The sequence below is a fragment of the Phyllobates terribilis genome, unplaced genomic scaffold (genome assembly GCF_046119375.1).
Source record: "Phyllobates terribilis strain yellow unplaced genomic scaffold, ASM4611937v1 Scaffold_2853__1_contigs__length_102383, whole genome shotgun sequence".
Classification (NCBI taxonomy): Eukaryota; Metazoa; Chordata; class Amphibia; order Anura; family Dendrobatidae; genus Phyllobates; species Phyllobates terribilis.
The window spans coordinates 1-72,089 of NW_027365607.1; the positions used below are offsets into that span (position 1 = coordinate 1).

General features: G+C 42.1%; 1 protein-coding gene across 1 annotated transcript; it reads left to right on the top strand.

Moving 5' to 3' along the window:
* Positions 1-4,219: 4,219 nt before the first annotated feature.
* LOC141247275 (myosin-3-like) lies at positions 4,220-48,489 on the top strand (the record flags this gene model as incomplete). Its single annotated transcript, XM_073669198.1, has 33 exons — positions 4,220-4,421; positions 4,618-4,645; positions 4,810-4,921; positions 6,042-6,134; positions 6,222-6,285; positions 8,431-8,529; positions 8,840-8,943; positions 9,029-9,167; positions 13,628-13,746; positions 13,831-13,980; positions 14,053-14,223; positions 17,392-17,701; positions 17,843-17,916; positions 18,378-18,465; positions 19,625-19,742; positions 19,842-19,965; positions 20,091-20,227; positions 32,814-33,069; positions 33,166-33,408; positions 33,488-33,664; positions 33,792-33,937; positions 34,065-34,155; positions 34,372-34,761; positions 35,114-35,240; positions 39,634-39,752; positions 39,846-40,042; positions 40,336-40,519; positions 45,882-46,047; positions 46,123-46,247; positions 46,610-46,918; positions 47,706-47,909; positions 48,083-48,208; positions 48,292-48,489. Coding segments are annotated over exons 1-33 (5,190 nt in total), but the record flags the coding sequence as incomplete, so codon positions are not given.
* Positions 48,490-72,089: the final 23,600 nt, after the last annotated feature.

Consider the following 72,089-nt stretch of genomic DNA (forward strand, 5'->3'; position numbering starts at 1 on the left):
GAGCGGTGATATCACTGTATATACATCACTGGGGAGAGGTCAGTATAGTGATCAGTACTACACCCAGATCACCAGGATATAGAGCGGTGATATCACTGTATATACATCACTGGTGAGAGGTCAGTATAGAGATCAGTACTACACCAGATCACCAGGATATAGAGCGGTGATATCACTGTATATACATCACTGGTGAGAGGTCAGTATAGAGATCAGTACTACACCCAGATCACCAGGATATAGAGCGGTGATATCACTGTATATACATCACTGGTGAGAGGTCAGTAGAGTGATCAGTACTACACCCAGATCACCAGGATATAGAGCGGTGATATCACTGTATATACATCACTGTGGAGAGGTCAGTATAGTGATCAGTACTACACCCAGATCACCAGGATATAGAGCGGTGATATCACTGTATATACATCACTGGGAGAGGTCAGTATAGTGATCAGTACTACACCCAGATCACCAGGATATAGAGCGGTGATATCACTGTATATACATCACTTTGTAGAGGTCAGTATAGTGATCAGTACTACACCCAGATCACCAGGATATAGAGCGGTGATATCACTGTATATACATCACTGGGGAGAGGTCAGTATAGTGATCAGTACTACACCCAGATCACCAGGACATAGAGCGGAGATATCACTGTATATACATCACTGGTGAGAGGTCAGTATAGAGATCAGTACTACACCCAGATCACCAGGATATAGAGCGGTGATATCACTGTATATACATCACTGGTGAGAGGTCAGTATAGAGATCAGTACTACACCCAGATCACCAGGATATAGAGCGGTGATATCACTGTATATACATCACTGGTGAGAGGTCAGTATAGTGATCAGTACTACACCCAGATCACCAGGATATAGAGCGGTGATATCACTGTATATACAGCACTGGTGAGAGGTCAGTATAGAGATCAGTACTACACCCAGATCACCAGGATATAGAGCGGTGATATCACTGTATATACATCACTGGTGAGAGGTCAGTATAGAGATCAGTACTACACCCAGATCACCAGGACATAGAGCGGTGATATTACTGTATATACATCACTGGTGAGAGGTCAGTATAGTGATCAGTACTACACCCAGATCACCAGGATATAGAGCGGTGATATCACTGTATATACATCACTGGGGAGAGGTCAGTATAGTGATCAGTACTACACCCAGATCACCAGGACATAGAGCGGTGATATCACTGTATATACATCACTGGAAAGAGGTCAGTATAGAGATCAGTACTACACCCAGATCACCAGGATATAGAGCGGTGATATCACTGTATATACATCACTGGTGAGAGGTCAGTATAGAGATCAGTACTACACCCAGATCACCAGGATATAGAGCGGTGATATCACTGTATATACATCACTGGGGAGAGGTCAGTATAGTGATCAGTACTACACCCAGATCACCAGGACATAGAGCGGTGATATCACTGTATATACATCACTGGAAAGAGGTCAGTATAGAGATCAGTACTACACCCAGATCACCAGGATATAGAGCGGTGATATCACTGTATATACATCACTGGGGAGAGGTCAGTATAGAGATCAGTACTACACCCAGATCACCAGGATATAGAGCGGTGATATCACTGTATATACATCACTGGAAAGAGGTCAGTATAGAGATCAGTACTACACCCAGATCACCAGGATATAGAGCGGTGATATCACTGTATATACATCACTGGAGAGAGGTCAGTATAGTGATCAGTACTACACCCAGATCACCAGGATATAGAGCGGTGATATCACTGTATATACATCACTGGTGAGAGGTCAGTATAGTGATCAGTACTACACCCAGATCACCAGGATATAGAGCGGTGATATCACTGTATATACATCACTGGTGAGAGGTCAGTATAGAGGACAGTACTACACCCAGATCACCAGGATATAGAGCGGTGATATCACTGTATATACATCACTGGTGAGAGGTCAGTATAGTGATCAGTACTACACCCAGATCACCAGGATATAGAGCGGTGATATCACTGTATATACATCACTGGTGAGAGGTCAGTATAGTGATCAGTACTACACCCAGATCACCAGGATATAGAGCGGTGATATCACTGTATATACATCACTGATGAGAGGTCAGTATAGTGATCAGTACTACACCCAGATCACCAGGACATAGAGCGGTGATATTACTGTATATACATCACTGGTGAGAGGTCAGTATAGAGATCAGTACTACACCCAGATCACCAGGATATAGAGCGGTGATATCACTGTATATACATCACTGGTGAGAGGTCAGTATAGTGATCAGTACTACACCCAGATCACCAGGATATAGAGCAGTGATATCACTGTATATACATCACTGGTGAGAGGTCAGTATAGAGATCAGTACTACACCCAGATCACCAGGACATAGAGCGGTGATATCACTGTATATACATCACTGGAGAGAGGTCATTATAGTGATCAGTACTACACCCAGATCACCAGGACATAGAGCGGTGATATCACTGTATATACATCACTGGTGAGAGGTCAGTATAGTGATCAGTACTACACCCAGATCACCAGGATATAGAGCGGTGATATCACTGTATATACATCACTGGGGAGAGGTCAGTATAGAGATCAGTACTACACCCAGATCACCAGGATATAGAGCGGTGATATCACTGTATATACATCACTGGAGAGAGGTCAGTATAGTGATCAGTACTACACCCAGATCACCAGGATATAGAGCGGTGATATCACTGTATATACATCACTGGTGAGATTTCAGTATAGTGATCAGTACTACACCCAGATCACCAGGATATAGAGCGGTGATATCACTGTATATACATCACTGGTGAGAGGTCAGTATATAGATCAGTACTACACCCAGATCACCAGGATATAGAGCGGTGATATCACTGTATATACATCACTGGGGAGAGGTCAGTATAGTGATCAGTACTACACCCAGATCACCAGGATATAGAGCGGTGATATCACTGTATATACATCACTGGTGAGAGGTCAGTATAGTGATCAGTACTACACCCAGATCACCAGGATATAGAGCGGTGATATCACTGTATATACATCACTGGTGAGGGGTCAGTATAGTGATCAGTACTACACCCAGATCACCAGGACATAGAGCGGTGATATCACTTTATATACATCACTGGTGAGATTTCAGTATAGTGATCAGTACTACACCCAGATCACCAGGATATAGAGCGGTGATATCACTGTATATACATCACTGGAGAGAGGTCAGTATAGTGATCAGTACTACACCCAGATCACCAGGATATAGAGCAGTGATATCACTGTATATACATCACTGGTGAGAGGTCAGTATAGTGATCAGTACTACACCCAGATCACCAGGATATAGAGCGGTGATATCACTGTATATACATCACTGGTGAGATTTCAGTATAGTGATCAGTACTACACCCAGATCACCAGGATATAGAGCGGTGATATCACTGTATATACATCACTGGTGAGAGGTCAGTATAGAGATCAGTACTACACCCAGATCACCAGGATATAGAGCGGTGATATCACTGTATATACATCACTGGGGAGAGGTCAGTATAGTGATCAGTACTACACCCAGATCACCAGGACATAGAGCGGTGATATCACTTTATATACATCACTGGTGAGAGGTCAGTATAGTGACCAGTACTACACCCAGATCACCAGGACATAGAGCGGTGATATCACTGTATATACATCACTGGGGAGAGGTCAGTATAGTGATCAGTACTACACCCAGATCACCAGGACATAGAGCGGTGATATCACTTTATATACATCACTGGTGAGAGGTCAGTATAGTGATCAGTACTACACCCAGATCACCAGGATATAGAGCGGTGATATCACTGTATATACATCACTGGTGAGAGGTCAGTATAGAGATCAGTACTACACCCAGATCACCAGGATATAGAGCGGTGATATCACTTTATATACATCACTGGTGAGAGGTCAGTATAGTGATCAGTACTACACCCAGATCACCAGGATATAGAGCGGTGATATCACTGTATATACATCACTGGGGAGAGGTCAGTATAGAGATCAGTACTACACCCAGATCACCAGGATATAGAGCGGTGATATCACTGTATATACATCACTGGTGAGAGGTCAGTATAGAGATCAGTACTACACCCAGATCACCAGGACTACAATTTCATCATGATTGCACCTACATCTCCTATAAGCTGCACTTTTGTATTGCAGACGTATTCTGGATTATTCTGTGTCACCGTGAACCCCTACAAGTGGCTTCCGGTGTACAACCCCGAGGTGGTGGCTGCCTACCGAGGCAAGAAGCGTCAGGAGGCCCCACCACACATCTTCTCCATCTCCGATAACGCCTATCAGTTCATGCTGACCGGTGAGTGTCCGTTCTGCATTATGTCTTATTCTTCTGTCGCACCCAGAGCTGCATTCATAATTCTTCTGAATCACAAAAATGCTTTATGTAAGAAGAAGGTGAACCAGTAGAGTTCAGTAGCGCGGATGAATGAGTACAGTAGCCAAAGAACTTATTCCATAACCGCATATGACAATTTTTCATCGTTCACCCACAGATCGTGAAAACCAGTCTATCCTGATCACGTATGTACACACTGATTTTTTTTTTTTCCTTCCCATGATTACTTAAAATATAATTTTTTAAACATTTAATTTATATTATTTAATTATTTTAAAAAAAATAAAAAAAATCAAGCATGGATGAGATTTCTGTATTGTAACTAGAGAATGACTGTGATGTTCTGTAGCGGAGAATCCGGGGCCGGGAAGACTGTGAACACGAAACGCGTCATCCAATACTTCGCAACAATTGCAGCCATCGGTGACACAAAGAAGAAGGAGTCAGGAAGCGGCATGAAGGTACGGCGCCAAATCTTATCGAGGTTGTGCCAAATAAGCCAAAATCTTGAAGAAGAGATCGAAAAATCCATACGGTGGATGCTTTCAAGTGTACAAAAAGTTTGACATCTTAAATATGGAAAGAAATATATTATATCTTTTTTTTAACAATTTCTTGTCACGGGTGTATCAACTCAAGTGTTGACAGACAGTCGTTCTGGATCCGGCTGTAGAAGGTCACTGCGCTTGGCATTGCAGATGCCTTTTTGATCCTCTAATCTCTGTAGTGTAGTGATATCCTTCTTCCTTTAGGACCCAGCAGCGACCTCCACCTTCTGCTGCTAATTGACACATCCTTGCTTGGTAGTTAAAAACTCTGTGTCTTCAGAGAGTCGCCGGCGATAGTTCTATGTTTCTCTGTCCTTGCCTGGAGTACTAGTAGTTGGCTAGTTTCTTCTTGTATTGTTCTATTGTATTGTTTCTTCTTGTATTCTTGTACTGCTAGTATTATCTTTAGCTATGTTACATATGACTGTTGTATATGAACCTGTGAATTGTTAAGTGCTGCGGAATATGTCGGCGCTATATAAATAAAGATTATTATTTATTATTATTCTTGGACTTCCCTTGGAGGACAGTTGGCGTCTTCTCAATCTAAGTATATCCCCTTTGTTTGTTTACCTTGTTGTCTTTAGTTACAGTGGGGCCTGACTAGTGTTCACCCTGTCCCCTCCCTACCTAGGGCCTAGCTCTAGGGACATTCAGGGATTAGGTTTCCTGCTCGGCGATAGGTGCGGAACCTATATAGGGACGATAGCATAGTCAGGGTGATACTAGATCTGCCTTGGGGTCTCCACTCCCCCTTTCCCCCACTTCCTGTCGTTGTACACTTGTTTCTTTCCCCACCTTACGTGACATTTCAGTTTTGTATTTCTATTTTCTGTTTGCTTTTAACCAGACCATTCTAGACATCAGAGAAGCTGAAAATTTTGTCAAAATTTTTCAGCAGAAAAAAGGCTATTTTTTTGGTTATTTTTTTTTCTATATCAGCAGAAACTGGAAATATTCCTTTTTTTACCTTGGGAATTATTCTTCTCTTTTAATTGATTTTAATATATTTTTTTTCTTTTTTTGTGTACAGGGAACCTTGGAAGATCAAATCATCCAGGCCAATCCACTCCTGGAAGCTTTTGGCAACGCCAAGACCGTCAGGAACGACAACTCCTCCCGATTTGTATGGTTTTTTTTTTCCAGTTTTCTTTTACATTTTACATTCTTATGTTATATATGAATTATGGATTTTTTTTTTTCTACCCAACAGGGAAAATTTATTCGGATCCACTTCGGCACCACAGGGAAGCTCGCCTCGGCAGATATCGAAACATGTAATTAATGTTTTTTTATGTTCAAAAATGTATGCAATTTTTTAATTATATTTTTATTTTCCTTTTTGGAATATTTACAGATGTCAAAAATAAATGTTGTATTATATTCTTTAAAAATATATCAAATAAATATATATTAATATGATTATTTATATACATTTTTTAATTTTGTATTATATTCTTTAAAAATGTATCAAATACATATATATTAATATGATTATTTATATACATTTTTTAATTTTGTATTATAATCTTTGAAAATATATCAAATAAATATATATTAATATGATTATTTATATACATTTTTTAATTTTGTATTATATTCTTTAAAAATATATCAAATAAATATATATTAATATGATTATTTATATACATTTTTTAATTTTGTATTATATTCTTTAAAAATGTATCAAATAAATATATATTAATATGATTATTTATATACATTTTTTAATTTTGTATTATATTCTTTAAAAATACATCAAATAAATATATATTAATATGATTATTTATATACATTTTTTAATTTTGTATTATATTCTTTAAAAATATATCAAATAAATATATATTAATATGATTATTTATATACATTTTTTAATTTTGTATTATATTCTTTAAAATATATCAAATAAATATATATTAATATGATTATTTATATACATTTTTTAATTTTGTATTATATTCTTTAAAAATGTATCAAATAAATATATATTAATATGATTATATACATTTTTTAATTTTGTATTATAATCTTTGAAAATATATCAAATAAATATATATTAATATGATTATTTATATACATTTTTTAATTTTGTATTATATTCTTTAAAAATACATCAAATAAATATATATTAATATGATTATATACATTTTTTAATTTTGTATTATATTCTTTAAAAATACATCAAATAAATATATATTAATATGATTATTTATATACATTTTTTAATTTTGTATTATATTCTTTAAAAATACATCAAATAAATATATATTAATATGATTATTTATATACATTTTTTAATTTTGTATTATATTCTTTAAAAATATATCAAATAAATATATATTAATATGATTATTTATATACATTTTTTAATTTTGTATTATATTCTTTAAAAATGTATCAAATAAATATATATTAATATGATTATTTATATACATTTTTTAATTTTGTATTATATTCTTTAAAAATACATCAAATAAATATATATTAATATGATTATTTATATACATTTTTTAATTTTGTATTATATTCTTTAAAAATATATCAAATAAATATATATTAATATGATTATTTATATACATTTTTTAATTTTGTATTATATTCTTTAAAAATGTATTAAATAAATATATATTAATATGATTATTTATATACATTTTTTAATTTTGTATTATATTCTTTAAAAATGTATCAAATAAATATATATTAATATGATTATTTATATACATTTTTTAATTTTGTATTATTTTCTTTAAAAATGTATCAAATAAATATATATTAATATGATTATTTATATACATTTTTTAATTTTGTATTATATTCTTTAAAAATGTATCAAATAAATATATATTAATATGATTATTTATATACATTTTTTAATTTTGTATTATATTCTTTAAAAATACATCAAATAAATATATATTAATATGATTATTTATATACATTTTTAAATTTTGTATTATATTCTTTAAAAATGTATCAAATAAATATATATTAATATGATTATTTATATACATTTTTTAATTTTGTATTATATTCTTTAAAAATGTATCAAATAAATATATATTAATATGATTATTTATATACATTTTTTAATTTTGTATTATATTCTTTAAAAATGTATCAAATAAATATATATTAATATGATTATTTATATACATTTTTTAATTTTGTATTATATTCTTTAAAAATGTATCAAATAAATATATATTAATATGATTATTTATATACATTTTTTAATTTTGTATTACATTCTTTAAAAATATATCAAATAAATTAATATGATTAAAATTTGTAATTTTATTTTTAGAAATTGCTTAATTTATAAAAATATAATTATATATTTTTTTTTTGTAGGAAATTTGATTAATACAATATTAATAAATTGAGTCCTCTGAGATTCCGTTTCTTAAATCATCTCATTTCAGATCTTTTGGAGAAATCGAGAGTAACTTTCCAACTTCTGGCTGAACGAAGTTATCACATTTTCTACCAAATCTTGTCGAACAAGAAGCCTGAATTAATTGGTTGGTTGCGGGATCCACTGGGAGGTGGTCGCTTTCGTCAGACATCTTTTTGCAATAATAAAGTTTTTTTTTTTAAAAAAAAAAAAAAAAAAAAAACCTTGTTTAAAAACAAAAGAAAAAAAAAGATAAAAAAAAATACAACTTTCTTTTATATAAAGTTCATGGCGAAAAATGATACCAGCTCATGAAATACTGAAAGTGCGCTGGTAATGTTCTCCCACAATATCGTAAAAATTTCCTAACTTTTTTATATATAAAAAAAGTTTTTTGCTTTTTTTTTTTAAGAATTATTCCACTTTTTTTTTTTCAGATATGCTGTTGATCACAACAAATCCATACGATTTTCCGTACATCAGCCAAGGGGAGATTAAGGTGGCCAGCATAGATGACTCCGAGGAGCTGATGGCCACCGATGTACGATGCTTTTATTTCTTAGTATATTGAGTTTTACACTGGTTTGGATTTTTTTTTTTACTTGATTTTTGGCTTGTGATTGCAGAATGCCATCGATATTTTGGGCTTTTCTCCTGAGGAAAAAGTGGGAATTTACAAGTTGACGGGCGCAGTCATGCATTATGGAAACATGAAGTTCAAGCAAAAGCCAAGAGAGGAGCAAGCGGAGCCTGACGGGACTGAAGGCGAGTCCTGACCGGGGGTGGTTCACTTTGGTAGCTTTAGGTTCCATGAAAAGGACTAGATTAGGCGAGTGGACCAATGGAGAGGGAGCAAAAAGAAACTCGACTGGAAAGGTTGCCTTGATGGGCCAAGTTTGACTTACTTGCATGGCTGTCTTCTACCGTCCAAGAGTGGGAGGTGTCAAGTGTTTTGGGCAAAAGTCTAATTCCTGAAGACTGTAGTCACACCTTCCAATATACCTCTAACTATACCTTCAAGACAGTAGTAATAGCAGTCATAGGGTTAGGGATAGTGCTAGGGTTAGGTGTAGGGATAGGGTTAGGTGTAGGGATAGGATTGAGTGTTATTTTCTTCCATCTGAGTCTCGGAAATGCCAAGTGTTTTTTTACATATGTCTAAGCCCTGAAGACTGTAGTCACACCTCTCAGAACACCCCTGGTTATACCTTCAAGACAGTAGTCATAGAAGTCCTAAGGTTAGGGATAGTGGTAGGGTTAAGGGATATGGTTAGATTGACGGCTAATTTTCTTCCATCCAAGATTCGGAGGTGCCAAGTGTTTTTTTACATATGTCTAAGCCCTGAAGACTGTAGTCACACCTCTCAGAACACCCCTGGTTATACCTTCAAGACAGTAGTCATAGAAGTCCTAAGGTTAGGGGTAGTGGTAGGGTTAAGGGATATGGTTAGATTGACGGCTATTTTCTTCCATCTGAGTCTCGGAAATGCCAAGTGTTTTTTACATACGTCTATGTCACGGGTGTGTTGCCACGAAGATCGTCACGAGTACACAGCCTGACTTCTCGCAGCTGACTTGTTGGTGCTTTGTGTTTTCTCGGCAGTGAAGGAGTTAATTCTCTCTCTCTCTGGGCTAGCTGAGGTCCAGCCTCGCCCAGCTGCAATCAATGCTTCGTTAGTGAGACTCCTTTATATTCCTGCAGGTCTGTTTGGGAGGTGTCGGTGAAAGCTTTTCATTCAGACTTACAGAGCGGATCGTGGTGTTTGGAGTTGCTGAGATAAGTGTATTTGAAAGTGTTATTTCCCTTTCCTCGCTTTATCATTTATCTCCTTTCCCGTTGGTGTTCCCTCTGTTGTAGTTTTGTTGAAGTTGTATGCAAGGTGGTTTTGGTTTTTCCCTTGTACTGTCTCGTTCGTCTAAATACTGTGTGTGGGCATATTATTGCTGGTTCCCAATTGTTGTGATCGGGGTCCTTCTCAGGACTAGATTACTGTGGTGCAGGGATCCTCAGGAGGTAGGGGTTACGCTGGCGGCCTGGACCTCTGTACCTTTAACAGTACCTCCAGGATGAGGGATTAGTCAGGGCCCCAACGTAGGATTCAGCAGGGAGATCGTCCGGCGGAGGAATTCTGTTCGGAGTTCCGTAGGTGGGCCACGGACACCCAGTGGAATGACCCGGCTCTTAGGAGCCAGTTTTGTCATGGTTTATCCGACAAATTACAGGATGTGTTGGCACAGTATGACTCTCCCGCGTCACTGGAAGCCGCTATGGCCCTTGCTATTCGCGTTGACAGACGGCTTCGGGAGAGGTGCGGGATAACTCTACCCCCTGTAATGTCTCCACCTCTTACAAGGTCCCCTCATATGGTGGTTCCCCTGGTCAGTCCGGAGGAGCCTATGCAATTAGGAGGGACATCATTTCGGGGAAGGGGACCGGTGGTGCGCCATAAGACAGGAAGGTGTTTCCTCTGCGGGAAAAAGGGACATTTTATTGGGGGGTGTCCATCCCGCCCCTTGCTGAGTAAAGAGTCGTCGAAAAAACTGTTGATCCCAGGTTGTGTGGTGGACGGCAATCTGGGAGTAGGTATTTCGTCCCTAGGTTCGTCTCAGTTTCTCGTACCGGCGGAGGTGGTGGTGGGTACGAGAACTGAGAGGATATCTGTTCTTCTGGATAGTGGGGCCGGGGCTAATCTGGTTGATGCTCGGTTTGCCCGGGTTCAAGGTATGCGATTGAGTGAGTTGGCTAAACCCATCCCCATATTCTCGATCGATGCCAGGCCTCTCGGTCAGGGAAGTTTTTTGCAAGCTGTGCATGGCGTAAAACTTCAAGTGGGGGCAATACATAAAGAACTGTTGTCTTGCTACGTGTTGGAGGGTCTTCCCACTCCTATAGTGTTGGGCCTTCCTTGGTTAGCTAAGCATAACCCTGTTATTAATTGGCAAACCAGAGAGATAAGCCAATGGAGTAAATTCTGTAATAAAAACTGCATGAACACGGTCATCGGTGCGGTTACTCCTTGGGTCTTACCTCCATTTCTGGCAGACTTTGAGGATGTATTCTCGGAGAATGGGTGTCAGGAACTACCTCCTCATCGCGAGTATGACTGTTCTGTAAAACTGCTCCCTGAGGCCAAGTTACCTAAAGCTAGGTTGTATAACCTTTCTGGTCCTGAGAGGCAGGCCATGAAGGATTATATTTCTGAAAGTCTGGCTAAGGGGCATATTAGACCTTCATCTTCACCGGTGGCCGCGGGGTTCTTCTTTGTTAAGAAGAAAGATGGAGGCCTACGCCCTTGCCTGGATTTCCGTGAACTTAATCGGATTACGGTCCGAGATCCGTATCCGCTCCCACTTATTCCCGATCTCTTTAATCAGATCGTGGGCGCCAAATGGTTCTCTAAGTTGGATCTCAGGGGGGCGTACAATCTGATTAGGATGAAGGAGGGGGATGAGTGGAAGACGGCTTTTAACACTCCGGAGGGGCATTATGAGAACCTTGTCATGCCATTCGGTCTGACTAATGCCCCGGCGGTGTTTCAACACTTTGTTAATGATATTTTTCGCCACCTGGTGGGACAGTTTGTTGTCATATATCTGAATGAAAAGCTTTCACCGACACCTCACAAACAGACCTGCAGGAATATAAAGGAGTCTCACTAACGAAGCATTGATTGCAGCTGGGCGAGGCTGGACCTCAGCTAGCCCAGAGAGAGAGAGAATTAACTCCTTCACTGCCGAGAAAACACAAAGCACCAACAAGTCAGCTGCGAGAAGTCAGGCTGTGTACTCGTGACGATCTTCGTGGCAACACACCCGTGACAGTCTAAGCCCTAAAGACTGTAGTCACACCTCTCAGAACAACCCTGGTTATACCTTCAAGACAGTAGTCATAGAAGTCCTAAGGTTTGGGATAGTGGTATGGTTAAGGGATATGGTTAGATTGACGGCTATTTTCTTCCATCCAAGATTCGGAGGTGCCAAGTGTTTTTAGTCCCAACCCAATAAACTGTGGTTACACCTTCCAGGTCACCCATGATTATACATTCATGACAGTAGTCATAGAAGTGTTAGGACTAGGGTTAGAGATGGTTCTAAGGTTAGGTTTAGGGATAGGGTTGAGGGCTATTTTCTTCCATCCAAGAGTCGGAGGTACCAAGTGTTTTTCGTCCCGACTCTAAAGACTGTGGTCACACCTTTCATAACTCCCCTGATTATACATTCAAGACAGTATTCATAGCAGTCCTAAGATTAGGGATAGTAGTAGGGTTAAGGGGTAGGGTTAGGTTGAGGGCTATTTTCTTCCATCCAAGAGTCGGAGGTACCAAGTGTCTTTTGCCTAAGTCTCATCCCTGAAGACTGTGGTCATAACTTCCAGGCCACATAAAAATGTACCTTCAAGACAGTAAACATAGCAGTCCAATGGTTAGGGATAGTGATAGGGTTAGGTGTAGAGATAGAGTTAAGGGCTATTTTCTTCCTTCCAAGAGTCAGAGGTGGCAAGTGTGATAGGGTTAGGTGTAGAGATAGGGTTAAGGGCTATTTTCTTCCTTCCAAGAGTCAGAGGTGGCAAGTGTGATAGGGTTAGGTGTAGAGATAGGGTTAAGGGCTATTTTCTTCCTTCCAAGAGTCAGAGGTGGCAAGTGTTTTTAGTCCCAACTTTAGAGACCGTAGTCACATCTTCCAGTCTATCCCAGGTTATGCCTTCAAGACAGTACTCTTAGTCTTAGGACTAGGGTTAGGTGTAGGGATAGAGTTGGGTTGAGGACTATTTTCTTCCATCCAAGTGTTTTAGCACTAACCCTAAAGACAGTGGTCACACCTTTCAGGACATCCCCTATTATAAGTTCACAACAATAGTCATAGTAGTCCTTAATAGTGCCATTGGTGCCAGTCTCATCATAGTTTGAGCTATTAGATGCAGCAGGAACAGTTAGGGACAGGGGTGGGTTGTTTCGTACAGCCATCATAGTGGAGTGACAATGGTTTGTCGTGAGAGACAGAACTCTACTGATGGCTCTTGTGTCTGCCATATTGGTACTCCAATGAAGTCAAGCCTGTGGCCGGTCTTCTCAGGACTGGTAGTTATACAATACACTGCAATACCATAGTATTGCAGTGTATTGTATAGGTGATAAAGCAAACACAGGTTCAAATTCCAGGAAAAGTGAGGATGTGCTCTCTGGTGTCAGCTGGAGGCCTACTGACCGTCAGTGTCTCCACCCCAGTTGCTGATAAAACCGCGTACCTGACGGGCCTGAACTCCGCAGACTTGCTGAAAGCTCTCTGCTATCCCAGGGTCAAAGTGGGCAATGAATACGTGACCAAGGGCCAAACCGTGGAGCAGGTAAGGACTCCCAAGACCCGCAGCTCTCGGTCTCATGGTGAGCTGACCGGCAGCTGACGTCGAACGCATCATTATATTGAACAGGTCCATCACAACGTCAATGCCCTCAGCAAGTCCGTGTACGAGAAGCTCTTCTCGTGGATGGTAACACGTATAAACCAGCAGCTCGATACCAAACTCCCCAGGCAACACTTCATCGGGGTCCTGGATATTGCCGGCTTTGAAATCTTTGAGGTTGGTCTCTGTAGTGTTGGTTGTCCTTGATGAGAAGTCCAGACCCATATAATCAATATATGTCACTTGTAGTTGAACAGTTTGGAACAACTTTGCATCAACTTCACCAACGAGAAGCTGCAGCAGTTCTTCAACCACCACATGTTTGTCCTGGAACAAGAGGAGTACAAGAAGGAAGGGATCGAGTGGGAGTTCATTGACTTCGGCATGGACCTGGCCGCCTGCATTGAGCTCATCGAGAAGGTATTTTTGTCATTTTAGATTCTTATCTTCATTTTATTGTCAAGACAAAGCATTTGTATTATGTCTTGACTGGCGTAGTGTGGACAAGGCAAGTATTTTTCACCCTCTAACACCCATGAACAATTAGCACTCTCTTAGTTCCTTCCACCAATCCAGTATTGAACCCCTTACGTTTTTATGTAACTATTTTATTATCCTAACCCTAGCACTAGCCCTATCCCCAACCCTAGTCCTATCCCCAACCCTAGTCCTATCCCCAACCCTAGTCTTATCCCCAACCCTAGTCTTATCCCCAACCCTAGTCTTATCCCCAACCCTAGTCTTATCCCCAACCCTAGTCCTATCTCCAACCCTAGTCCTATCTCCAACCCTAGTCCTATCTCCAACCCTAGTCCTATCCCCAACCCTAGTCCTATCCCCAACCCTAGTCCTATCCCCAACCCTAGTCCTATTCCTAACCCTAAATCCTATCCCTGACTCTAGTCCTAAACCTAGTTTTATCCTTAACCCTAGTCCATGCCCTAACCATAGTCCTACCCCTTACCCTAGTCCTCTCCCTTACTCTAGTCCTATCTTTAACCCTAGTCCTATCCCTTACTCTAGTCCTATCTTTAACCCTAGTCCTATCCCTAACTATAATCCTATCATTAACCCTGGTTTTATCCTTAATTCTAGTTTTATCTTAAACCCTATTCTCAATCATACTACCAGCCCTAACTAGATTCCTAACCCTAGTCCTAACCCTAACCACAGTCCTGGCCATAACTATAGTCTTAACTCTTACCTTAGTCCTATCCATAACCCTAGTCTTATCCCTAACCCTAGTCCTAACCATAACTATAGTCCTGGCCCTTACCCTAGTCCTATCCATAACCCTAGTCTTATCCCTAACGCCAGTCCTAGCCCTACCCATAACTATAGTCCTGGCCCTTACCCTAGTCCTATCCATAACCCTAGTCTTATCCCTAACCCTAGTCCTAGCCCTAACCATAACTATAGTCCTAGCCCTTACCCTAGTCCTATCCATAACCCTAGTCTTATCCCTAACCCTAGTCCTAGCCCTAACCATATCTATAGTCCTGGCCCTTACCCTAGTCCTATCCATATACCTAGTCTTATCCCTAACCATATTCCTAGCCCTAACCATAACTATAGTCCTGGCCCTTACCCTAGTCCTATCCATAACCCTAGTCTTATCCCTAACCCCAGTCCTAGCCCTACCCATAACTATAGTCCTGGCCCTTACCCTAGTCCTATCCATAACCCTAGTCTTATCCCTAACCCTAGTCCTAGCCCTAACCATAACTATAGTCCTAGCCCTTACCCTAGTCCTATCCATAACCCTAGTCTTATCCCTAACCCTAGTCCTAGCCCTAACCATATCTATAGTCCTGGCCCTTACCCTAGTCCTATCCATATACCTAGTCTTATCCCTAACCATATTCCTAGCCCTAACCATAACTATAGTCCTGGCCCTTACCCTAGTCCTATCCATAACCCTAGTCTTATCCCTAACCCCAGTCCTAGCCCTACCCATAACTATAGTCCTGGCCCTTACCCTAGTCCTATCCATAACCCTAGTCTTATCCCTAACCCTAGTCCTAGCCCTAACCATAACTATAGTCCTGGCCCTTACCCTAGTCCTATCCATAACCCTAGTCTTATCCCTAACCCTAGTCCTAGCCCTAACCATAACTATAGTCCTGGCCCTTACCCTAGTCCTATCCATATACCTAGTCTTATCCCTAACCATATTCCTAGCCCTATCTGTAGCCCTGACCCTGACCCTTGCTACTGTAGTCCTAACCTTAATTAAGGTTAGAAAATATATATATTTTTTTATTTTGCACCCCCTAATCCATAGAACATTAGCTCTCTCATAGTCCCCTCCACCAGTCCAGTATTGAATCCCTTTTCTCCCAAGCATGTATATAATATTTTAAGAAAATATTGATGTACTTATGATTTGCCCTTTGACCCGCGTTTTGCTAAAATACGACATAAACTATTAAAGTTATATATTGTTATATTTTGATTTTACTTTTTATATTTTAATACATTTTTGTGCTTTTTATGTAATTGTTTAAATACCTAGCCCTAAACCTAGCCTTAGTCCTAGCCTTAAACCTATCCCTAACCCTAACCCTAGTCTTTGCCTTAACCCTACTCTTCGCTCTAACCCTAATCCTAGTCCTCAGCCTAACCCTAGACTAAGCCCTAAACCTTGCCTAATTCTAGTACTTGTGGTAACCAAAGTCTTAGTCCTCACCCTAGTCTTAACCGTAGCCCTAACATTAGTGAAGGTTATTTTCACCCCCTAACCTGTGGACTTCTATCCCTCCCAGAGATCTTTCCCACCAGTCAAGTATTGATCCCCTTATCACCCAAGTGCATATATTATATTATAAGAAAATACTGTAGTTAACTAGTTATTTTCTGCTTTTTTTTGCTGAAATCCAACATAAAAAAAAAAGTTCTACGTTGTTTTATTTTTTATTATGTTTTGTTCATTTTCTTAATGGAACAATTGTATTACCGATTCCGTAAACCTAACCCTATTAATAGCCCTAACCCTGTCAGTAGCCCTAACCCTATTAATAGCCCTAACCCTATCAGTAGCCCTAACCCTATCAATAGCCCTAACCCTATCAGTAGCCCTAACCCTATCAGTAGCCCTAACCCTATCAATAGCCCTAACCCTATCAATAGCCCTAACCCTATCAATAGCCCTAACCCTATCAATAGCCCTAACCCTATCAGTAGCCCTAACCCTATCAGTAGCCCTAACCCTATCAGTAGCCCTAACCCTATCAATAGCCCTAACCCTATCTATAGCCCTAACCATATCAGTAGCCCTAACCCTATCAGTAGCCCTAACCCTATCAGTAGCCCTAACCCTATCAGTAGCCCTAACCCTATCAGTAGCCCTAACCCTATCAATAGCCCTAACCCTATCAGTAGCCCTAACCCTATCAATAGCCCTAACCCTATCAGTAGCCCTAACCCTATCAGTAGCCCTAACCCTATCAATTGCCCTAACCCTAACCCTGCGTCGAGATAACAAAAAAGGGGCAGTGGGTCCGGGAGGCAAAATTTTTCACTCCCCATAGAACTTGGCGCCCTCTCATGTCCCCTCCAACTGAAACCCATACCCCATGTGTTCCCCAGCCGATGGGCATCTTCTCCATCCTGGAAGAGGAGTGCATGTTCCCCAAGGCCACCGATACGTCCTTCAAGAACAAGCTCTACGATCAACATCTCGGCAAATCCAACAACTTCCAGAAGCCGAAGCCGGCCAAAGGCAAAGCCGAGGCTCACTTCTCCCTGGTCCATTACGCTGGGACAGTGGACTACAACATCAAGGGTTGGCTGGAGAAGAACAAGGACCCTCTGAACGAGACCGTGGTAGGACTGTACCAGAAGTCATCAATGAAGATCCTGGCCAACCTCTACGCCACATACTCCGGAGCAGAAGCGGGTGAGAACCAGTGGGTCAATAAGGGGTCACACCCTCAGCTCGGCGGTAACGAGACAGGTTGTCCTAAGAGGAGAGCCCATGTAAGAAACTTGAAGGTTTCCATTTTCCCTGAATAATTGTGAAATGCTGCTGTTCTTACAGCTGAAGGGGCGACGGCCAAGAAAGGGGCGAAGAAGAAGGGCTCCTCCTTTCAGACCGTATCCGCCCTATTCCGGGTAAGACATTTGTATTTTACCACTGTGTTTTACATAGGACTGCAGGTGACATCTACTACATTATCTGTACTCAGAGAGTTATCACTGTGTTATCTGTGGTGTTACATAGGACTGCGGGTGACATCTACTACATTATCTGTACTCAGAGAGTTATCACTGTGTTATCTGTGGTGTTACATAGGACTGCAGGTGACATCTACTACATTATCTGTACTCAGAGAGTTATCACTGTGTTATCTGTGGTGTTACATAGGACTGCAGGTGACATCTACTACATTATCTATACTCAGAGAGTTATCACTGTGTTATCTGTGGTGTTACATAGGACTGCAGGTGACATCTACTACATTATCTGTACTCAGAGAGTTATCACTGTGTTATCTGTGGTGTTACATAGGACTGCAGGTGACATCCATGTTGTTACATAGGACTGCAGGTGACCTCTTCATCCTTCTCTGTAGGAGAACCTGAATAAGCTGATGTCTAACCTTCGGACCACTCATCCACATTTTGTGCGTTGCCTTATCCCCAATGAGACGAAGACCCCCGGTATGTGACTTTCCGCCCTGGTGTCGGGCGCTCGCGTCGCCCGCGGATCATGTGACTTTCCGCCCTGGTGTCGGGCGCTCGCGCCGCCCGCGGATCATGTGACTTTCCGCCCTGGTGTCGGGCGCTCGCGTCGCCCGCGGATCATGTGACTTTCCGCCCTGGTGTCGGGTGCTCGCGCCGCCCGCGGATCATGTGACTTTCCGCCCTGGTGTCTGGCGCTCGCGCCGCCCGCGGATCATGTGACTTCCCACCCTGGTGTCGGGCGCTCGCGCCGCCCGCGGATCATGTGACTTTCCGCCCTGGTGTCGGGCGCTCGCGCCGCCCGCGGATCATGTGACTTTCCGCCCTGGTGTCGGGCGCTCGCGCCGCCCGCGGATCATGTGACTTTCCGCCCTGGTGTCGGGCGCTCGCGCCGCCCGCGGATCATGTGACTTTCCGCCCTGGTGTCGGGCGCTCGCGCCGCCCGCGGATCATGTGACTTTCCGCCCTGGTGTCGGGCGCTCGCGTCGCCCGCGGATCATGTGACTTTCCGCCCTGGTGTCGGGCGCTCGCGTCGCCCGCGGATCATGTGACTTTCCGCCCTGGTGTCGGGCGCTCGCGCCGCCCGCGGATCATGTGACTTTCCGCCCTGGTGTCGGGCGCTCGCGTCGCCCGCGGATCATGTGACTTTCCGCCCTGGTGTCGGGCGCTCGCGTCGCCCGCGGATCATGTGACTTTCCGCCCTGGTGTCGGGCGCTCGCGTCGCCCGCGGATCATGTGACTTTCCGCCCTGGTGTCGGGCGCTCGCGTCGCCCGCGGATCATGTGACTTTCCGCCCTGGTGTCGGGCGCTCGCGTCGCCCGCGGATCATGTGCATTTTCGCCCTGGTGTCGGGCGCTCGCGTCGCCCGCGGATCATGTGACTTTCCGCCCTGGTGTCGGGCGCTCGCGTCGCCCGCGGATCATGTGACTTTCCGCCCTGGTGTCGGGCGCTCGCGTCGCCCGCGGATCATGTGACTTTCCGCCCTGGTGTCGGGCGCTCGCGTCGCCCGCGGATCATGTGACTTTCCGCCCTGGTGTCGGGCGCTCGCGTCGCCCGCGGATCATGTGACTTTCCGTCCTGGTGTCGGGCGCTCGCGCCGCCCGCGGATCATGTGACTGACTGCTTCCCTTCCCGCCAGGTGAAATGGATCACCATCTGGTCCTGCACCAGCTGCGGTGTAACGGGGTCCTGGAGGGGATCCGCATCTGCAGGAAAGGGTTTCCTAATAGGATCCTGTACGGAGACTTCAAACAAAGGTGCAATAGGCTTGTGCTCAGCCCTGAGTGGCAGGTTACTGTTCTCTGTTATCATCCATTTTTTTATGGCCGGTCTTTATTATGACTTTTATTGGGCAGATATCGAATCCTGAACGCCAGCGCCATCCCCGAGGGGCAATTCATTGACAGTAAGAAGGCCTGCGAGAAGCTGCTGGGCTCCATCGACATCGATCACAATCAGTATAAATTCGGGCACACCAAGGTAACCCCAAAAATGTCGCCATGATGAGCCGGTGTTCTGCGTCATCCTGACACCTGCTGGTAGGGCTGAGGTATTACACCTAACTGCCACCTGCTCGGGGGTATATGAGCGCTCCTTTCTTGTAGGTGTTTTTTAAGGCCGGTCTCCTGGGGACTCTGGAGGAGATGAGGGACGAGCGCCTGACTCTGCTCATCACCCGCACACAAGCCTTATGCCGGGGCTTCCTGATGAGGCAGGAGTTCCAGAAGATGATGGAGAGGAGGTGAGGAAGGCTTCATCTACGGGGGGGGACACTCAACTTACAGCACTGGAGTGGGGGATCCCGGGCAAAGCATTGTGCGGAGCTCCTTGTACTTTTTATATGCAGTTCCCAAACTATGCCCAGGCGCACAGTGCCATGTATACAGTGTATCATTGTACAATAATACCGCCACACAGTGCAAAGATAACAGCGTCATGTAGAGCTATGTACCATAATACCACCACATAAGATAATACCATTATACAGTGTCAATAAGTCAACACCGCACCGCCCTACATCTCCTCCTCATCTCTGTCCACCACCCTACCCATCCTTTCCACAGTGCTGCACCGCCCCACATCTCCTCCTCATCTCTGTCCACCACACTACCCGTCCTCTCCACAGTGCTGCACCGCCCCACATCTCCTCCTCATCTCTGTCCACCACACTACCTGTCCTCTCCACAGTGCTGCACCACCCCACATCTCCTCCTCATCTCTGTCCACCACCCTACCCATCATCTCCACAGTGCTGCACCGCCCCACATCTCCTCCTCATCTCTGTCCACCACCCTACCCATCATCTCCACAGTGCTGCACCGCCCTACATCTCCTCCTCATCTCTGTCCACCACACTACCTGTCCTCTCCACAGTGCTGCACCGCCCTACATCTCCTCCTCATCTCTGTCCACCACCCTACCCATCCTTTCCACAGTGCTGCACCGCCCCACATCTCCTCCTCATCTCTGTCCACCACCCTACCCATCCTCTCCACAGTGCTGCACCGCCCTACATCTCCTCCTCATCTCTGTCCACCACCCTACCCATCCTTTCCACAGTGCTGCACCGCCCCACATCTCCTCCTCATCTCTGTCCACCACCCTACCCATCCTCTCCACAGTGCTGCACCGCCCTACATCTCCTCCTCATCTCTGTCCACCACCCTACCCATCCTTTTCACAGTGCTGCACCGCCCCACATCTCCTCTTCATCTCTGTCCACCACACTACCCATCATCTCCACAGTGCTGCACCGCCCTACATCTCCTCCTCATCTCTGTCCACCACACTACCCATCATCTCCACAGTGCTGCACCACCCTACATCTCCTCCTCATCTCTGTCCACCACCCTACCCATCATCTCCACAGTGCTGCACCGCCCCACATCTCCTCCTCATCTCTGTCCACCACACTACCCATCATCTCCACAGTGCTGCACCACCCTACATCTCCTCCTCATCTCTGTCCACCACCCTACCCATCATCTCCACAGTGCTGCACCGCCCTACATCTCCTCCTCATCTCTGTCCACCACCCTACCCATCATCTCCACAGTGCTGCACCACCCTACATCTCCTCCTCATCTCTGTCCACCACCCTACCCATCATCTCCACAGTGCTGCACCGCCCTACATCTCCTCCTCATCTCTGTCCACCACCCTACCCATCATCTCCACAGTGCTGCACCACCCTACATCTCCTCCTCATCTCTGTCCACCACCCTACCCATCATCTCCACAGTGCTGCACCGCCCCACATCTCCTTCTCATCTCTGTCCACCACCCTACCCATCCTTTCCACAGTGCTGCACCACCCTACATCTCCTCCTCATCTCTGTCTACCACCCTACCCATCATCTCCACAGTGCTGCACCACCCCACATCTCCTCCTCATCTCTGTCCACCACCCTACCCATCATCTCCACAGTGCTGCACCGCCCCACATCTCCTCCTCATCTCTGTCCACCACCCTACCCATCCTTTCCACAGTGCTGCACCACCCTACATCTCCTCCTCATCTCTGTCTACCACCCTACCCATCCTTTCCACAGTGCTGCACCACCCCACATCTCCTCCTCATCTCTGTCCACCACCCTACCCATCATCTCCACAGTGCTGCACCGCCCCACATCTCCTCCTCATCTCTGTCCACCACACTACCTGTCCTCTCCACAGTGCTGCACCGCCCTACATCTCCTCCTCATCTCTGTCCACCACACTACCTGTCATCTCCACAGTGCTGCACCACCCTACATCTCCTCCTCATCTCTGTCCACCACCCTACCCATCATCTCCACAGTGCTGCACCGCCCTACATCTCCTCCTCATCTCTGTCCACCACCCTACCCATCATCTCCACAGTGCTGCACCGCCCCACATCTCCTCCTCATCTCTGTCCACCACCCTACCCATCATCTCCACAGTGCTGCACCACCCTACAGCTCCTCCTCATCTCTGTCTACCACCCTACCCATCCTTTCCACAGTGCTGCACCGCCCTAGATCTCCTCCTCATCTCTGTCCACCACACTACCTGTCCTCTCCACAGTGCTGCACCGCCCCACATCTCCTCCTCATCTCTGTCCACCACACTACCTGTCCTCTCCACAGTGCTGCACCGCCCTACATTTCCTCCTCATCTCTGTCCACCACCCTACCCATCATCTCCACAGTGCTGTACCACCCTACATCTCCTCCTCATCTCTGTCCACCACACTACCTGTCCTCTCCACAGTGCTGCACCGCCCCACATCTGCTCCTCATCTCTGTCCACCACACTACCTGTCCTCTCCACAGTGCTGCACCGCCCTACATCTCCTCCTCATCTCTGTCCACCACCCTACCCATCCTTTCCACAGTGCTGCACCGCCCTACATCTCCTCCTCATCTCTGTCCACCACACTACCTGTCCTCTCCACAGTGCTGCACCGCCCTACATCTCCTCCTCATCTCTGTCCACCACACTACCCGTCCTCTCCACAGTGCTGCACCGCCCTACATCTCCTCCTCATCTCTGTCCACCACCCTACCCATCCTTTCCACAGTGCTGCACCGCCCCACATCTCCTCCTCATCTCTGTCCACCACACTACCCATCATCTCCACAGTGCTGCACCACCCTACATCTCCTCCTCATCTCTGTCCACCACACTACCTGTCCTCTCCACAGTGCTGCACCGCCCCACATCTCCTCCTCATCTCTGTCCACCACACTACCTGTCCTCTCCACAGTGCTGCACCGCCCTACATCTCCTCCTCATCTCTGTCCACCACCCTACCCATCCTTTCCACAGTGCTGCACCGCCCCACATCTCCTCCTCATCTCTGTCCACCACCCTACCCATCATCTCCACAGTGCTGCACCACCCTACATCTCCTCCTCATCTCTGTCCACCACACTACCTGTCCTCTCCACAGTGCTGCACCGCCCCACATCTCCTCCTCATCTCTGTCCACCACACTACCTGTCCTCTCCACAGTGCTGCACCGCCCCACATCTCCTCCTCATCTCTGTCCACCACACTACCTGTCCTCTCCACAGTGCTGCACCGCCCTACATCTCCTCCTCATCTCTGTCCACCACCCTACCCATCCTTTCCACAGTGCTGCACCGCCCCACATCTCCTCCTCATCTCTGTCCACCACACTACCCATCATCTCCACAGTGCTGCACCACCCTACATCTCCTCCTCATCTCTGTCCACCACACTACCTGTCCTCTCCACAGTGCTGCACTGCTCTATATCTCCTCCTCATCTCTGTCCACCAACCTACCCATCCTTTCCACAGTGCTGCACCACCCTACATCTCCTTCTCATCTCTGTCCACCACCCTACCCATCATCTCCACAGTGCTGCACCACCCTACAGCTCCTCCTCATCTCTGTCTACCACCCTACCCATCCTTTCCACAGTGCTGCACCGCCCTACATCTCCTCCTCATCTCTGTCCACCACACTACCTGTCCTCTCCACAGTGCTGCACCACCCCACATCTCCTCCTCATCTCTGTCCAGCACCCTACCCATCATCTCCACAGTGCTGCACCACCCTACAGCTCCTCCTCATCTCTGTCTACCACCCTACCCATCCTTTCCACAGTGCTGCACCGCCCTACAGCTCCTCCTCATCTCTGTCCACCACACTACCTGTCCTCTCCACAGTGCTGCACCACCCTACATCTCCTCCTCATCTCTGTCCACCACCGTACCCATCATCTCCACAGTGCTGCACCGCCCTACATCTCCTCCTCATCTCTGTCCACCACCCTACCCATCCTTTCCACAGTGCTGCACCGCCCTACATCTCCTCCTCATCTCTGTCCACCACACTACCTGTCCTCTCCACAGTGCTGCACCACCCTACATCTCCTCCTCATCTCTGTCCACCACCCTACCCATCATCTCCACAGTGCTGCACCGCCCTACATCTCCTCCTCATCTCTGTCCACCACCCTACCCATCATCTCCACAGTGCTGCACCGCCCTACATCTCCTCCTCATCTCTGTCCACCACCCTACCCATCATCTCCACAGTGCTGCACCACCCTACAGCTCCTCCTCATCTCTGTCTACCACCCTACCCATCCTTTCCACAGTGCTGCACCACCCTACATCTCCTCCTCCTCTCTGTCCACCACCCTACCCATCATCTCCACAGTGCTGCACCACCCTACAGCTCCTCCTCATCTCTGTCTACCACCCTACCCATCCTTTCCACAGTGCTGCACCGCCCTACATCTCCTCCTCATCTCTGTCCACCACACTACCTGTCCTCTCCACAGTGCTGCACCACCCCACATCTCCTCCTCATCTCTGTCCACCACCCTACCCATCATCTCCACAGTGCTGCACCGCCCTACAGCTCCTCCTCATCTCTGTCTACCACCCTACCCATCCTTTCCACAGTGCTGCACCGCCCTACAGCTCCTCCTCATCTCTGTCCACCACACTACCTGTCCTCTCCACAGTGCTGCACCACCCTACATCTCCTCCTCATCTCTGTCCACCACCCTACCCATCATCTCCACAGTGCTGCACCGCCCTACATCTCCTCCTCATCTCTGTCCACCACCCTACCCATCATCTCCACAGTGCTGCACCGCCCTAAATCTCCTCCTCATCTCTGTCCACCACCCTACCCATCATCTCCACAGTGCTGCACCACCCTACATCTCCTCCTCATCTCTGTCCACCACCCTACCCATCATCTCCACAGTGCTGCACCACCCTACAGCTCCTCCTCATCTCTGTCTACCACCCTACCCATCCTTTCCACAGTGCTGCACCGCCCTACATCTCCTCCTCATCTCTGTCCACCACACTACCTGTCCTCTCCACAGTGCTGCACCACCCCACATCTCCTCCTCATCTCTGTCCACCACCCTACCCATCATCTCCACAGTGCTGCACCGCCCTACAGCTCCTCCTCATCTCTGTCTACCACCCTACCCATCCTTTCCACAGTGCTGCACCGCCCTACAGCTCCTCCTCATCTCTGTCCACCACACTACCTGTCCTCTCCACAGTGCTGCACCACCCTACATCTCCTCCTCATCTCTGTCCACCACCCAGCCATCATCTCCACAGTGCTGCACCGCCCTACATCTCCTCCTCATCTCTGTCCACCACCCTACCCATCATCTCCACAGTGCTGCACCGCCCCACATCTCCTCCTCATCTCTGTCCACCACACTACCCATCATCTCCACAGTGCTGCACCGCCCCACATCTCCTCCTCATCTCTGTCCACCACACTACCTGTCCTCTCCACAGTGCTGCACCACCCCACATCTCCTCCTCATCTCTGTCCACCACCCTACCCATCATCTCCACAGTGCTGCACCGCCCCACATCTCCTCCTCATCTCTGTCCACCACCCTACCCATCATCTCCACAGTGCTGCACCGCCCTACATCTCCTCCTCATCTCTGTCCACCACACTACCTGTCCTCTCCACAGTGCTGCACCGCCCTACATCTCCTCCTCATCTCTGTCCACCACCCTACCCATCCTTTCCACAGTGCTGCACCGCCCCACATCTCCTCCTCATCTCTGTCCACCACCCTACCCATCCTCTCCACAGTGCTGCACCGCCCTACATCTCCTCCTCATCTCTGTCCACCACCCTACCCATCCTTTCCACAGTGCTGCACCGCCCCACATCTCCTCCTCATCTCTGTCCACCACCCTACCCATCCTCTCCACAGTGCTGCACCGCCCTACATCTCCTCCTCATCTCTGTCCACCACCCTACCCATCCTTTTCACAGTGCTGCACCGCCCCACATCTCCTCTTCATCTCTGTCCACCACACTACCCATCATCTCCACAGTGCTGCACCGCCCTACATCTCCTCCTCATCTCTGTCCACCACACTACCCATCATCTCCACAGTGCTGCACCACCCTACATCTCCTCCTCATCTCTGTCCACCACCCTACCCATCATCTCCACAGTGCTGCACCGCCCCACATCTCCTCCTCATCTCTGTCCACCACACTACCCATCATCTCCACAGTGCTGCACCACCCTACATCTCCTCCTCATCTCTGTCCACCACCCTACCCATCATCTCCACAGTGCTGCACCGCCCTACATCTCCTCCTCATCTCTGTCCACCACCCTACCCATCATCTCCACAGTGCTGCACCACCCTACATCTCCTCCTCATCTCTGTCCACCACCCTACCCATCATCTCCACAGTGCTGCACCGCCCTACATCTCCTCCTCATCTCTGTCCACCACCCTACCCATCATCTCCACAGTGCTGCACCACCCTACATCTCCTCCTCATCTCTGTCCACCACCCTACCCATCATCTCCACAGTGCTGCACCGCCCCACATCTCCTTCTCATCTCTGTCCACCACCCTACCCATCCTTTCCACAGTGCTGCACCACCCTACATCTCCTCCTCATCTCTGTCTACCACCCTACCCATCATCTCCACAGTGCTGCACCACCCCACATCTCCTCCTCATCTCTGTCCACCACCCTACCCATCATCTCCACAGTGCTGCACCGCCCCACATCTCCTCCTCATCTCTGTCCACCACCCTACCCATCCTTTCCACAGTGCTGCACCACCCTACATCTCCTCCTCATCTCTGTCTACCACCCTACCCATCCTTTCCACAGTGCTGCACCACCCCACATCTCCTCCTCATCTCTGTCCACCACCCTACCCATCATCTCCACAGTGCTGCACCGCCCCACATCTCCTCCTCATCTCTGTCCACCACACTACCTGTCCTCTCCACAGTGCTGCACCGCCCTACATCTCCTCCTCATCTCTGTCCACCACACTACCTGTCATCTCCACAGTGCTGCACCACCCTACATCTCCTCCTCATCTCTGTCCACCACCCTACCCATCATCTCCACAGTGCTGCACCGCCCTACATCTCCTCCTCATCTCTGTCCACCACCCTACCCATCATCTCCACAGTGCTGCACCGCCCCACATCTCCTCCTCATCTCTGTCCACCACCCTACCCATCATCTCCACAGTGCTGCACCACCCTACAGCTCCTCCTCATCTCTGTCTACCACCCTACCCATCCTTTCCACAGTGCTGCACCGCCCTAGATCTCCTCCTCATCTCTGTCCACCACACTACCTGTCCTCTCCACAGTGCTGCACCGCCCCACATCTCCTCCTCATCTCTGTCCACCACACTACCTGTCCTCTCCACAGTGCTGCACCGCCCTACATTTCCTCCTCATCTCTGTCCACCACCCTACCCATCATCTCCACAGTGCTGTACCACCCTACATCTCCTCCTCATCTCTGTCCACCACACTACCTGTCCTCTCCACAGTGCTGCACCGCCCCACATCTGCTCCTCATCTCTGTCCACCACACTACCTGTCCTCTCCACAGTGCTGCACCGCCCTACATCTCCTCCTCATCTCTGTCCACCACCCTACCCATCCTTTCCACAGTGCTGCACCGCCCTACATCTCCTCCTCATCTCTGTCCACCACACTACCTGTCCTCTCCACAGTGCTGCACCGCCCTACATCTCCTCCTCATCTCTGTCCACCACACTACCCGTCCTCTCCACAGTGCTGCACCGCCCTACATCTCCTCCTCATCTCTGTCCACCACCCTACCCATCCTTTCCACAGTGCTGCACCGCCCCACATCTCCTCCTCATCTCTGTCCACCACACTACCCATCATCTCCACAGTGCTGCACCACCCTACATCTCCTCCTCATCTCTGTCCACCACACTACCTGTCCTCTCCACAGTGCTGCACCGCCCCACATCTCCTCCTCATCTCTGTCCACCACACTACCTGTCCTCTCCACAGTGCTGCACCGCCCTACATCTCCTCCTCATCTCTGTCCACCACCCTACCCATCCTTTCCACAGTGCTGCACCGCCCCACATCTCCTCCTCATCTCTGTCCACCACCCTACCCATCATCTCCACAGTGCTGCACCACCCTACATCTCCTCCTCATCTCTGTCCACCACACTACCTGTCCTCTCCACAGTGCTGCACCGCCCCACATCTCCTCCTCATCTCTGTCCACCACACTACCTGTCCTCTCCACAGTGCTGCACCGCCCCACATCTCCTCCTCATCTCTGTCCACCACACTACCTGTCCTCTCCACAGTGCTGCACCGCCCTACATCTCCTCCTCATCTCTGTCCACCACCCTACCCATCCTTTCCACAGTGCTGCACCGCCCCACATCTCCTCCTCATCTCTGTCCACCACACTACCCATCATCTCCACAGTGCTGCACCACCCTACATCTCCTCCTCATCTCTGTCCACCACACTACCTGTCCTCTCCACAGTGCTGCACTGCTCTATATCTCCTCCTCATCTCTGTCCACCAACCTACCCATCCTTTCCACAGTGCTGCACCACCCTACATCTCCTTCTCATCTCTGTCCACCACCCTACCCATCATCTCCACAGTGCTGCACCACCCTACAGCTCCTCCTCATCTCTGTCTACCACCCTACCCATCCTTTCCACAGTGCTGCACCGCCCTACATCTCCTCCTCATCTCTGTCCACCACACTACCTGTCCTCTCCACAGTGCTGCACCACCCCACATCTCCTCCTCATCTCTGTCCAGCACCCTACCCATCATCTCCACAGTGCTGCACCACCCTACAGCTCCTCCTCATCTCTGTCTACCACCCTACCCATCCTTTCCACAGTGCTGCACCGCCCTACAGCTCCTCCTCATCTCTGTCCACCACACTACCTGTCCTCTCCACAGTGCTGCACCACCCTACATCTCCTCCTCATCTCTGTCCACCACCGTACCCATCATCTCCACAGTGCTGCACCGCCCTACATCTCCTCCTCATCTCTGTCCACCACCCTACCCATCCTTTCCACAGTGCTGCACCGCCCTACATCTCCTCCTCATCTCTGTCCACCACACTACCTGTCCTCTCCACAGTGCTGCACCACCCTACATCTCCTCCTCATCTCTGTCCACCACCCTACCCATCATCTCCACAGTGCTGCACCGCCCTACATCTCCTCCTCATCTCTGTCCACCACCCTACCCATCATCTCCACAGTGCTGCACCGCCCTACATCTCCTCCTCATCTCTGTCCACCACCCTACCCATCATCTCCACAGTGCTGCACCACCCTACAGCTCCTCCTCATCTCTGTCTACCACCCTACCCATCCTTTCCACAGTGCTGCACCACCCTACATCTCCTCCTCCTCTCTGTCCACCACCCTACCCATCATCTCCACAGTGCTGCACCACCCTACAGCTCCTCCTCATCTCTGTCTACCACCCTACCCATCCTTTCCACAGTGCTGCACCGCCCTACATCTCCTCCTCATCTCTGTCCACCACACTACCTGTCCTCTCCACAGTGCTGCACCACCCCACATCTCCTCCTCATCTCTGTCCACCACCCTACCCATCATCTCCACAGTGCTGCACCGCCCTACAGCTCCTCCTCATCTCTGTCTACCACCCTACCCATCCTTTCCACAGTGCTGCACCGCCCTACAGCTCCTCCTCATCTCTGTCCACCACACTACCTGTCCTCTCCACAGTGCTGCACCACCCTACATCTCCTCCTCATCTCTGTCCACCACCCTACCCATCATCTCCACAGTGCTGCACCGCCCTACATCTCCTCCTCATCTCTGTCCACCACCCTACCCATCATCTCCACAGTGCTGCACCGCCCTAAATCTCCTCCTCATCTCTGTCCACCACCCTACCCATCATCTCCACAGTGCTGCACCACCCTACATCTCCTCCTCATCTCTGTCCACCACACTACCTGTCCTCTCCACAGTGCTGCACCGCCCCACATCTCCTCCTCATCTCTGTCCACCACACTACCTGTCCTCTCCACAGTGCTGCACCACCCTACATCTCCTCCTCATCTCTGTCCACCACCCTACCCATCCTTTCCACAGTGCTGCACCGCCCCACATCTCCTCCTCATCTCTGTACACCACCCTACCCATCATCTCCACAGTGCTGCACCACCCTACATCTCCTCCTCATCTCTGTCCACCACACTACCTGTCCTCTCCACAGTGCTGCACCGCCCCACATCTCCTCCTCATCTCTGTCCACCACACTACCTGTCCTCTCCACAGTGCTGCACCGCCCTACATCTCCTCCTCATCTCTGTCCACGACCCTACCCATCATCTCCACAGTGCTGCACCACCCTACATCTCCTCCTCATCTCTGTCCACCACACTACCTGTCCTCTCCACAGTGCTGCACCGCCCCACATCTCCTCCTCATCTCTGTCCACCACACTACCTGTCCTCTCCACAGTGCTGCACCGCCCTACATCTCCTCCTCATCTCTGTCCACCACCCTACCCATCCTTTCCACAGTGCTGCACCACCCCACATCTCCTCCTCATCTCTGTCCACCACACTACCCATCATCTCCACAGTGCTGCACCACCCTACATCTCCTCCTCATCTCTGTCCACCACACTACCTGTCCTCTCCACAGTGCTGCACTGCTCTATATCTCCTCCTCATCTCTGTCCACCAACCTACCCATCCTTTCCACAGTGCTGCACCACCCTACATCTCCTCCTCATCTCTGTCCACCACCCTACCCATCATCTCCACAGTGCTGCACCACCCTACAGCTCCTCCTCATCTCTGTCTACCACCCTACCCATCCTTTCCACAGTGCTGCACCGCCCTACATCTCCTCCTCATCTCTGTCCACCACACTACCTGTCCTCTCCACAGTGCTGCACCACCCCACATCTCCTCCTCATCTCTGTCCACCACCCTACCCATCATCTCCACAGTGCTGCACCGCCCTACAGCTCCTCCTCATCTCTGTCTACCACCCTACCCATCCTTTCCACAGTGCTGCACCGCCCTACAGCTCCCCCTCATCTCTGTCCACCACACTACCTGTCCTCTCCACAGTGCTGCACCACCCTACATCTCCTCCTCATCTCTGTCCACCACCCTACCCATCATATCCACAGTGCTGCACCGCCCTACATCTCCTCCTCATCTCTGTCCACCACCCTACCTATCCTTTCCACAGTGCTGCACCGCCCTACATCTCCTCCTCATCTCTGTCCACCACACTACCTGTCCTCTCCACAGTGCTGCACCACCCTACATCTCCTCCTCATCTCTGTCCACCACCCTACCCATCATCTCCACAGTGCTGCACCGCCCTACATCTCCTCCTCATCTCTGTCCACCACCCTACCCATCATCTCCACAGTGCTGCACCGCCCTACATCTCCTCCTCATCTCTGTCCACCACCTTACCCATCATCTCCACAGTGCTGCACCACCCTACAGCTCCTCCTCATCTCTGTCTACCACCCTACCCATCCTTTCCACAGTGCTGCACCACCCTACATCTCCTCCTCATCTCTGTCCACCACCCTACCCATCATCTCCACAGTGCTGCACCACCCTACAGCTCCTCCTCATCTCTGTCTACCACCCTACGCATCCTTTCCACAGTGCTGCACCACCCTACATCTCCTCCTCATCTCTGTCCACCACACTACCTGTCCTCTCCACAGTGCTGCACCACCCCACATCTCCTCCTCATCTCTGTCCACCACCCTACCCATCATCTCCACAGTGCTGCACCGCCCTACAGCTCCTCCTCATCTCTGTCTACCACCCTACCCATCCTTTCCACAGTGCTGCACCACCCTACATCTCCTCTCCATCTGTCTACCACCCTACCCATCATCTCCACAGTGCTGCACCACCCCACATCTCCTCCTCATCTCTGTCCACCACCCTACCCATCATCTCCACAGTGCTGCACCGCCCCACATCTCCTCCTCATCTCTGTCCACCACACTACCTGTCCTCTCCACAGTGCTGCACCACCCCACATCTCCTCCTCATCTCTGTCCACCACCCTACCCATCATCTCCACAGTGCTGCACCGCCCTACAGCTCCTCCTCATCTGTCTACCACCCTACCCATCCTTTCCACAGTGCTGCACCGCCCTACATCTCCTCCTCATCTCTGTCCACCACACTACCTGTCCTCTCCACAGTGCTGCACCACCCTACATCTCCTCCTCATCTCTGTCCACCACCCTACCCATCATCTCCACAGTTCTGCACCGCCCTACATCTCCTCCTCATCTCTGTCCACCACCCTACCCATCATCTCCACAGTGCTGCACCACCCTACAGCTCCTCCACATCTCTGTCTACCACCCTACTCATCATCTCCACAGTGCTGCACTGCTCTACATCTCCTCCTCATAGATTACCCCCCCTATAATTGAGCCCTGCGGCTTTAGGACAGTGAGGACGTGGACCCAGAAATCACGAGGTAATGTCTCTATCTCCAGGGAGGCCATCTTCTCCATCCAGTACAACATCCGCGCGTTCATGAACGTCAAACACTGGCCATGGATGAAGCTTTACTTCAAGATCAAGCCTCTTCTCAGAAGTGCGGAGACCGAGAAGGAGATGGCGGCCATGAAGGAGGAATTCACCAAAACCAAGGATAATCTGGCAAAGTCGGAGACGAAGAGGAAGGAGTTGGAGGAGAGGATGGTGAAACTTCTCCAGGAGAAGAATGACCTGCATCTGCAAGTTCAGTCTGTAAGTATGGAGACCTGTATGCAGCGTCCCCGATAGGGGTGTCAGTCTGCAGCGCCCCTGGAGGTGGCCATTAATAAGTTTTTCTCTTACCATAAGGAAACAGAGAACCTGACGGATGCGGAGGAGCGATGCGATCAGCTGATCAAGAGTAAAATTCAACTGGAGGCCAAAATCAAGGAACTGACCGAGAGACTGGAGGACGAGGAGGAGTCCAACGCCGAACTCACAGCCAAGAAGAGGAAACTGGAGGACGAGTGCTCCGAGCTGAAGAAGGACATTGATGACCTTGAGTTGACATTGGCCAAGGTTGAAAAGGAAAGACATGCAGTTGAGAACAAGGTAGGCTCCTCCAGAGGAGGTGTGGGGGTGCGGAGACGTGTCCAGACACTCAACGTACATCGGGGCTCTTCTGTAATAGGTTAAAAACCTCACCGAGGAGATGTCCACCCTGGACGAGACCATCGCCAAGCTGACCAAGGAAAAGAAGGCCCTTCAGGAGGCCCACCAGCAGACCCTGGATGACCTGCAGGCTGAAGAAGACAAGGTCAACGCCTTGACCAAGCTGAAAACCAAACTGGAGCAACAGATTGATGATGTGAGGGCAGATGGATCCCGGGGCGTAGCGTTACTATATGAAGACTATACTTGGGTGTTACCCCTTTACATGTGCCAGGAGGAGTTACCCTGGTCTCATTTAATTATTTATTAACCCTTCCCTGTAGCTGCAAGGCTCTCTGGAGCAGGAGAAGAAATCCCGGATGGACAATGAGCGGGCCAAGAGGAAGCTCGAGGGGGACCTGAAACTTGCCCAGGACTCCATCATGGACCTGGAGAACGATAAGCAGCAGCTGGACGAGAAACTGAAAAAGTAGGGAGGAGGCTGGAGGCCTCCATTCCATATAATGCTCTCCTCATCTAAAGCCTCACTTTCTTCTCCCGAAGGGTTTGTTACAATGTATCGGTGTAAGTGTTCCTGTTGTCCCATCTATTCACAGGAAAGATTTTGAGATCAGTCAACTGCTGAGCCGGATCGAAGATGAGCAAGTGCTGGGGAACCAACATCAGAAGAAGATCAAAGAGCTACAGGTGCAACCTGCGTCACCAAATGCGTCACCACACGGGTCACCACACAGGACATCCAGGTCATGGGTCACACAGAGGACACAGACCTGCTTGGGTGTTAGAGGGGTCCGTCCACCCTTCAGGGCTACAGTCAAGGGATAATTTGTACCTTTCAGTCCCGTCCTCCTTGTGTGGCCTTGCTGTGATGTTTCTGACCCTTCCACCCCATTTTACACTTAGTCTCGCGTTGAGGAACTGGAGGAAGAGATGGAAGCTGAGAAGGCGACGCGAGCGAAGGCAGAAAAGCAGCGATCTGAGCTGACCCGGGAGCTGGAGGAGATCAGCGAGCGGCTGGAGGAGGCCGGAGGGGCTACCATGTCCCAGATCGAGGTCAACAAAAAACGGGAGACGGATTTCCAGAAGATGCGCCGAGATCTGGAGGAGATCTCCCTGCAGCACGAGGCCACGGTTGCCGCTCTGCGCAAGAAGCATGCCGACAGCGGAGCGGAGTATGGCGAGCAGATCGATAACCTGCAGCGCGTGAAGCAGAAGCTGGAAAAGGAGAAGAGCGAGATGAGGATGGAGATCGACGACATCAATGGCAACCTGGAGGCCATGACCAAGTCCAAGGTCAGGAGGATGCAGGGCCGGCAATGACCCCCCTGGGGCTGCTAGGAGTATGGGACGGTACACGGATATGACGATCCAGTCTCCTGGAAAGTTCTCCAGATTTCTGACCTACTTCTCAAGAGCTCAAAGAATGAAAACCTTCTCACAGCTGCAATTATTTCCAGTCTACTATGACCAGAACTGGCTGGAGATCCTTGGGATCCTACTGGCTTCACCAGACTAATACATTGTAGCAAACCCTCAGCTGTGCGAATGTTTCCAGAGATCTTGAAAATGGTGAGAAATTGATAGATACAGAGCGTATATATAATAAGAAGGTTAAAGCCAAGTCTTTTCTTACGTGAACGCTCAGGTGAACCTGGAGAAGATCTGCCGCATGCTGGAGGACCACCTGAGCGAGTTCAAGGTCAAGACGGAGGAGAACCAGCGGACGGTGGTGGAGCTCACCGCGCACAAGGCTCGTCTGCAAACTGAGACAGGTGATGAGGACAATGCATGTGCCGTATGTGGAGCTGCAGCCATCGGGGGGCGCACTGCACTCAGACGGTTGGTTCTGGGCTCAGGCTTATGATGCTGGGTTTAGGCTTATAGGGGTGGGCTCAGCCTTCTTGTGCTGGGCTCAGGCTTATCGAGATGGGCTCAGGCTTATTTATGGTGGAGAGCTCAGGCTTATGGAGGCGGATTCTGGATTATGATGGTGGGCTCAGGCTCATGGTTGTAGCTCAGTCCTCCGGTAATGAGTTCAGGATTAAGGTGCTGGGCTCAGGTTTATAGGGATAGGCTCCATCTTATGGAGGTGGGCTCCGGCTTATGGTGGTGGATTAAAGTTTGTGGTTTTGGGTTCAGGTTTATGGAGGTGGGCTAAGGATTATGGTGCTGGGCTTAGGTTTATGGTGGTGGGCTCAGGATTATGGTGATGAGCTCAGGCTTATGGTGTTGGACTCAGGCTTATGGTGCTGGGCACAGATTTGTAGTTGTGAGCTCAGGCTTATGATGGTGGGCACAGGCTTATGGCATTGGGCTCAGGCTCATGAGTATCTTAGGACTTTGGTAGTGAGCTCAGGATTATGGTGCTGGGCTCAGGTTTGTAGTTGTGGGCTGAGGCTTATGATGGTGGGCTCAGGTTTATGGTGGTGAGCTCAGGCTTATGGTGGTGAGCTCAGGATTATAGGGATAGGCTCCATCTTATGGAGGTGGGCTCCGGCTTATGATGGTGGATTAAAGTTTGTGGTTTTGGGCTCAGGATTATGGTGCTGGGCTTAGGTTTATGGTGGTGTGTTCAGGATTATGGTGGTGTTCTCATGTTTTTGGGGGTTGGGTTCAGACTTCTGAAAGTGGAGGCCATGGTGGTGAGCTCAGGCTTATGATGCTAGTGGCAGTGGAGGCTCATGGTGCTGGGCTCAGGCCTACGGTGGTGAGCTCAAGCCTATGGTGGTGGACTCAAACTTTTGGTGGTGGGCTCACATTTATGGCACTGATGGTGGTGGGCTCATGCTTATGGTGGTGAGCTCAGGCTTATGGTGGTGAGCTCAGGCTTATGGTGGTGAACTCAGGCTTATGGTGGTAGGCTCAGGCTTATGGTGCTGAGCTCAGGCTTATAGTGCTGAGCTCAGGCCTATGGTGGTGGACTCAGGCTTTTGGTGGTGGGTTCAGCATAATGATGGTGGGCTCAGGCTTTTGCTGGCATGCTTAGTCTTATGGTTTTTGCTCAGGCTTATGGTGTTGGGCTCAGGCATTGGGCTCACGCCTATGGTGGTGTGGTGGCGGGTCAGGTTTATGGTTGTGGGGTCAGGCGTAAGATGTTGGACTCAGACTTATAGTGCTGGGCTCAGGCTTATGGTGGTAGCTCAGGCCTATGGTAGTGAGCTCAGGATTATGGTATTGAGCTCAGGTTTATGGTGTTGGACTCAGGCTTATGGTGCTGGGCACAGATTTGTAGTTCTGAGCTCAGGCTTATGATGGTGGGCACAGGCTTATGGCATTGGGCTCAGGCTCATGAGTATCTTAGGACTTTGGTAGTGAGCTCAGGATTATGGTGCTGGGCTCAGGTTTGTAGTTGTGGGCTGAGGCTTATGATGGTGGGCTCAGGTTTATGGTGGTGAGCTCAGGCTTATGGTGGTGAGCTCAGGATTATAGGGATAGGCTCCATCTTATGGAGGTGGGCTCCGGCTTATGATGGTGGATTAAAGTTTGTGGTTTTGGGCTCAGGATTATGGTGCTGGGCTTAGGTTTATGGTGGTGTGTTCAGGATTATGGTGGTGTTCTCATGTTTTTGGGGGTTGGGTTCAGACTTCTGAAAGTGGAGGCCATGGTGGTGAGCTCAGGCTTATGATGCTAGTGGCAGTGGAGGCTCATGGTGCTGGGCTCAGGCCTACGGTGGTGAGCTCAAGCCTATGGTGGTGGACTCAAACTTTTGGTGGTGGGCTCACATTTATGGCACTGATGGTGGTGGGCTCATGCTTATGGTGGTGAGCTCAGGCTTATGGTGGTGAGCTCAGGCTTATGGTGGTGAACTCAGGCTTATGGTGGTAGGCTCAGGCTTATGGTGCTGAGCTCAGGCTTATAGTGCTGAGCTCAGGCCTATGGTGGTGGACTCAGGCTTTTGGTGGTGGGTTCAGCATAATGATGGTGGGCTCAGGCTTTTGCTGGCATGCTTAGTCTTATGGTTTTTGCTCAGGCTTATGGTGTTGGGCTCAGGCATTGGGCTCACGCCTATGGTGGTGTGGTGGCGGGTCAGGTTTATGGTTGTGGGGTCAGGCGTAAGATGTTGGACTCAGACTTATAGTGCTGGGCTCAGGCTTATGGTGGTAGCTCAGGCCTATGGTAGTGAGCTCAGGATTATGGTATTGAGCTCAGGTTTATGGTGTTGGACTCAGGCTTATGGTGCTGGGCACAGATTTGTAGTTGTGAGCTCAGGCTTATGATGGTGGGCACAGGCTTATGGCATTGGGCTCAGGCTCATGAGTAGCTTAGGACTTTGGTAGTGAGCTCAGGATTATGGTGCTGGGCTCAGGTTTGTAGTTGTGGGCTGAGGCTTATGATGGTGGGCTCAGGTTTATGGTGGTGAGCTGAGGCTTATGGTGGTGAGCTCAGGATTATAGGGATAGGCTCCATCTTATGGAGGTGGGCTCCGGCTTATGGTGGTGGATTAAAGTTTGTGGTTTTGTGCTCAGGATTATGGTGCTGGGCTTAGGTTTATGGTGGTGTTCTCATGTTTTTGGGGGTTGGGTTCAGACTTCTGAAAGTGGAGGCCATGGTGGTGAGCTCAGGTTTATGATGCTAGTGGCAGTGGAGGCTCATGGTGCTGGGCTCAGGCTCATGGTGCTGGGCTCAGGCCTACGGTGGTGAGCTCAAGCCTTTGGTGGTGGACTCAAACTTTTGGTGGTGGGCTCACATTTATGGCACTGATGGTGGTGGGGTCATGCTTATGGTGGTGAGCTCAGGCTTATGGTGGTGAGCTCAGGCTTATGGTGGTAGGCTCAGGCTTATGTTGCTGAGCTCAGGCTTATGGTGCTGATCTCAGGCCTATGGTGGTGGACTCAGGCTTTTGGTGGTGGGTTCAGCATAATGATGGTGGGCTCAGGCTTTTGCTGGTATGCTTAGTCTTATGGCTTTTGCTCAGGCTTATGGTGTTGGGCTCAGGCATTGGGCTCACGCCTATGGTGGTGTGGTGGCCGGTCAGGTTTATGGTTGTGGGGTCAGGCTTACGATGGTAGGCTCAGACTTATAGTGCTGGGCTCAGGCTTATGATGGTAGCTCAGGCCTATGGTAGTGAGCTCAGGATTATGGTATTGAGCTCAGGCTTATGGTGTTGGACTCAGGCTTATGGTGCTGGACACAGATTTGTAGTTGTGAGCTCTGGCTTTTGATGGTGGTCTCAGGTTTATGGTGCTGCGCTCTGGCCAATGATAGTTAGCTCAGGCTTATGGCGCTGGGCTCAGTTTAGTGGTTGTGGGATCAGGCTTATGGTGATGGGCTCAGGTTTGTAGTTGTGGGCTGAGGCTTATGATGGTGGGCTCAGGTTTATGGTGTTGAGCTCAGGCTTATGGTGATGGGCTCAGGCTTGTGGTGCTGGGCTGAGGTTTGTGGTTATGGGCTCAGGTTTGTGTTTGTGGGCTCAGGCGTATGGTGATGGGCTCAAGCTTATGGTGTTGAGCTCAGGCTTATGGTGTTGAGCTCAGGCTTATGGTGTTGAGCTCAGGCTTGTGGTGCTGGGCTGAGGTTTGTGGTTGTGGGCTCATGCTTATGGTGTTGAGCTCAGGCTTATGGTGCTGGGCTCAGTTTAGTGGTTGTGGGATCAGGCTTATGGTGATGGGCTCAGGTTTGTGTTTGTGGGCTCAGGCGTATGGTGATGGGCTCAAGCTTATGGTGTTGAGCTCAGGCTTGTAGTGCTGGGCTGAGGTTTGTGGTTGTGGGCTCAGGCGTATGGTGATGGGCTCAGGTTTGTGTTTGTGGGCTCAGGCTTATGGTGTTGAGCTCAGGCTTGTGGTGCTGGGCTCAGGTTTGTAGTTGTGGGCTCAGGCTTATGGTGTTGAGCTCAGGCTTATGGTGCTGGGCTCAGTTTAGTGGTTGTGGGATCAGGCTTATGATGATGGGCTCAGGTTTGTGTTTGTGGGCTCAGGCGTATGGTGGTGGGCTCATGCTTATGGTGGTGGGCTCATGCTTATGGTGGTGGGCTCAGGCGTATGGTGTTGAGCTCAGGTTTGTGGTTGTGGGCTCAGGCTTATGGCGGTGGTCCTGAGTTATGGATGTGACCTTGTCATATATATATATAACACATCTAGAAATGACTTTTGGGTCTGGAGAACATCTATGGATGCTTTGGGGGGGATGGTAAACCACTAGTATTTTGCACTCTGCATTTGATTTCAGGTGAGCTGTCTCGACATCTGGAAGAGAAGGAGTCTCTGGTTTCTCAGCTGTCGAGGTCCAAGCAGGCGTTCACCCAGCAGATCGAGGAGCTGAAGAGAAGTCTGGAGGAAGAAGTGAAGGTGAGATGACGGAGACCTGGATCTGCAGGTCTTCTCCAGGCCATGTAACGCATCTGATTACATGACTCCCTCCCAACGTTTCCCCATAACTAGACCAAGAATGCCCTGGCTCATGGCCTGCAGTCGTCTCGTCACGATTGTGACCTCTTGAGGGAACAGTACGAGGAGGAGCAGGAGGCAAAGTCGGAGCTTCAGAGGGTCCTGTCCAAGGCCAACGGTGAAGTGGCGCAATGGAGGACGAAATACGAAACCGATGCCATTCAGCGCACCGAGGAGCTGGAAGACGCCAAGTAAACACATATATATATATATGATCTGGTAAAGTCTAAATTCTGGTGGGAGTCTCTCCAGTTAGAGCGGTATATCCCACAATACAAACTTGGACGAGAGGACATCACTTTCATCTCTAAGCAGAGAGTTGGTGGTATTAAACTAATATTTGTATGTAGCATCCTGATGAAGGGCTGTCGGGAGTTTCAGCGGTTAGAGCAGTATTATCCAGTATGTTAGAGGTAATGTAATGTGACCTACAATATATAGTCAGTACGGACCAGTGTGATCATTACTGCTCTCGGACCTGCAGGAAGAAGTTGGCGCAGCGCCTCCAGGAGGCGCAGGAGCACATCGAGGCTGTAAATTCTAAGTGCGCCTCCCTGGAGAAGACTAAGCAGAGGCTTCAAGCAGAGGTGGAGGACCTAATGATTGATGTGGAGAGGGCGAACTCGCTGGCGGCTGCTCTGGACAAGAAGCAGAAGACCTTTGACAAGGTATTAGGATGTGTAAATGTCCACGCCACATCACACAAGAAGAAAAGCCATCGACAGTATTGGGAGAAATCCACTATTTTACAGATCCTGAGATAATAAGTCAGAGCACTGAGAAAATATCTCCGATGATAGAGCTGTGAGATAATAGATAAAACGTCATGATCATAAGTCAGAGCACTGAGAAAATATCTCACATCATAGAGCTTTGAGATAATAGATAAAACGACATGATCTGAGATAATAAGTCAGAGCACTGAGAAAATATCTCACATCATAGAGCTTTGAGATAATAGATAAAACGTCATGATAATAAGTCAGAGCACCGAGAAAATATCTCACATCATAGAGCTTTGAGATAATAGATAAAACGTCATGATAATAAGTCAGAGCACTGAGAAAATATCTCAGATGATAGAGCTTTGAGGTAATAGATAAAATGTCATGATCTGAGATAATAAGTCAGAGCACCGAGAAAATATCTCACATCATAGAGCTTTGAGATAATAGATAAAACGTCATGATAATAAGTCAGAGCACTGAGAAAATATCTCAGATGATAGAGCTTTGAGGTAATAGATAAAATGTCATGATCTGAGATAATAAGTCAGAGCACTGAGAAAATATCTCACATCATAGAGCTTTGAGATAAGATAAAACGTCATGATAATAAGTCAGAGCACTGAGAAAATATATCAGATGATAGAGCTTTGAGGTAATAGATAAAATGTCATGATCTGAGATAATAAGTCAGAGCACTGAGAAAATATCTCAGATGATAGAGCTTTGAGGTAATAGATAAAATGTCATGATCTGAGATAATAAGTCAGAGCACTGAGAAAATATCTCCGATGATGGGGAGTTGAGATAAAACATCAGTTACATAATAGATCAGGGCTCTGAGATGATCCCTGATATGAGATCAGGATCCTACAAAATAATCTTGGGATTTCCGATAAGTCTGATAAGAAGTCCAGGATCTGAGATAATATAGAATAAGTACGGTAAGTATCTGAGATATTGTCTAATATGTGGTCTGAAACTGAGATAATAAGTCATGATCTGTAATAATAATTCAGGACACTGAGATAATAGGTGTGAGAGTTGGATTTGAGATAATATTAGATATGTGGTCAGGAAATTAGATAATCAGGTGGAGCTCTGAAGTGTTATGAAATATGATATTAGGATCTGAGATAATAAATCAGGGCTCTAATATGCTATCAGATATGAGGTTAGAGCTATGATATGTAAGTTTAGGATTGAGATAATAAGTAAGAGCTCTGAAATAGATACACAGTCAGGATCTGAGATAATAAGTAAGAGCTTTGAGGTAATAGATGAAATGGCAGGATATGAGATAATAAGTAAGAGCTTTTAGGTAATAGATAAAAGGACAGGATCTCAGATAATAAATAAGAGCTTTGAGGTCATAGATAAAAGGTCAGGGTTATGAGATAAAAAGTAAGAGCTTTGAGATAACAGATACAAGGTCAGGATCTGAGATAATTCAGGGCTCTTGGATGATATCACATACAATGTCAGAGCTTTGAGATAATATCACCTAAAAGGTCAGGATCTCAGGTAAGAGATGACTCTGCGCTATTATCTTAGATCTTAACTTTTCATCTGATAGTATCTCAGAGCCCTGATGTATTATGTCAGATCCTGACCTTTTAGCTGATATTAAGTCAGAAATCTTAGATAATATCAGATAAAAGGTCAGGATCTGAGATAATAAGTCAGGGCTCTACTATAATATCAACTGTGGTTAGGATCTGAGATAATATCAGATATGAGGTCAGGATCTGAGATAATAAATTAGGCCTATGAGATAATATCTGATAGAAGGTCAAGATCTGAGATAATAAGTCAGGTCTCTGAGATAATATCAGATATGAGGTCAGGATCTGAGATAATAAATTAGGCCTATGAGATAATATCACATATTAGATCAGGATCTGAGATAATAAGTCAGGGCTCTAATATAATATCATAACTGGTTAGGATCTGAGATAATAAGTCAGGGCTCTGAAATAATATATGATATGAGGTCAGGATCTGAGATAAGTCAGGTCTCCGATAATATCAAATATGAGGTCAGAATCTGGGATAATAAGTCAGGGCTCTGAGATAATATCAGATATGAGGTCAGAATCTGAGATAAGTCAGGTCTCAGATAATATCAAATATGAGGTCAGAATCTGGGATAATAAGTCAGGGCTCTGAGATAATATCAGATATGAGGTCAGAATCTAGGCTAATATGTCAGGGCTCTGAGATAATATCAGATATGAGGTCAGGATCTGGGATAATAAGTCCGGTCTCTGATAATATCAGATATGAGGTCAGGATCTGAGATAATAAGTCAGGGCTCTGAGATAATATCAGATATGAGGTCAGGATCTGAGATAATAAGTCAGGGCTCTGAGATAATATCAGATATGAGGTCAGGATCTGAGATAATAAGTCAGGTCTCTGATAATATCAGATATGAGGTCAGGATCTGGGATAATAAGTCATGGCTCTGAGATAATATCAGATATGAGGTCAGGATCTAGGCTAATATGTCAGGGCTCTGAGATAATATCAGATATGAGGTCAGGATCTGGGATAATAAGTCAGGGCTCTGAGATAATATCTGATATGAAGTCACGGTATTGGGATAATAAGTCAGGGCTCTGAGATAATATCAGATATGAGGTCAGGATGTGGGATAATAAGTCAGGGCTCTGAGATAATATCAGATATGAGGTCAGGATGTGGGATAATAAGTCAGGGCTCTGAGATAATATCTGATATTAGGTCAGGATCTGAGATAATAAGTCAGGTCTCCGACATAATATCTGATATGAGGTCAGGATCTGGGATAATAAGTCAGAGCTCTGAGATAATATCAGATATGAGGTTAGGATCTGAGATAATAAGTCAGGGCTCTGAGATAATATCAGATATGAGGTCAGAATCTAGGCTAATATGTCAGGGCTCTGAGATAATATCAGATATGAGGTCAGAATCTGAGATAATAAGTCAGGTCTCTGAGATAATATCAGATATGAGGTCAGGATCTGGGATAATAAGTCATGGCTCTGAGATAATATCAGATATGAGGTCAGGATCTGGGATAATAAGTCAGGGCTCTGATAATATCAGATATGAGGTCAGGATCTGGGATAATAAGTCATGGCTCTGAGATAATATCAGATATGAGGTCAGGATCTGAGATAATAAGTCAGGTCTCTGATAATATCAGATATGAGGTCAGGATCTGGGATAATAAGTCAGGGCTCTGAGATAATATCAGATATGAGGTCAGGATCTGGGATAATAAGTCAGGGCTCTGATAATATCAGATATGAGGTCAGGATCTGGGATAATAAGTCATGGCTCTGAGATAATATCAGATATGAGGTCAGGATCTGGGATAATAAGTCAGGGCTCTGATAATATCAGATATGAGGTCAGGATCTGGGATAATAAGTCATGGCTCTGAGATAATATCAGATATGAGGTCAGGATCTGAGATAATAAGTCAGGTCTCTGATAATATCAGATATGAGGTCAGGATCTGGGATAATAAGTCAGGGCTCTGAGATAATATCTGATATGAAGTCACGGTATTGGGATAATAAGTCAGGGCTCTGAGATAATATCTGATATGAAGTCACGGTATTGGGATAATAAGTCAGGGCTCTGAGATAATATCAGATATGAGGTCAGGATGTGGGATAATAAGTCAGGGCTCCGACATAATATCTGATATGAGGTCAGGGATCTGGGATAATAAGTTAGAGCTCTGAGATAATATCTGATATGAGGTCAGGGATCTGGGATAATAAGTCAGGGCTCTGAGATAATATCAGATATGAGGTCAGAATCTAGGCTAATATGTCAGGTCTCTGAGATAATATCAGATATGAGGTCAGGTTCTGGGATAATAAGTCAGGGCTCTGAGATAATATCAGATATGAGGTCAGGATCTGAGATAATAAGTCAGGGCTCTGAGATAATATCTGTTATGAGGTCATGATCTGAGATAATAAGTCAGGTCTCTGAGATAATATCTGATATGAGGTCAGGATCTGGGATAATAAGTCAGGGCTCTGAGATAATATCAGATATGAGGTCAGGATCTAGGCTAATATGTCAGGTCTCTGAGATAATATCAGATATGAGGTCAGGATCTAGGCTAATATGTCAGGTCTCTGAGATAATATCAGATATGAGGTCAGGATCTGAGATAATAAGTCAGGGCTCTAATATAATATCAGATCTGTGGTTAGGATATGAGATAATAAGTCAGGTCTCCGACATAATATCAGATATGAGGTCAGGATCTGGGATAATAAGTCAGGGTTCCGACATAATATCTGATATGAGGTCAGGGATCTGGGATAATAAGTCAGGGCTCTGAGATAATATCAGATATGAGGTCAGGATCTGGGATAATAAGTCAGGGCTCTGAGATAATATCAGATATGAGGTCAGGATCTGGGATAATAAGTCAGGGCTCTGAGATAATATCTGATATGAAGTCACGGTATTGGGATAATAAGTCAGGGCTCTGAGATAATATCTGATATGAAGTCACGGTATTGGGATAATAAGTCAGGGCTCTGAGATAATATCAGATATGAGGTCAGGATCTGAGATAATAAGTCAGGGCTCCGACATAATATCTGATATGAGGTCAGGGATCTGGGATAATAAGTTAGAGCTCTGAGATAATATCTGATATGAGGTCAGGGATCTGGGATAATAAGTCAGGGCTCTGAGATAATATCAGATATGAGGTCAGGATCTGGGATAATAAGTCAGGGCTCTGAGATAATATCAGATATGAGATCTGGGATAATAAGTCAGGGCTCTGAGATAATATCAGATATGAGGTCAGGATCTGAGATAATAAGTCAGGTCTCTGAGATAATATCAGATATGAGGTCAGGATCTGAGATAATAAGTCAGGGCTCTAATATAATATCAGATCTGTGGTTAGGATATGAGATAATAAGTCAGGGCTCTGAGATAATATCAGATATGAGGTTAGGATCTTGGATAATAAGTCAGGTCTCCGACATAATATCAGATATGAGGTCAGGATCCGGGATAATAAGTCAGGTCTCCGACATAATATCTGATATGAGGTCAGGGATCTGGGATAATAAGTCAGGGCTCTGAGATAATATCAGATGTGAGGTCAAGATCTGAGATAATAAGTCAGGGCTCTAATATAATATCAGATCTGTGGTTAGGATATGAGATAATAAGTCAGGGCTCTGAGATGATATCAGATATGAGGTCAGGATCTGGGATAATAAGTCAGGGCTTTGATACTTGACTTTTGGTTGTAATTTTCCCACATTAGATCCTTGTAGAATGGCGGCAGAAATTTGAGGAATCTCAGTCTGAACTTGAATCTTCTATGAAAGAATCGAGATCTCTGAGCACGGAGCTCTTCAAAATGAAGAACGCGTATGAGGAGACCCTGGAAAGTCTGGAGACGATGAGGAGGGAGAACAAGAACCTGCAGGGTGAGTGTAGCACCCGCGTATGAGCAGCCTCATGTCCCGGGAATTATGGGAAATAACCTGCCGTGTCTAACACAGAGGAGATCACGGACCTCACGGAACAGGTGGCCATGAGCAGTAAGACCATTCATGAGCTGGAGAAGGCCAAGAAGCAGGTGGAGATAGAGAAGAGCGAAATGCAGACTTCCCTGGAAGAAGCGGAGGTAATCTCCCCGTACATCAGATCACGCTGCAGTGCCCGATCCCCACAGGCAGGGGGCGGTGAAGTTCTCCTGCTTTATCCACACACGTGAACACGGAGAACCATGCCCTCCCAACCTATCCAATAAATTTGGGGTGGAGTAAATTCCATTTTAAGGTGGACAATTCCAGTTAAAGAGGTAATCTAGTCTGCAAGAAAAATTCCACCCTCTAGATCATAACCTGCTCAAGTTTAAACCAATGGGGAGAGCAAATTGTCCAGATGGACCAACTCCAGGACAGAGTTGGGATTTTCGTCACGTATTGTTCTCGTCGTCTCGATTTGGATATTATATTACCCAGACCCTTGTTGTCTACTTTAAAGGCGACTCTGGAGCATGAAGAGGCCAAGATCCTCCGCATCCAGCTGGAACTAACCCAAGTGAGGGCCGACATCGAGCGCAGGGTGGCGGAGAAGGATGAGGAGATTGATCAGATGAAGAGGAACTACCAGAGGACATTCGAGACCATGCAGACCGCCCTGGATTCTGAGATCAGGAGCAGAAACGAGGCGATCAGAATTAAGAAGAAGATGGAAGGCGACCTCAACGAGATGGAGATACAGCTCAGCCATTCACACCGCATTGCGGCGGAAGCTCAGAAATACCTGAGGAACGTTCAAGGGCAACTCAAGGTGAGTCTTGTGGTGGGGTAGAAGATGGCAACCACTTGATCATAGTTGTTGACCTACCATTAACTGCTGCCTTTAGAGTAGTCCCTGAAATAGCCACTATTCTGTATTCCCATCTTCATACGGACGGTGGACCCCTGCTGTTAACTCTAGTTCTTCAAACTTTTGCCGTGAAAACTCAACAGTTGCTCGGAAACTTGTTGGTTTTTCACCCACTTCCATAAAGTCCTCTGTCTGGTGGACATGCTACCTGTTCCCCAGTGACTTTCCGGGTCTAGTTCTTCAAACTTTTGCCGTGAAAACTCAACGGTTGCTCGGAAACTTGTTGGTTTTTCACCCACGGCCATAAAGTCCTCTATCTGGTGGACATGCTACCTGTTCCCCAGTGACTCTCCGGGTCTAGTTCTTCAAACTTTTGCCGTGAAAACTCAACGGTTGCTCGGAAACTTGTTGGTTTTTCACCCACTTCCATAAAGTCCTCTGTCTGGTGGACATGCTACCTGTTCCCCAGTGACTCTCCGGGTCTAGTTCTTCAAACTTTTGCCGAGAAAACTCAACCGTTGCTCGGAAACTTGTTGGTTTTTCACCCACGGCCATAAAGTCCTCTATCTGGTGGACATGCTACCTGTTCCCCAGTGACTCTCCGGGTCTAGTTCTTCAAACTTTTGCCGTGAAAACTCAACGGTTGCTCGGAAACTTGTTGGTTTTTCACCCACGGCCATAAAGTCCTCTATCTGGTGGACATGCTACCTGTTCCCCAGTGACTCTCCAGTTATCTCTCTCCTGCTAGGACGCTCAGATCCACCTTGATGACGCTGTCCGAGGTCAAGAAGAGCTCAAGGAGCAGCTTGCGATTGTTGAACGTAGAAACAACCTCTTGGTGGTGGAGATCGAGGAGCTGAGGACTTCCCTAGAACAGACGGAGAGGTCCAGGAAGGTCGCCGAACAGGAGCTCGTGGACTCCACCGAGCGAGTTCAGCTCCTGCACTCCCAGGTGAGGGAATGACTTCACAATGCCCTAAATACAGGTGAAGAGGTGACCCCACCACTGACTATCTCCAGATCATCCTGCCAGTAAAGGTTTTCCATCAGTCATGAAGACGTCAGTCAGGCAAGTAGTGACTGTGATGGCATTGGGTACTCAGAAGGAACTTTTCTTTTCACCAGAACACGAGTCTCATCAGCATTAAGAAGAAATTGGAGAGCGACGTCTCACAGCTACAAGGAGACATTGAGGATGTGACCAAGGAGGCCATAAATGCAGAGGAGAAAGCAAAGAAAGCCATCACCGACGTAAGACGCGTTTCACCGCAGTGACGCAACCTGTAAATCAGTGGTCACCTCAGAGAAAATTGTTCTTCTTTGAAAAATTTCAGGCAGCCATGATGGCAGAGGAACTAAAAAAGGAGCAAGACACCAGCGCCCACCTCGAGAGGATGAAGAAGAATCTGGATCAGATGGTGAAAGATCTGCAGCTGCGTCTGGAAGAAGCCGAACAGCTGGCACTTAAGGGTGGCAGGAAACAACTTCAGAAGCTGGAGGCTAGAGTAAGAAGCAAGAAAAAACTAATAAATGTGCAACAATGTAGCTTCTACTAGAATACTGCCCCATATGTACAAGAATATAACTACTATAATACTGCCCCTATGTACAAGAATATAACTACTATAATACTGCCCCTATGTACAAGAATATAACTACTATAATACTGCCCCTATGTACAAGAATATAACTACTATAATACTGCCCCCTATGTACAAGAATATAACTACTATAATACTGCCCCCTATGTACAAGAATATTACTATAATACTGCTCCTATGTACATGAATATAACTACTATAATACTGCTCCTATGTACAAGAATATAACTACCATAATACTGCCCCCTATGTACAAGAATATAACTACTATAATACTGCCCCCTATGTACAAGAATATAACTACTATAATACTGCTCCTATGTACAAGAATATAACTACTATAATACTGCCCCCTATGTACAAGAATATAACTACTATAATACTGCCCCTATGTACAAGAATATAACTACTATAATACTGCTCCTATGTACAAGAATATAACTACCATAATACTGCCCCCTATGTACAAGAATATAACTACTATAATACTGCCCCCTATGTACAAGAATATAACTACTATAATACTGCTCCTATGTACAAGAATATAACTACTATAATACTGCCCCCTATGTACAAGAATATTACTATAATACTGCTCCTATGTACATGAATATAACTACTATAATACTGCTCCTATGTACAAGAATATAACTACTATAATACTGCCCCCTATGTACAAGAATATAACTACTATAATACTGCCCCCTATGTACAAGAATATTACTATAATACTGCTCCTATGTACATGAATATAACTACTATAATACTGCTCCTATGTACAAGAATATAACTACCATAATACTGCCCCCTATGTACAAGAATATAACTACTATAATACTGCCCCCTATGTACAAGAATATAACTACTATAATACTGCTCCTATGTACAAGAATATAACTACTATAATACTGCCCCCTATGTACAAGAATATAACTACTATAATACTGCCCCTATGTACATGAATATAACTACTATAATACTGCTCCTATGTACAAGAATATAACTACCATAATACTGCCCCCTATGTACAAGAATATAACTACTATAATACTGCCCCCTATGTACAAGAATATAACTACTATAATACTGCTCCTATGTACAAGAATATAACTACTATAATACTGCCCCCTATGTACAAGAATATAACTACTATAATACTGCCCCTATGTACAAGAATATAACTACTATAATACTGCTCCTATGTACAAGAATATAACTACTATAATACTGCCCCTATGTACAAGAATATAACTACTATAATACTGCCCCCTATGTACAAGAATATAACTACTATAATACTGCCCCCTATGTACAAGAATATAACTACTATAATACTGCTCCTATGTACATGAATATAACTACTATAATACTGCCCCCTATGTACAAGAATATAACTACTATAATACTGCCCCCTATGTACAAGAATATAACTACTATAATACTGCTCCTATGTACAAGAATATAACTACTATAATACTGCCCCTATGTACAAGAATATAACTACTATAATACTGCCCCCTATGTACAAGAATATAACTACTATAATACTGCCCCCTATGTACAAGAATATAACTACTATAATACTGCTCCTATGTACAAGAATATAACTACTATAATACTGCTCCTATGTACAAGAATATAACTACTATAATACTGCTCCTATGTACAAGAATATAACTACTATAATACTGCCCCCTATGTACAAGAATATAACTACTATAATACTGCCCCCTATGTACAAGAATATAACTACTATAATACTGCTCCTATGTACAAGAATATAACTACTATAATACTGCCCCTATGTACAAGAATATAACTACTATAATACTGCCCCCTATGTACAAGAATATAACTACTATAATACTGCCCCCTATGTACAAGAATATAACTACTATAATACTGCTCCTATGTACAAGAATATAACTACTATAATACTGCTCCTATGTACAAGAATATAACTACCATAATACTGCCCCCTATGTACAAGAATATAACTACTATAATACTGCCCCCTATGTACAAGAATATAACTACTATAATACTGCTCCTATGTACAAGAATATAACTACTATAATACTGCCCCCTATGTACAAGAATATAACTACTATAATACTGCCCCTATGTACAAGAATATAACTACTATAATACTGCTCCTATGTACAAGAATATAACTACTATAATACTGCCCCTATGTACAAGAATATAACTACTATAATACTGCCCCCTATGTACAAGAATATAACTACTATAATACTGCCCCCTATGTACAAGAATATAACTACTATAATACTGCTCCTATGTACATGAATATAACTACTATAATACTGCCCCTATGTACAAGAATATAACTACTATAATACTGCCCCCTATGTACAAGAATATAACTACTATAATACTGCCCCCTATGTACAAGAATATAACTACTATAATACTGCTCCTATGTACAAGAATATAACTACTATAATACTGCCCCCTATGTACAAGAATATAACTACTATAATACTGCTCCTATGTACATGAATATAACTACTATAATACTGCCCCCTATGTACAAGAATATAACTACTATAATACTGCCCCCTATGTACAAGAATATAACTACTATAATATTGCCCCTATGTACAAGAATATAACTACTATAATACTGCCCCTATGTACAAGAATATAACTACTATAATACTGCCCCTATGTACAAGAATATAACTACTATAATACTGCCCCCTATGTACAAGAATATAACTACTATAATACTGCCCCCTATGTACAAGAATATAACTACTATAATACTGCTCCTATGTACATGAATATAACTACTCTAATACTGCTCCTATGTACAAGAATATAACTACTATAATACTGCCCCCTATGTACAAGAATATAACTACTATAATACTGCTCCTATATACAAGAATATAACTACTCTAATACTGCTCCTATGTACAAGAATATAACTACTATAATACTGCTCCTATGTACAAGAATATAACTACTATAATACTGCCCCCTATGTACAAGAATACAACTACTATAATACTGCCCCCTATGTACAAGAATATAACTACTATAATACTGCCCCCTATGTACAAGAATACAACTACTATAATACTGCCCCCTATGTACAAGAATATAACTACTATAATACTGCTCCTATGTACAAGAATATAACTACTATAATACTGCCCCCTATGTACAAGAATACAACTACTATAATACTGCCCCCTATGTACAAGAATATAACTACTATAATACTGCTCCTATGTACAAGAATATAACTACTATAATACGGCTCCCTATGTACAAGAATATAACTACTATAATACTGCCCCTATGTACAAGAATATAACTACTATAATACTGCCCCCTATGTACAAGAATATAACTACTATAATACTGCCCCCTATGTACAAGAATTTAACTACTATAATACTGCTCCTATGTACAAGAATATAACTACTATAATACTGCTCCTATGTACAAGAATATAACTACTATAATACTGCCCCTATGTACAAGAATATAACTACTATTATACTGCCCCCTATGTAGAATATAACTACTATAATACTGCGCCTATGTACAAGAATATAACTACTATAATACTACCCCTATGTACAAGAATATAACTACTATAATACTGCCCCCTATGTACAAGAATATAACTACTATAATACTGTCCCCTATGTACAAGAATATAACTACTATAATACTGCCCCTATGTACAAGAATATAACTACTATAATACTGCTCCTATGTACAAGAATATAACTACTATAATACTGCTCCTATGTACAAGAATATAACTACTATAATACTGCTCCTATGTACAAGAATATAACTACTATAATACTGCCCCCTATGTACAAGAATATAACTACTATAATACTGCTCCTATGTACAAGAATATAACTACTATAATACTGCCCCTATGTACAAGAATATAACTACCATAATACTGCCCCTATGTACAAGAATATAGCTACTATAATACTGCCCCTATGTACAAGAATATAACTACTATAATACTGCTCCTATGTACAAGAATATAACTACTATAATACTGCCCCCTATATACAAGAATATAACTACTATAATACTGCTCCCTATGTACAAGAATATAACTACTATAATACTGCTCCTATGTACAAGAATATAACTACTATAATACTGCTCCTATGTACAAGAATATAACTACTATAATACTGCTCCTATGTACAAGAATATAACTACTATAATACTGCCCCCTATATACAAGAATATAACTACTATAATACTGCTCCCTATGTACAAGAATATAACTACTATAATACTGCTCCTATGTACAAGAATATTACTACTATAATACTGCTCCCTATGTACAAGAATATAACTACTATAATACTGACCCCTATGTACAAGAATATAACTACTATAATACTGCCCCTATGTATAAGAATATAGCTACTATAATACTGCCCCTATGTACAAGAATATAACTACTATAATACTGCTCCTATGTACAAGAATATAACTACTATAATACTGCCCCCTATATACAAGAATATAACTACTATAATACTGCTCCCTATGTACAAGAATATAACTACTATAATACTGCTCCTATGTACAAGAATATAACTACTATAATACTGCTCCCTATGTACAAGAATATAACTACTATAATACTGCTCCTATGTACAAGAATATAACTACTATAATACTGCTCCTATGTACAAGAATATAACTACTATAATACTGCCCCCTATATACAAGAATATAACTACTATAATACTGCTCCTATGTACAAGAATATAACTACTATAATACTGCCCCTATGTACAAGAATATAACTACTATAATACTGACCCCTATGTACAAGAATATAACTACTATAATACTGCCCCTATGTATAAGAATATAGCTACTATAATACTGTTCCTATGTACAAGAATATAACTACTATAATACCGCTCCTATGTACAAGAATATAACTACTATAATACTGACCCCTATGTACAAGAATATAACTACTATAATACTGACCCCTATGTACAAGAATATAACTACTATAATACTGCTCCCTATGTACAAGAATATAACTACTATAATACTGCCCCTATGTACAAGAATATAACTACTATAATACTGCTCCTATGTACAAGAATATGACTACTATAATACTGCTCCTATATACAAGAATATAACTACTATAATACTGCCCCTATGTATAAGAATATAGCTACTATAATACTGTTCCTATGTACAAGAATATAACTACTATAATACCGCTCCTATGTACAAGAATATAACTACTATAATACTGACCCCTATGTACAAGAATATAACTACTATAATACTGACCCCTATGTACAAGAATATAACTACTATAATACTGCTCCCTATGTACAAGAATATAACTACTATAATACTGCCCCTATGTACAAGAATATAACTACTATAATACTGCTCCTATGTACAAGAATATGACTACTATAATACTGCTCCTATGTACAAGAATATAACTACTATAATACTGCTCCTATGTACAAGAATATAACTACTATAATACCGTTCCTATGTACAAGAATATAACTACTATAATACCGCTCCTATGTACAAGAATATAACTACTATAATACTGACCCCTATGTACAAGAATATAACTACTATAATACTGACCCCTATGTACAAGAATATAACTACTATAATACTGCTCCCTATGTACAAGAATATAACTACTATAATACTGCCCCTATGTACAAGAATATAACTACTATAATACTGCCCCCTATGTAAAGAATATATCTACTATAATACTGCCCCTATGTACAAGAATATAACTACTATAATACTGCTCCTATGTACAAGAATATAACTACTATAATACTGCTCCTATGTACAAGAATATAACTACTATAATACTGCTCCTATGTACAAGAATATAACTACTATAATACTGCTCCTATGTACAAGAATATAACTACTATAATACTGCCCCTATGTACAAGAATATAACTACTATAATACTGCCCCCTATGTACAGGAATATAACTACTATAATACTGCCCCTATGTACAAAAATATAACTACTATAATACTGCCCCCTATGTAAAGAATATATCTACTATAATACTGCTCCTACGTACAAGAATATAACTACTATAATACTGCCCCCTATGTACAAGAATATAACTACTATAATACTGCCCCTATGTACAAGAATATAACTACTATAATACTGCTCCTATGTACAAGAATATAACTACTATAATACTGCTCCTATGTACAAGAATATAACTACTATAATACTGCTCCAATGTACAACAATATAACTACTATAATACTGCCCCTATGTACAAGAATATAACTACTATAATACTGCCCCCTATGTACAGGAATATAACTACTATAATACTGCCCCCTATGTACAAGAATATAACTACTGTAATACTGCTCCTATGTACAATAATATAACTACTATAATACTGCCCTCTATGTACAAGAATATAACTACTATAATACTGCTCCTATATAAAAGAATATAACTACTATAATACTACCCCTATGTACAAGAATATAACTACTATAATACTGCTCCCTATGTACAAGAATATAACTGCTATAATACTGCTCCCTATGTACAAGAATATAACTACTATAATACTGCGCCCTATGTACAAGAATATAACTACTATAATACTGCCCCCTATGTACAAGTATATAACTACTATAATACTGCCCCTATGTACAAGAATATAACTACTATAATACTGCCCCCTATGTACAAGAATATAACTACTATAATACTGCTCCTATATACAAGAATTTAACTACTATAATACTGCTCCTATGTACAAGAATATAACTACTATAATACTGCTCCTATGTACAAGAATATAACTACTATAATACTGCCCCCTATGTACAAGAATATAACTACTATAATACTGCCCCCTATGTACAAGAATATAACTACTATAATACTGCGCCCTATGTACAAGAATATAACTACTATAATACTGCCCCCTATGTACAAGTATATAACTACTATAATACTGCCCCCTATGTACAAGAATATAACTACTATAATACTGCCCCCTATGTACAAGAATATAAACTATATAACTGCTCCTATGTACAAGAATATAACTACTATAATACTGCTCCTATGTACAAGAATATAACTACTATAATACTGCCCCTATGTACAAGAATATAACTACTATAATACTGCCCCTATGTACAAGAATATAACTACTATAATACTGCCCCTATGTACAACAATATAACTACTATAATACTGCTCCTATGTACAAGAATATAACTACTATAATACTGCCCCTATGTACAACAATATAACTACTATAATACCGCCCCTATGTACAAGAATATAACTACTATAATACCGCCCCTATGTACAAGATATAACTACTATAATACTGCCCCCTATGTACAAGAATATAACTACTATAATACTGCCCCTATGTACAAGAATATAACTACCATAATACTGTCCCCTATGTACAAGAATATAACTACTATAATACTGCCCCTATGTACAAGAATATAACTACTATAATACTGCCCCCTATGTACAGGAATATAACTACTATAATACTGTCCCCTATGTACAAGAATATAACTACTATAATACTGCCCTATGTACAAGAATATAACTACTATAATACTGTTCCTATGTACAAGAATATAACTACTATAATACTGCCCCTATATACAAGAATATAACTACTATAATACTGCTCCTATGTACAAGAATATAACTACTATAATACTGCCCCCTATGTACAAGAATATAAACTACTATAATACTGCCCCTATGTACAAGAATATAACTACTATAATACTGCCCCCTATGTACAAGAATATAACTACTATAATACTGCTCCTATGTACAAGAATATAACTACTATAATACTGCCCCTATGTACAAGAATATAACTACTATAATACTGCCCCCTATGTACAAGAATAGTACTGCTATAATACTGCTCCTATGTACAAGAATATAACTACTATAATACTGCCCCCTATATACAAGAATATAACTACTATAATACTGCTCCTATGTACAAGAATATAACTACTATAATACTGCCCCTATGTACAAGAATATAACTACTATAATACTGCCCCTATGTACAAGAATATAACTACTATAATACTGCCCCCTATGTACAAGAATATAACTACTATAATACTGCCCCTATGTACAAGAATATAACTACTATAATACTGCCCCTATGTACAAGAATATAACTACTATAATACTGCCCCTATGTACAACAATATAACTACTATAATACCGCCCCTATGTACAAGAATATAACTACTATAATACCGCCCCTATGTACAAGAATATAACTACTATAATACTGCCCCTATGTACAAGAATATAACTACTATAATACTGCCCCTATGTAGAATATAACTACTATAATACTGCCCCTATGTACAAGAATATAACTACCATAATACTGTCCCCTATGTACAAGAATATAACTACTATAATACTGCCCCTATGTACAAGAATATAAATACTATAATACTGCCCCCTATGTACAGGAATATAACTACTATAATACTGTCCCCTATGTACAAGAATATAACTACTATAATACTGCTCCTATGTACAAGAATATAACTACTATAATACTGTTCCTATGTACAAGAATATAACTACTATAATACTGCCCCCTATATACAAGAATATAACTACTATAATACTGCTCCTATGTACAAGAATATAACTACTATAATACTGCCCCCTATGTACAAGAATATAACTACTATAATACTGCCCCTATGTACAAGAATATAACTACTATAATACTGTTCCTATGTACAAGAATATACTACTATAATACTGCCCCCTATATACAAGAATATAACTACTATAATACTGCTCCTATGTACAAGAATATAACTACTATAATACTGCCCCCTATGTACAAGAATATAACTACTATAATACTGCCCCCTATGTACAAGAATATAACTACTATAATACTGACCCTATGTACAAGAATATAACTACTATAATACTGCCCCTATGTACAAGAATATAGCTACTATAATACTGCCCCTATGTACAAGAATATAACTACTATAATACTGCTCCTATGTACAAGAATATAACTACTATAATACTGCCCCCTATATACAAGAATATAACTACTATAATACTGCTCCCTATGTACAAGAATATAACTACTATAATACTGCTCCTATGTACAAGAATATAACTACTATAATACTGCTCCTATGTACAAGAATATAACTACTATAATACTGCTCCTATGTACAAGAATATAACTACTATATTACTGCCCCTATATACAAGAATATAACTACTATAATACTGCTCCCTATGTACAAGAATATAACTACTATAATACTGCTCCTATGTACAAGAATATTACTACTATAATACTGACCCCTATGTACAAGAATATAACTACTATAATACTGCTCCCTATGTACAAGAATATAACTACTATAATACTGCTCCTATGTACAAGCATATAACTACTATAATACTGCCCCCTATGTACAAGAATATAACTACTATAATACTGCTCCCTATGTACAAGAATATAACTACTATAATACTGACCCCTATGTACAAGAATATAACTACTATAATACTGCCCTATGTATAAGAATATAGCTACTATATACTGCCCCTATGTACAAGAATATAACTACTATAATACTGCTCCTATGTACAAGAATATAACTAGTATAATACTGCCCCCTATATACAAGAATATAACTACTATAATACTGTTCCCTATGTACAAGAATATAACTACTATAATACTGCTCCTATGTACAAGAATATAACTACTATAATACTGCTCCCTATGTACAAGAATATAACTACTATAATACTGCTCCTATGTACAAGAATATAACTACTATAATACTGCTCCTATGTACAAGAATATAACTACTATAATACTGCCCCCTATATACAAGAATATAACTACTATAATACTGCTCCTATGTACAAGAATATAACTACTATAATACTGCCCCTATGTACAAGAATATAACTACTATAATACTGACCCCTATGTACAAGAATATAACTACTATAATACTGCCCCTATGTATAAGAATATAGCTACTATAATACTGTTCCTATGTACAAGAATATAACTGCTATAATACCGCTCCTATGTACAAGAATATAACTACTATAATACTGACCCCTATGTACAAGAATATAACTACTATAATACTGACCCCTATGTACAAGAATATAACTACTATAATACTGCTCCCTATGTACAAGAATATAACTACTATAATACTGCCCCTATGTGGAAGAATATAACTACTATAATACTGCTCCTATGTACAAGAATATGACTACTATAATACTGCTCCTATATACAAGAATATAACTACTATAATACTGCCCCTATGTATAAGAATATAGCTACTATAATACTGTTCCTATGTACAAGAATATAACTACTATAATACCGCTCCTATGTACAAGAATATAACTACTATAATACTGACCCCTATGTACAAGAATATAACTACTATAATACTGACCCCTATGTACAAGAATATAACTACTATAATACTGCTCCCTATGTACAAGAATATAACTACTATAATACTGCCCCTATGTACAAGAATATAACTACTAAATACTGCTCCTATGTACAAGAATATGACTACTATAATACTGCTCCTATGTACAAAAATAAACTACTATAATACTGCTCCTATGTACAAGAATATAAACTACTATAATACTGTTCCTATGTACAAGAATATAACTACTATAATACCGCTCCTATGTACAAGAATATAACTACTATAATACTGACCCCTATGTACAAGAATATAACTACTATAATACTGACCCCTATGTACAAGAATATAACTACTATAATACTGCTCCCTATGTACAAGAATATAACTACTATAATACTGCCCCTATGTACAAGAATATAACTACTATAATACTGCCCCCTATGTAAAGAATATATCTACTATAATACTGCCCCTATGTACAAGAATATAACTACTATAATACTGCTCCTATGTACAAGAATATAACTACTATAATACTGCTCCTATGTACAAGAATATAACTACTATAATACTGCTCCTATGTACAAGAATATAACTACTATAATACTGCTCCTATGTACAAGAATATAACTACTATAATACTGCCCCTATGTACAAGAATATAACTACTATAATACTGCCCCCTATGTACAGGAATATAACTACTATAATACTGCCCCCTATGTACAAGAATATAACTACTGTAATACTGCTCCTATGTACAATAATATAACTACTATAATACTGCCCTCTATGTACAAGAATATAACTACTATAATACTGCTCCTATGTACAAGAATACAACTACTATAATACTGCCTCCTATATAAAAGAATATAACTACTATAATACTGCTCCCTATGTACAAGAATATAACTACTATAATACTGCTCCCTATGTACAAGTATATAACTACTATAATACTGCGCCCTATGTACAAGAATATAACTACTATAATACTGCCCCCTATGTACAAGAATATAACTACTATAATACTGCCCCCTATGTACAAGAATATAACTACTATAATACTGCTCCTATGTACAAGAATATAACTACTATAATACTGCTCCTATGTACAAGAATATAACTACTATAATACTGCCCCTATGTACAAGAATATAACTACTATTATACTGCCCCCTATGTAGAATATAACTACTATAATACTGCGCCTATGTACAAGAATATAACTACTATAATACTACCCCTATGTACAAGAATATAACTACTATAATACTGTCCCCTATGTACAAGAATATAACTACTATAATACTGTCCCCTATGTACAAGAATATAACTACTATAATACTGCCCCTATGTACAAGATTATAACTGCTATAATACTGCTCCTATGTACAAGAATATAACTACTATAATACTGCTCCTATGTACAAGAATATAACTACTATAATACTGCTCCTATGTACAAGAATATAACTACTATAATACTGCCCCCTATGTACAAGAATATAACTACTATAATACTGCTCCTATGTACAAGAATATAACTACTATAATACTGCCCCTATGTACAAGAATATAACTACTATAATACTGACCCCTATGTACAAGAATATAACTACTATAATACTGCCCCTATGTACAAGAATATAGCTACTATAATACTGCCCCTATGTACAAGAATATAACTACTATAATACTGCTCCTATGTACAAGAATATAACTACTATAATACTGCCCTCTATGTACAAGAATATAACTACTATAATACTGCTCCTATATAAAAGAATATAACTACTATAATACTGCTCCCTATGTACAAGAATATAACTACTATAATACTGCTCCCTATGTACAAGAATATAACTACTATAATACTGCGCCCTATGTACAAGAATATAACTACTATAATACTGCCCCCTATGTACAAGAATATAACTACTATAATACTGCCCCCTATGTACAAGAATATACTACATAATACTGCTCCTATGTACAAGAATATAACTACTATAATACTGCCCCTATGTACAAGAATATAACTACTATTATACTGCCCCCTATGTAGAATATAACTACTATAATACTGCCCCCTATGTACAAGAATATAACTACTATAATACTGCTCCTATGTACAAGAATATAACTACTATAATACTGCCCCTATGTACAAGAATATAACTACTATTATACTGCCCCCTATGTAGAATATAACTACTATAATACTACCCCTATGTACAAGAATATAACTACTATAATACTGTCCCCTATGTACAAGAATATAACTACTATAATACTGTCCCCTATGTACAAGAATATAACTACTATAATACTGCCCCTATGTACAAGAATATAACCTACTATAATACTGCTCCTATGTACAAGAATATAACTACTATAATACTGCCCCCTATGTACAAGAATATAACTACTATAATACTGCTCCTATGTACAAGAATATAACTACTATAATACTGCCCCTATGTACAAGAATATAACTACTATAATACTGACCCCTATGTACAAGAATATAACTACTATAATACTGCCCCTATGTACAAGAATATAGCTACTATAATACTGCCCCTATGTACAAGAATATAACTACTATAATACTGCTCCTATGTACAAGAATATAACTACTATAATACTGCCCCCTATATACAAGAATATAACTACTATAATACTGCTCCCTATGTACAAGAATATAACTACTATAATACTGCTCCTATGTACAAGAATATAACTACTATAATACTGCCCTTATGTACAAGAATATAACTACTATAATACTGCTCCCTATGTACAAGAATATAACTACTATAATACTGCTCCTATGTACAAGAATATAACTACTATAATACTGCTCCTATGTACAAGAATATAACTACTATAATACTGCTCCTATGTACAAGAATATAACTACTATAATACTGCCCTTATGTACAAGAATATAACTACTATAATACTGCTCCCTATGTACAAGAATATAACTACTATAATACTGCTCCTATGTACAAGAATATTACTACTATAATACTGCTCCCTATGTACAAGAATATAACTACTATAATACTGACCCCTACGTACAAGAATATAACTACTATAATACTGCCCCTATGTATAAGATATAGCTACTATAATACTGCCCTATGTACAAGAATATAACTACTATAATACTGCTCCTATGTACAAGAATATAACTACTATAATACTGCCCCCTATATACAAGAATATAACTACTATAATACTGCTCCCTATGTACAAGAATATAACTACTATAATACTGCTCCTATGTACAAGAATATAACTACTATAATACTGCTCCCTATGTACAAGAATATAACTACTATAATACTGCTCCTATGTACAAGAATATAACTACTATAATAATGCTCCTATATACGAGAATATAACTACTATAATACTGCCCCCTATATACAAGAATATAACTACTATAATACTGCTCCTATGTACAAGAATATAACTACTATAATACTGCCCCTATGTACAAGAATATAACTACTATAATACTGACCCCTATGTACAAGAATATAACTACTATAATACTGCCCCTATGTATAAGAATATAGCTACTATAATACTGCTCCTATGTACAAGAATATAACTACTATAATACTGCTCCTATGTACAAGAATATAACTACTATAATACCGCTCCTATGTACAAGAATATAACTACTATAATACTGACCCTATGTACAAGAATATAACTACTATAATACTGACCCCTATGTACAAGAATATAACTACTATAATACTGCTCCCTATGTACAAGAATATAACTACTATAATACTGCCCCTATGTACAAGAATATAACTACTATAATACTGCCCCCTATGTAAAGAATATATCTACTATAATACTGCTCCTATGTACAAGAATATAACTACTATAATACTGCCCCCTATGTACAAGAATATAACTACTATAATACTGCTCCTATGTACAAGAATATAACTACTATAATACTGCTCCTATGTACAAGAATATAACTACTATAATACTGCTCCTATGTACAAGAATATAACTACTATAATACTGCTCCTATGTACAAGAATATAACTACTATAATACTGCCCCTATGTACAAGAATATAACTACTATAATACTGCCCCCTATGTACAGGAATATAACTACTATAATACTGCCCCCTATGTACAAGAATATAACTACTGTAATACTGCTCCTATGTACAATAATATAACTACTATAATACTGCCCTCTATGTACAAGAATATAACTACTATAATACTGCTCCTATGTACAAGAATATAACTACTATAATACTGCCCTTATGTACAAGAATATAACTACTATAATACTGCTCCCTATGTACAAGAATATAACTACTATAATACTGCTCCTATGTACAAGAATATTACTACTATAATACTGCTCCCTATGTACAAGAATATAACTACTATAATACTGACCCCTACGTACAAGAATATAACTACTATAATACTGCCCCTATGTATAAGAATATAGCTACTATAATACTGCCCCTATGTACAAGAATATAACTACTATAATACTGCTCCTATGTACAAGAATATAACTACTATAATACTGCCCCCTATATACAAGAATATAACTACTATAATACTGCTCCCTATGTACAAGAATATAACTACTATAATACTGCTCCTATGTACAAGAATATAACTACTATAATACTGCTCCCTATGTACAAGAATATAACTACTATAATACTGCTCCTATGTACAAGAATATAACTACTATAATACTGCCTCCTATGTACAAGAATATAACTACTATAATACTGCCCCTATGTACAAGAATATAACTACTATAATACTGCTCCTATGTACAAGAATATAACTACTATAATACTGCTCCTATGTACAAGAATATAACTACTATAATACTGCTCCTATGTACAAGAATATAACTACTATAATACTGCTCCTATGTACAAGAATATAACTACTATAATACTGCCCCTATGTACAAGAATATAACTACTATAATACTGCCCCCTATGTACAGGAATATAACTACTATAATACTGCCCCCTATGTACAAGAATATAACTACTGTAATACTGCTCCTATGTACAATAATATAACTACTATAATACTGCCCTCTATGTACAAGAATATAACTACTATAATACTGCTCCTATATAAAAGAATATAACTACTATAATACTGCTCCCTATGTACAAGAATATAACTACTATAATACTGCTCCCTATGTACAAGAATATAACTACTATAATACTGCGCCCTATGTACAAGAATATAACTACTATAATACTGCCCCCTATGTACAAGTCTATAACTACTATAATACTGCCCCTATGTACAAGAATATAACTACTATAATACTGCCCCCTATGTACAAGAATATAACTACTATAATACTGCTCCTATATACAAGAATATAACTACTATAATACTGCTCCTATGTACAAGAATATAACTACTATAATACTGCGCCTATGTACAAGAATATAACTACTATAATACTGCCCACTATGTACAAGAATATAACTACTATAATACTGCCCCCTATGTACAAGAATATAACTACTATAATACTGCTCCTATGTACAAGAATATAACTACTATAATACTGCCCCCTATGTACAAGAATATAACTACTATAATACTGCCCCCTATGTACAAGAATATAACTACTATAATACTGCGCCCTATGTACAAGAATATAACTACTATAATACTGCCCCCTATGTACAAGTATATAACTACTATAATACTGCCCCTATGTACAAGAATATAACTACTATAATACTGCCCCCTATGTACAAGAATATAACTACTATAATACTGCTCCTATGTACAAGAATATAACTACTATAATACTGCCCCCTATATACAAGAATATAACTACTATAATACTGCTCCTATGTACAAGAATATAACTACTATAATACTGCCCCTATGTACAAGAATATAACTACTATAATACTGCCCCCTATGTACCAGAATATAACTACTATAATACTGCCCCTATGTACAACAATATAACTACTATAATACTGCTCCTATGTACAAGAATATAACTACTATAATACTGCCCCTATGTACAACAATATAACTACTATAATACCGCCCCTATGTACAAGAATATAACTACTATAATACCGCCCCTATGTACAAGAATATAACTACTATAATACTGCCCCCTATGTACAAGTATATAACTACTATAATACCGCCCCTATGTACAAGAATATAACTACCATAATACTGTCCCCTATGTACAAGAATATAACTACTATAATACTGCCCCTATGTACAAGAATATAACTACTATAATACTGCCCCCTATGTACAGGAATATAACTACTATAATACTGTCCCCTATGTACAAGAATATAACTACTATAATACTGCCCCTATGTACAAGAATATAACTACTATAATACTGTTCCTATGTACAAGAATATAACTACTATAATACTGCCCCCTATATACAAGAATATAACTACTATAATACTGCTCCTATGTACAAGAATATAACTACTATAATACTGCCCCCTATGTACAAGAATATAACTACTATAATACTGCCACCTATGTACAAGAATATAACTACTATAATACTGCCCCCTATGTACAAGAATATAACTACTATAATACTGCTCCTATGTACAAGAATATAACTACTATAATACTGCCCCTATGTACAAGAATATAACTACTATAATACTGCCCCCTATGTACAAGAATAGTACTGCTATAATACTGTTCCTATGTACAAGAATATAACTACTATAATACTGCCCCCTATATACAAGAATATAACTACTATAATACTGCTCCTATGTACAAGAATATAACTACTATAATACTGCCCCCTATGTACAAGAATATAACTACTATAATACTGCCCCCTATGTACAAGAATATAACTACTATAATACTGCCCCCTATGTACAAGAATATAACTACTATAATACTGCCCCTATGTACAAGAATATAACTACTATAATACTGCCCCTATGTACAAGAATATAACTACTATAATACTGCCCCTATGTACAACAATATAACTACTATAATACTGCTCCTATGTACAAGAATATAACTACTATAATACTGCCCCTATGTACAACAATATAACTACTATAATACCGCCCCTATGTACAAGAATATAACTACTATAATACCGCCCCTATGTACAAGAATATAACTACTATAATACTGCCCCTATGTACAAGAATATAACTACTATAATACTGCCCCCTATGTAGAATATAACTACTATAATACTGCCGCTATGTACAAGAATATAACTACCATAATACTGTCCCCTGTGTACAAGAATATAACTACTATAATACTGCCCCCTATGTACAAGAATATAACTACTATAATACTGCCCCTATGTACAAGAATATAACTACTATAATACTGCCCCCTATGTACAGGAATATAACTACTATAATACTGTCCCCTATGTACAAGAATATAACTACTATAATACTGCTCCTATGTACAAGAATATAACTACTATAATACTGTTCCTATGTACAAGAATATAACTACTATAATACTGCCCCCTATATACAAGAATATAACTACTATAATACTGCTCCTATGTACAAGAATATAACTACTATAATACTGCTCCTATGTACAAGAATATAACTACTATAATACTGCTCCTATGTACAAGAATATAACTACTATAATACTGCCCCTATGTACAAGAATATAACTACTATAATACTGTTCCTATGTACAAGAATATAACTACTATAATACTGCCCCCTATATACAAGAATATAACTACTATAATACTGCTCCTATGTACAAGAATATAACTACTATAATACTGCCCCCTATGTACAAGAATATAACTACTATAATACTGCCCCCTATGTACAAGAATATAACTACTATAATACTGCTCCTATGTACAAGAATATAACTACTATAATACTGCTCCTATGTACAAGAATATAACTACTATAATACTGCCTCCTATGTACAAGAATATAACTACTATAATACTGCCCCCTATGTACAAGAATATAACTACTATAATACTGCCCCTATGTACAACAATATAACTACTATAATATTGCCTCCTATGTACAACAATATAACTACTATAATACTGCCCCCTATGTACAAGAATATAACTACTATAATACTGCCCCTGTGTACAAGAATATAACTACTATAATACTGCCCCCTATGTACAAGAATATAACTACTATAATACTGCCTCCTATGTACAACAATATAACTACTATAATACTGCCCCCTATGTACAAGAATATAAGTACTATAATACTGCTCCTATGTACAAGAATATAACTACTATAATACTGCTCCCTATGTACAAAAATATAGCTACTATAATACTGCCCCCTATGTACAAGAATATAACTACTATAATACTGCTCCCTATGTACAAGAATATAACTACTATAATACTGCCCCTATGTACGAGAATATAACTACTATAATACTGCCCCTATGTACGAGAATATAACTACTATAATACTGCCCCCTATGTACAAGAATATAACTACTATAATACTGCCCCTATGTACAAGAATATAACTACTATAATACTGCCCCCTATGTACAAGAATATAACTACTATAATACTGCCTCCTATGTACAACAATATAACTACTATAATACTGCCCCCTATGTACAAGAATATAAGTACTATAATACTGCTCCTATGTACAAGAATATAACTACTATAATACTGCTCCCTATGTACAAAAATATAGCTACTATAATACTGCCCCCTATGTACAAGAATATAACTACTATAATACTGCTCCCTATGTACAAGAATATAACTACTATAATACTGCCCCTATGTACAAGAATATAACTACTATAATATTGCCTCCTATATACAACAATATAACTACTATAATACTGCCCCTATGTACAAGAATATAACTACTATAATACTGCCCCCTATGTACAAGAATATAACTACTATAATACTGCTCCTATGTACAAGAATATAACTACTATAATACTGCTCCCTATGTACAAGAATATAACTACTATCATACTGCCCCTATGTACAAGAATATAACTACTATAATACTGCCCCTATGTACAAGAATATAACTACTATAATACTGCCCCTATGTACAACAATATAACTACTATAATACCGCCCCTATGTACAAGAATATAACTACTATAATACCGCCCCTATGTACAAGAATATAACTACTATAATACTGCCCCTATGTACAAGAATATAGCTACTATAATACTGCCCCCTATGTAGAATATAACTACTATAATACTGCCCCTATGTACAAGAATATAACTACCATAATACTGTCCCCTATGTACAAGAATATAACTACTATAATACTGTCCCCTATGTACAAGAATATAACTACTATAATACTGCCCCTATGTACAAGAATATAACTACTATAATACTGTTCCTATGTACAAGAATATAACTACTATAATACTGCCCCCTATATACAAGAATATAACTACTATAATACTGCTCCTATGTACAAGAATATAACTACTATAATACTGCCCCCTATGTACAAGAATATAACTACTATAATATTGCCCCCTATGTACAAGAATATAACTACTATAATACTGCTCCTATGTACAAGAATATAACTACTATAATACTGCTCCCTATGTACAAGAATATAACTACTATAATACTGCCTCCTATGTACAAGAATATAACTACTATAATACTGCCCCCTATGTACAAGAATATAACTACTATAATACTGCCCCTATGTACAAGAATATAACTACTATAATACTGCCCCCTATGTACAAGAATATAACTACTATAATACTGCCCCCTATGTACAAGAATATAACTACTATAATACTGCCCCTATGTACAAGAATATAACTACTATAATACTGCCCCCTATGTACAAGAATATAACTACTATAATACTGCCCCCTATGTACAAGAATATAACTACTATAATACTGCTCCTATGTACAAGAATATAACTACTATAATACTGCCCCTATGTACAAGAATATAACTACTATAATACTGCCCCCTATGTACAAGAATATAACTACTATAATACTGTCCCTATGTACAAGAATATAACTACTATAATACTGCCCCTATATACAAGAATATAACTACTATAATACTGCCCCTATGTACAAGAATATAACTACTATAATACTGCCCCTATGTACAAGAATATAACTACTATAATACTGCTCGCTATGTACAAGAATATAACTACTATAATACTGCCCCTATGTACAAGAATATAACTACTATAATACTGCCCCTATGTACAAGAATAAAACTACTATAATACTGCCCCTATGTACAAGTATATAACTACTATAATACTGCTCGCTATGTACAAGAATATAACTACTATAATACTGCCCCCTATGTACAAGAATATAACTACTATAATACTGCTCGCTATGTACAAGAATATGTCTACTATAATACTGCTCCTATGTACAAGAATATAAGTACTATAATACTGCTCGCTATGTACAAGAATATAACTACTATAATACTACCCCTATGTACAAGAATATAACTACTATAATACTGCTCCTATGTACAAGAATATAACTACTATAATACTGCTCCTATGTACAAGAATATAACTACTATAATACTGCCCCTATGTACAAGAATATAACTACTATAATACTGCCCCTATGTACAAGTATATAACTACTATAATACTGCTCCTATGTACAAGAATATAACTACTATAATACTGCCCCTATGTACAAGAATATAACTACTATAATACTGCTCCTATGTACAAGTATATAACTACTATAATACTGCTCCTATGTACAAGAATATAACTACTATAATACTGCCCCTATGTACAAGAATATAACTACTATAATACTGCTCCTATGTACAAGAATGTAACTACTATAATACTGCCCCTATGTACAAGAATATAACTACTATAATACTGCCCCCTATGTACAAGAATATAACTACTATAATACTGCTCCTATGTACAAGAATATAACTACTATAATACTGCTCCTATGTACAAGAATATAACTACTATAATACTGCTCCTATGTACAAGAATATAACCACTATAATACTGCCCCCTATGTACAAGAATATAACTACTATAATACTGCCCCCTTTGTACAAGAATATAACTACTATAATACTGCTCCTATGTACAAGAATATAACTACTATAATACTGCTCCTATGTACAAGAATATAACCACTATAATACTGCCCCCTATGTACAAGAATATAACTACTATAATACTGCCCCTATGTACAAGTATATAACTACTATAATACTGCTCCTATGTACAAGAATATAACTACTATAATACTGCCCCTATGTACAAGAATATAACTACTATAATACTGCTCCTATGTACAAGAATGTAACTACTATAATACTGCCCCTATGTACAAGAATATAACTACTATAATACTGCCCCCTATGTACAAGAATATAACTACTATAATACTGCCCCTATGTACAAGAATATAACTACTATAATACTGCTCCTATGTACAAGAATATAACTACTATAATACTGCCCCTATGTACAAGAATATAACTACTATAATACTGCTCCTATGTACAAGAATATAACTACTATAATACTGCTCCTATGTACAAGAGTATAACTACTATAATACTGCTCCTATGTACAAGAATATAACTACTATAATACTGCTCCCTATGTACAGGAATATAACTACTATAATACTGCCCCCTATGTACAAGAATATAACTACTATAATACTGCTCCTATGTACAAGAGTATAACTACTATAATACAGCTCCTATGTACAAGAATATAACTACTATAATACTGCTCCCTATGTACAGGAATATAACTACTATAATACTGCTCCCTATGTACAAGAATATAACTACTATAATACTGCCCCTATGTACAAGAATATAACTACTATAATACTGCCCCTATGTACAAGAATATAACTACTATAATACTGCTCCTATGTACAAGAATATAACTACTATAATACTGCCCCTATGTACAAGAATATAACTACTATAATACTGCTCCTATGTACAAGAATATAACTACTATAATACTGCCTCTATGTACAAGAATATAACTACTATAATACTGCCCCCTATGTACAAGAATATAACTACTATAATACTGCCCCCTATGTACAAGAATATAACTACTATAATACTGCCCCCTATGTACAAGAATATAACTACTATAATACTGCCCCTATGTACAAGAATATAACTACTATAATACTGCCCCTATGTACAAGAATATAACTACTATAATACTGCTCCTATGTACAAGAATATAACTACTATAATACTGCCTCTATGTACAAGAATATAACTACTATAATACTGCCCCCTATGTACAAGAATATAACTACTATAATACTGCTCCTATGTACAAAAATATAACTACTATAATACTGCTCCTATATACAAGGATATAACTACTATAATACTGCCCCTATGTACAAGAATATAACTACTATAATACTGCCCCTATGTACAAGATATAACTACTATAATACTGCCCCCTATGTAAAAGAATATAACTACTATAATACTGCCTCTATGTACAAGAATATAACTACTATAATACTGCCCCCTATATACAAGAATATACCTACTATAATACTGCCCCTATGTACAAGAATATAACTACTATAATACTGCCCCCTATGTAGAATATAACTACTATAATACTGCCCCTATGTACAAGAATATAACTACTATAATACTGCTCCTATGTACAAGAATATAACTACCATAAAACTGTCCCCTATGTACAAGAATATAACTACTATAATACTGTCCCCTATGTACAAGAATATAACTACTATAAAACTGTCCCCTATGTACAAGAATATAGCTACTATAATACTGTCCCCTATGTACAAGAATATAACTACTATAATACTGCCCCCTATATACAAGAATATACCTAC